General features: G+C 33.9%; 1 protein-coding gene across 1 annotated transcript; it reads right to left on the bottom strand.

Moving 5' to 3' along the window:
• Positions 1 to 6061: 6061 nt before the first annotated feature.
• asic1c (acid-sensing (proton-gated) ion channel 1c) lies at positions 6062 to 44268 on the bottom strand. Its single transcript, XM_056450577.1, has 12 exons — positions 43633 to 44268; positions 35663 to 35813; positions 32875 to 33002; positions 26741 to 26891; positions 24943 to 24999; positions 24640 to 24793; positions 23015 to 23106; positions 22840 to 22919; positions 22291 to 22362; positions 16308 to 16360; positions 16122 to 16157; positions 6062 to 6633 (listed from the first exon to the last, which is right to left on the bottom strand). Exons 1-12 carry the CDS (start codon positions 44266 to 44268, stop codon positions 6555 to 6557), a joined length of 1689 nt encoding a protein of 562 aa, XP_056306552.1. The 3' UTR covers positions 6062 to 6554.
• Positions 44269 to 64610: the final 20342 nt, after the last annotated feature.

Raw genomic sequence — 64610 nt, 5'->3', positions numbered from 1 at the left:
CCATAATTCTGACAAATTCAGATGGAAAACAAAATAAAAGTTCTGTGTTTCCAACTGCAAGCTTTAAATTCAGAATTATGAATAAAATATGTGACATATAAATTCAAAACGTATGGATTTTGAGTTCTTGTCTTGCTGTTCTGATTTTTCAAACAATTGTGCATTTCTGAGTTTGTTGCAATTTATCCAGTCGTTATTTATTTGATGGTCAGGAACTTGCATCTGTGGAAAAGTCTGAATTGTAAGATTAACTTGTAATTGTGACATTAAACTGCAATGATTCAGACGAAAACAAAATCAACAATTTTATCTGCATCTGTAGACTTTTGTTCTTCCACCAAATGTCTTTTCGTCAAATTTTCCTTTGAAGAGTTTGGTTTAATTATGTCTCGCAATTACAAATGTATAGGTTTTATCACAATTCCAACTACATTTTCAGAAATTGTAGCTTTCTTTCCTCACTATTTCAAGATATAAACTTGTAAATTCCTGCTTGTAAGCAAACTTAAGTTTATAAAGTCAAAACTGTGTGAAACAAGGTCACAATGTAGAGGGAAAAAATCTAAATTGTGAGATGTTTAACTGCAATTATAAGATAGAAACTCGCAATTCAGATGAAAAAAAAAAGACTCTTTTATATATATTTTTAAACCTTTTTCACCAAAATCTGAGTTTGCAAAATTGTCTTATTGACGCCTCGCAAATGTGAAATTAATAGATTTTAATACAATTCTGACTGCTTTAAGCAATTGCAGATTTTCCGCCATAATATTATGATGTGAACTTGTAGATTCACACTTATAAGCAAATCGCAAGTTCATAAAGTCAAAACTGCAAGAAACACAATAACAAAGTAGAAAAAAAGGCAGAATTTTGAGATGATAAACTGCAATAAGAAAAGTAACAATTATAAAATCGAAAAAATTACGAGAAAAAAAATAAATCGATATTACATTGTCAAATTTGTACCAAATTTTGAGTTTTCAGCATTGGCTTATTCATGCTTTGCAATTGTGAAATTATAGGTTTCATTACAATTCTGATTTTATTTCTAGTAATTACAACTTTTCCCTCCAAAAATTGCAACATCTAAATTTGTAAATTCACACAAAAGGAATCGCGAGTTCATGAAGTCGAAATGACTGTGAGATACACGGTACACAGGAAAAAAATCTGAATTTTGAGGTTTTAAACTACAATTGTAAGATATAAACTTACAACCTGTGACCATGCTACTCTGAATAGTCGGTCTGAAATAGCATGCAAGTTTGACTTAGTAATAAGTGTAATTCCTGCACACCGCCGGCCAACCGCTAACTAACTGGCGAATTACATGAACTAGGGTTGTCTGCTGTCATCTTTAAGGTGCGCGCGTTTGTGTTTCAGGAGGCATGGCTTTGGACGGCAGGGGAGGGAGTGTGTTTCAAAGCATTCAGTTTCAAAATATTATGCTAACCTGTTAGCATTGTGGCAGATCACCTACTGTACCTTACTTTTGTGACAGAAAAGTCGAAATTACAAGATACACACTCAGAGTTTCAACTTTTTCAAATATTGTCGTAATTCTGACTTTCCTCAAATTCAAATTTGCATCACACATTTCTGACTTTTTCTTAACTGTTTCTCAAGTTCATAGTATTTATCACAATTACTTTTTTGTCTCCCTCAAAATGGAAGATATAAACCGCAAACGTATAAGCAAACTAAAAATACAAAGTCGCAATCCTGATGCTGGAATATTCAGAAGTACGAAGATGTCAACTTTCCAATTGCAAGACATAATAAAAATAATTTTTTGGCAATTCTGACTTTTCAAATTCTTGTTTACGTCACACATTTCTGAATTTGTCAACTATCTCTCAAGTTTATATTCTTTATCACATCTCAAATAGTTTTCCCTGTCAGACTAGAAGATATAAACCGCAAATGTATAACCAAAGTAAAAATACAAAGTCACAATTCTGATCAACTTTCCAATAGTCAGACATAAACACACAATTCTGACAAACAGAAACACAAACTATATAAAAATAAAGCGTCACAATTTAATAATGTTAACTTTTGAGACAGAAAAGTCGAAACTACACAAACAAACTCACAATTACAACGTTTTTGGGGTTTTTTTGCGCAGTTTTGAGTTTTTTGCAATTCTGACTTTCTTCAAGTTCACATTTGTCACAAATTTCTGACTTTTTGTCAACTATTTCTCAAGTTTATACTATTTATCACATCTCAAATAGTTTCCACCCACAAAATACTATAGATGTAAACGTACAAGCAAAATATTAATACAAAGTCGCAAACTCAATCCTGAAATATTCAGAAGACTTTCCAATTGCGAGACATAAATATGCATTTTTCGCAATTCTGACTCACCAAATTCTTGTTTACATCACACATTTATGACTTTTTGCCAACTATTTCTCAAGTTTATACTATTTATCACATCTCAAATAGTCCCCCCACAAAATACTATAGATATAAACGTATAAGCAAAGTAAAAATACAAAGTCGCAAACTCGATCCTGAAATATATAGAAGTACAAATTCCAATTGCGAGACATAAATATGCATTTTTCGCAATTCTTATTCACCAAATTCTTGTTTACATCACACATTTCTGACTTTTTGCCAACTATTTTTCAAGTTTTTACTATTTATCACATCTCAAATAGTCCCCCCCCCCTCAAAATAGTATAGATATAAACGTACAAGCAAAGTAAAAAATACAAAGTCAATTCTGACAAACTAAAATGCAAACCCAGACTTCCCAGATAAAAAGTCACAATTTCCATTTTTATAACTCGGCAGCAAAACATGAGCTTCAACACGTAACTCTTGGTGATCCTGATGAAGTGATTTTGACGTCAACGCATGGCATCGCATACAGTCTTTGCCACTTTTATAATAAATAAGGAATAATCTCCTGCAGGACGCTGATTGGCGTTGTATTGTGTGAATTGCTAACTTTCATCATCAAACGTTACACACAGAACGAGTCATTTGTAAACGTAAATACTACGGACGCCCAGTCTCATCGCGCTCCAACAACATGGACGTGGAAAATCAATACAGCAACGTTATCGTGTCGAAAATAAAACAGCGAAAAAAGCAAACTGCTTGTAACTCAGGGTCGTACCGAAAGCATTTCTTCTGTTTACCTGACAGCTAATAATTAAGACTTGAAGGTAATATACGGTACATATTATTATGCATATTATTGCACTTATATACACAAAAATCATGAACGAAGACAAACGTTCTGAATGATAACACATTTTTCGAGGACTAAATGAAGGGCTGAATTCCGTCACACCGCGGTTTAAAGCTTTACACGATTATTGTACAAAAAAAAAACCCTTGGCCGAACCGACTATATCTATAACAATTTTTGTGCAATATTAAAACGCTTCCTTCTCGAATTCTTTTTTTTTTGTTGTTGTTGTTGTTTTTAAGGCGGCTTGATCAAATTATGCCCACAGTGTTCAGAAACGCACAAAACATTCCCTCCAATGAAATACCGTCACAGTATTTGCACATCTGAAGAAGAAATGGCATGAAGTCTACCAGAAAATTTCCCACAGTGTGAAACAAACGAGTGGCTGTGATGTTAATAAAACCTGAGTTTTGTTTTCTTTTCTTTTTTTTTGGAAGTGTTGCCTATTTTTGTACTTGATTATGAAGATGATGATGATGAATATCGATTCTATTCAGGTGTCAGATTGTTTGTTTTTTCCACTATTAAACAAGTAGACTACTGATCTAAAGTTTGGGATCAGTATGATTTTTTTGAGTGATAAAAAAATACAGTAAAAAAAATGTAAAATTGTGAAATATTATTACAATTTTAAACGACTGTTTTTTTTTTATTGAACGTAGTTTGATTTCATTTATTAATGTGATTGAAAGTCTTCTTCTACTGCAGTCTTCAGCATCACCAGCCTGGTCTCACGAGGAAACGTAACTATTTTATGTTTTGTGAGTTTAGTGGTTAATTCGTATAAATTCATACGAGTTCAGTCGTACGAAAATGTACGATTTTAAAAAGGAGGCGTGGCACCAAACCCCACCCCTAAACCCAACCATCACTGGAGGATGAGCAAATTGTACTAAATTGTATGAATGAGATTGTACAAATTCATACGAATTAGCCACTAAATCAAAAAGTTACGAATTGCCATGAGATCATGTTGGCGTCACATGATCCTTCAGAAATCATTCTAATATGATGATTTATGACACATTATTATTGATCAAAAATCATTAATAGTGATTCTTACAATTTTCAATGTTAAAACGTTTTTTTCATGCTTCATAATATTGCGGAAACTGATACCGCTGACCTTTTTTTTTTTAACATTACTTTGATAAAAATACACTGTAAAAATGGTTCATTACAAAGTCATTGATTTTCCTTCGGCTCAGTCCCTTATTCATCAGGGGTCGCCACAGTGAAATGAACCACCAACTATTCAAGCATATGTTTTACACAGCAGATGCTCTTCCAGCTGCAACCCAGTACTGGGAAACACCCATACACTCATGTACTATGGCCAATTTAGTTCATCCAATTCACCTATCAATTCACCTAATGTCTTTGGACTGTGGGGGAAACCGGAGCAATCGGAGCAAGTTGGCACAGAAATGCCAACTGACCCAGCTGGGGCTTGAACCAGCAACCTTCTTGCTGTGAGGCGACAGTGCTAACCACTGAGCTACCATGCCGCCTCATTGCAAATTGTTGCAAACAATTTATATGGGCTGAATTTACACAAATTTAGTTGAACATTGTTAAATTTAATTTGTTAGTTTAAATCCAGCTCATATAAATTGTTCACAACCACTTACCTTAATAAAATGTAGTAAATATAATTAATCATTTGTTTCAGTGTAGTTCAAAATAGCAGCATTTATTAACAATTTTTGTTACAATTATGAATTTATTTACATTCATTTTATTTTTATTATTATTATCATAAAATTTTTTTATTTACTTACAACAGTTTAATGTATTTTAAATGATGAATAAAAGAAATATTACATTTTTATTTTATAAATGGTACTGTAGGGGAGAGCGGGGACGAAAGTAACGTGGGACGCAAGTAACAAAGCGATTTTCTGGAAGCCCTGACAACATTTGCAGGCTATTCCAGGCTATAGCAGCACAGTAACGATTAAATTACAGGTTATTTAGTGCAATAACACATCCTTACGTTTGCAATGTGTGAGATTAAATCAGGTTTAAATGGCAAGAGTGGGGATGAAAGTAACAGTTATTTATGTCCCAATGGCCTAATAGCCATGACTTATTTTTCACTTCCACATTAGATTGGCAGTGTTTTGATTCAGATGTTTTCTAAAGTTAATGCATATTGCCAATAATAATAAAAAATATTCAAAATTAACATTTTGCATTGTTGGATTGCTTTTGAAACATTTGATGGAGCTAAAATGTAATATTGTTGGCAAAAATAAAGGACAAAATATGTTTGCAGTGAACATTAACAAGGTCACAGTCAGATATTGTTCAAATTAACAAGATTAAGCCAGTAAATCTAGCAAATATTGTGTTATTTTCGTCCCTGCTGATGGGGTCAAAAGAAACAACGTCCAACTTTGTTTAAAGTGACGTTATATTGGAGTTTTTCTACACTGATACAAAATCCATTCTGATAGACCACACTTGTGAGTTAGTAACCACAGCACAAATATATTCCTGCTAAAAACATATTCTAAAATTAGGTTATGAAAAATGGTACCTTCATCCCCACTCTCCCCTATGTCAGATTTCACTAAAATATGAATTAGATTTCAACACCGATAATAACAACAACAATAACAAATATAATAATAACTATTTCTCAATCATCAAATCAGCTTAAATCAAATCATATTAGAATGATTTCTGAAGTAATTTCTGAAGATGCATCACAGAAATAAATGATTACTTTAAACGACATTCAATAGAAAAACAGTCGTTTAAAATAGCAATAATATTTGACAATTTAACAGCTTTTTTCTGCATTTTTAATTCGATAAATGCAGCTTTGTGATAGCTTCATAATACGAGGTGACACTTTACAATCAATAATGCATTTACTAACATAAACTAATTATGAACAATACTTGTAGAGCATTTATGAATCATAGTTCAACATTTACTAATGCATTAACATCCAAGTTCATGCTTGTTAACATTACTAATGCACTGTCAGTTAACGAACTAACAACAAACTGTATTTTTATTAGCTAACGTTAACTAACATGACCAAATACTGTAGTAAATGTACTGCTCATTGTTTATGCTAGTAAATGCATTAATTCACATTAACTAATGCAACATTATTGTAAAGTGTTACCCAATACGCTTTATTTGAAACCCTTTTCTTTAAAAAAATCCTACTGATTTCAAAATTTTGACCAGAAGCATACGTTTCTGCAGACTTACACTTCTTCTGGAGTCTATCCCGTACACACATATATATTTATATATTTCACAGTTTTCCGTCGTATCCTAAATCTCCGTCATCAACAGGCGAACTCCTCGAAGTTTCCTACAGTCGAGTGACAAGGTAACACGTTCGGCGCGAATCCGAGGCTGTCCGAGTGACTCCGGAGTGTGTCGCATGTGCTCTGGAAGAGAGAGAGAGAAAAAGGGGGGGATTTGGGGAGGTGGAAAAGAAGATGACGGGGATCAGATGAAATCATGATGAAGGTGTGCGTTTAGGATAATATCAATAAATATGGGAGGTAAATAAAGAAGGGGTGAGAATAAAAGAAGCAAACATGAAGGAATGATCCGTGTCAGATGTGGATTAACGGAGGAAGGAGGAGGGATGAAGGGGAAGAAGAACCCCTGTTAGTTGTTTCTGTAGGGTTGCAATCATCGGCGAATACAGTGGTAGATGCATGGACATAATTCACATTCATTAAGATCTTGCGTGTGTGTGTGTGTGTGTGTGATCAAAGTCCCTTTAAGGCAAGTCATTTCACTCAGTCGCCATCTTTGAAACACCTCTCGGGCAGGATGCTTGGGCATACTAATGCCCCCACAAGTATAGTAACACCAGTACATTGAGATTATAATAGAATGAAATTCAAAAATCCAACTGAGGGCATCACGGTGGCGCAGTGGGTAGCACGATCGCTTCACAGCAAGAAAGTTGCTGGTTTGAGTCTCGGCTGGGTCAGTTGGGATTTCTGTGGGGAGTTTGCATGTTCTCCTTGTGTTGGTGTGGGTTTCCTCCGGGTGCTCCGGTTTCCCCCACAAGTCCAAAGTAGGGTTGGGTATCGTTTGGGGTTATTTCGATACCGGTGCTAAATAGATACTTTTAAAACGGTACCAGTGCCAAAACGGTGCCTGAACCGATACTTTTAGCCACAAAATTATTTGACAAAAAATATATATTTTAATCATTATATTTGAACAATACAGATATATATTTATAATAAGGTTAAAGTAAACATCAATTCATATTTTAAACATTTGAATTGCTTTAATATAATTATTTTAATCATTTGTTTGTTAGCATGAATGCAAGATTTGCATTATGCTGTTAACATTAGCTTACTACTAACCTGTCATCAAAATCAGGGAACACCTTTTTTCTGGGTTTGGGGCTTGTGACTACTTTTACATGGACATCAGTGATCTAATGATTTGCCTTAATCTGAATAAGACAATATTATGATTCTGGTGTTTACGCGAGTTTCTTTTTGAATGTTACATTCATGATTCCCAGTTACATGGTATAGCACATAGATCCAACAACGTCGTTGCGTCATCAGCCTATAAATGTTTCCTCCGTTTGTGTCTGGTCCTTTAAGATAATCTAAAATCACTGTTTACATGGTAGACTCCTGATCAGAGTATTGTCTTGATCATATCAAATCTGGTGTCCATGTAATCTGGTATTGGTGTCCATCTAAACGTACTCCCTGAAAGTGCCAGATGATGTCACAAGCTATCAAAGACAGTTCATTCCTCACCTTTAAGTTGATTCAATGAGCCCTAACATTTCATAAGTTTGACGTGTTTCCCCCTTGCATGCAACTTTTGTAAAGGATCTGCTGCATGTTGGCATATCAGAATCCTAGCTTGTAAAATACAGCCATACTTCAGAATGCTTAGTTTAAGCAAATTAGATGAATGCGATCATACGTGTTGATGAAGGGAGTTGCTCACCGCATGTGCCGTACTGTGCGCTTTACCTTCTATAAGAACAAACTCCTGACATTGCTTATGGTGTCCGTAACCCTATAAAGTTGTTTAGAATTATATATTTAGAGATGGTGTGACACAACACCTACTTATGTGTGCCTTTGATGCACCCCTTGATGCTTCTTAAGGGTGTCACACACCAGATGCTCCGCTCAGACCCGCGACACGGCGCGCACATGACAGTTGAAAGTGTCCTGAGTTGTGGCTGGGCGCTGCGGACAGCCGCCGACTTGCAGCGCCGGTGTGTGTACCCTGGTAGAAACCTATGTTTAGAATTCTAAAATGCATGCACGAGCAGCGCTTCTAGTCTGCAATCTGCTTTACGTTCTTGTCGCAGCACCAGTAGCACCGGAATTAGGTACCGAAATTCATATGCTGATTTGGTCCAGTGCATACCAGTTACAAAGGTACCGACACCGGGTTTCGGTATCCAACCCTAGTCCAAAGACACGTGGTATAGATGAATTGGGTAAGCTAAAATGGGCCGTAGTGTATATGTGTGAATGAGAGTGTATGTATGTTTCCCAGTGATGGGTTGCAGCTGGAAGGGCATCCGCTGCGTAAAACATGCTGGATAAGTTGGCGGTTCATACCGCTGTGGTGACCCAAGATTAATAAAGGGACTAAGAAAAATGAATGAATGAATGAATGAAAATCCAACTGACCCAACTGTATAGTCATTACTGTACATGGACTTTTATGAATGGACTCAAAAAAACAGTAGTGATCATTAGCATATCACTGACGCTTCAAACACACTCAACACTTTAGAAATAAAATAATATGACAGAAAAATAAAGATAAACTTTCTCAAAGACAGACAGCAGCAGTCATTCCTCCGGCAAGCAGGCGTATGTTTTCATATTTCATAAGCCGGAGCTTGTAGACAGACTCATGAAAGGTGTCGTTTGGTGAAAATAATTGCTCTGTCAGATATAAACCAATAGATCCGCAGCTCCGGGCTCCTCCACACTTAGCATTCCTGCACACTGCTTATGACTAAAATATGCTCGAACCACATTTATGACTACACACAAATGTATTTCACGCACATATGTTACAAAAGACATGCAATAAAGCATAATTACAGGAAGAGTTTATTTATATACAGTTGAAGTCTGAATTATTAGCCCTCCTGTATATTTGACCTTAATTCCTGTTTCACGGAGAGCAGATTTCAACACATTTCTAAACATAATAGTTTTAATAACTCATTTCTAATAACTGATTAATTTTATCTTTGCCATGATGACAGTAAATAATATTTGACTAGATATTTTTTTAAGACACTTCTATACAGCTTAAAGAGACATTTAAAAGCTTAATTAAGTTCATTAAGACTTTAAGCCTCATTAGCTACATTTTCATCCATTTTATATGCATTTTGAGTATGCGCAAAAAAAATAAAAACGGTTGATGGAAACGCCATGATGCGCATCAATTTTGAACATTTGCATAAAAAACATACGCATAACTGAGTAGGATAAACTTTTTATTCAATAAGAAAAGACGCGCATAAACTATGATGGAACACTTTTACCAAACAAATTCCAGTATGTGCATTATTAAGTCATGTGATTTTGTTATGAGAGATCATGTGATGATAAAAATGTGTGTGAATGGACAAACCAGCAGTCTGAGCACACTGTAAACCATCTGAACTGTTGTTTTGGTCATTTTAAAACGCCTTAACCATCTCAGTATTAGTGTTATTATATTACTAATGACCTCCAGAATCAAGAGCGTCTGTGCTTTGCGTCTCACGCCTTCAAATACCACCATGCATTCATTACGTGTTGGCATTTTCTGAGGCGCAAGTCATTTATTAAATGAAGAATTAATTCACGCAGCTTTTCCTACCACAGTTAATTCAGTTTTTACTGTCGACATTAGGCGCCAGATAATCAGGAAGTGACGGTTTTGTTCTCTTTGACTCGTTGGATGAAAGCACTGCTTTATTCGCACATCTTTTATGCGATATTCCAGTTTTGCGCATAACTTTTTTTTGCTTTTGTAATATAATACAAATCATTATTTATTGAGCTTTGATCATATAAAATATTTGGCTGATGCTTGTATGATTTTTACAATTTTAAATGGATTTGCTCCACCTCCATTATGTGAGTTTGTGACACGGAAGATTAATAATGGCAGAGCAATACAATCTATTACTAGAAAAGACTCTGCTGTACAGTTTTGACGTACAACCTTTGCACGGTCAGTCTTCTCATTTAGAGCCAGTCACTTCTGGAATACACTTCATGTTGATTTAAAGGGCACCTATCATCTTTTGTAAGCTGTTTGGAGAGATCTGCGTGTAGGTATAGTGTGTCCACAATCATATTGGAGTGATAGAGACTCATTAAGTCTCTTGTTTAAATTTCCTGACGTTAAAATAGGATCCAAATCCCTCCCATTTTGAGGCCCACCGCAACATGATGTAGGAGTGTGGTCTCCCTGCCTACCAAATTGATTGACAGCCGCGTATTAGCATGTCTCCGTAGTTACGTGTTTAATCATATAGACAGGACGTGTGCAAAGCAACTGGGATTAAAAGATCTGTTCAGCTCTCTGTGATCATCAATCAACATCAAATGTGATCAAGAATCAGTTTTACAAGTTTAAAACTATTTTAAAACAGTGCATGTTTGTAATAAATAACAGCGATTTTACTTTCTTTATCATCACAGCCGCATGTCAGAACAATTATAAATGAAGACTGGTCGATCCCTGTTTGTGTGTCTGTGCGTAAACTTTGTAACAGCATTGTGTGTGACTCATCGTCACAGAAAGGCTTAAATTAACTCCACAACAAATACATCAAATAATCATTGGGAAAGTTCTTCCTGTAGTATTTCTCACAAATGTTATGCGAGATCTTCTGTCTTCATGTCTGTCACTGTGCTGTTTATCTGACGCAGCTGAGGCGCAGATTGAGGCACACTCTGACAGATGCGTGAAAATGGTGGGCAGAGAGAACTAGCATTAAAGACACAGGCAACAAATACAGCTACAATGTGGTCAGAGCAGAAAATTATACTGTTCTGAAAGGTCTAATAAATGATCTGATGGATGTTTTGAAACTTTACAGACACATTCTGGAGACACAAAGACTTATTTTAAATCTTGAAAAAGGGGTAAAATAGGTGTCCTTTAAGGGGTATTACATATTAATCAACATTTAAATACACGTTAAAGAAATGGCTAAAAGCAAATCAAGTGTAATTCTCTTCTCTTGCTTTTTCTGAAACTCTTATTATATGTTTTGTCTTTTTGGTGCAAGTAACTTTGCTGATATTGTATGTGTAATGTGTTTCTTGATTTTAGGTTGCCTTTTTAAAATCTGGCAGGGTGCAGCAGATGAAAATTAGCCCTTGTGGCTAACTCTGGCTTGTTTACAGTTTTACTGTTGATTATTGTTAATAAAGAATTAGGCAAGTTAGGGTGTTTTAGGCAAGTCATTGTATAACAGTGGTTTGTTCTGTAGACAATCGAAAACAAATATTGCTTAAGGGGGCTAATAATATTGACCTTAAAATGGTTTTAAAAAATTAAAAACTGCTTTTGTTTTAGACAAAATAAATCAAATTAGACTTTCTCCAGAAGAAAAAATATTATAGGAAATACTGTGAAAACTTCTTTGCTCTGATAAATATAATTCACAGTCAATAAAAATTCACATGGAGGCTAATAATTTGACTTCGACTCTATATATACACACAGAATCTTTTTCTTTTAACCTTTTAATCTTGTTTCATCACTTTTTTCAGCATATTTCTATATATGATTTTCATATATATCATATATATCATTCCTCTATTTATAAGAGATCCTCCAAGGCCTCTAAAACAGTTTCCGGCAAACACAAATGAATTAAATACTGACCTTTCACTTAGACAAACCTTTCAACAGTACAAAAAGAGCATTGCTGATGTAAGAATCAAGCCCTGCTGTCGTCAATGAAGAAATAAAAGAGTTTAACGTCTTTTCATCTTCTACTTAACAAATACTCGTATAATCGATGAATATCCAAATTGAATGAGTATGAGGCAGAGAAATAATGACACTTTTCATTATTTGGAAAACTAAGAATTCTTGTGTCTGCCTTAGACACTTATCTGCAACAACATCATTTTATATTAATCTTTTTTGTGGCACATATGTGGTAAATACTGTACGTACTACATATGGGTTATGGGTGGGGGAAGAAAATGAAGAAATCACTTGTAAATTCTCAACTTCTCTGGATTTACTGAATTCGTTAAGTGTTGATTTTACTTAAAATGTGAATATTTGTTTAATTCTGTAAAAGTCTGACAAAGTTTCTTCCTTAATAAATGTAAAAAATTATAAAAAAAGACAAGTAATTAAAAATAAAATCATACAAACAAATAAATAAATAAAAATAATTGAAGCAATTAAAAATAAAATCTATCAAACAAACAAATAAATATAAATAAAAAATTGTAAATAAATAAAGTTAATAAAAAATAAAAATCAATCAAATAAATCTAAAATCAATCAAACAAACAAATAAAATAAATAAATATAAATAAAAACAATTCATTAAAAATAAAATCAAACAAACAAATAAATATACATAAATAAAAATAAAAACAAATAAATAAACAAAAATAAGGTAATTAAAATAAAATCAAACAAACAAACAGATAGATAAATATAATTAAATTAAAATAATTAAATTAAAAATAAAAACATATACATATATATATATATATATATATATATATATATATATAAACAATTAAAGTACTTCAAAATAAAATCAAACAAACAAATAAATAAAAAACAAACAAACAAATAAATAAACAAATAAACAAACAAACAAACAAATAAACAAATAAATAAATAAATAAATAAATAAATAAATAAATAAAGCCATCTTGGTTACACTTTATTGTAAGGTGTTCTTTGCTTGAGTGCAACGATTAATTTAACAGTCATATAACTTAATTACATGTACTTTCTATATGGTTAGATTAAAAATGCAGGTTAGGTTTAGGATTGTTTGCATGTAATTCTGCATAATTAATTGTATTTGCTATAGAAAGTATACATGAAACGTGAACCAAGGACACTTTAAAAAGAACACTCTAAATCCCCTTGAGTTAAACAGTTGAGCTTTACAATTTTGGAATTCATTCAGCTCATATGCGGGTCTGGCGGAAGCACGTTTAGCTTAGCTTAGCATAGATCATTGAATCGGATTAGACAATTAGCATCTTGCTCAAAAATGACCAATTGAAAATATTCCTATTCAAAAGCTTCTTCTGTACTCTCAAAAAATAATTTTTGCTTCAAACTTATTTATTTAAAATGAGCTGAAACGTCAATTCTTAAGATTTTTGTGGGATAACTCAATTGTTTAAAGTTCAATCCACTAAAATTTGCAAAAACAATTAAGTTAACTTAATCGGTTTGTGTGGGACAACATGAAGGAATAATACACAATGCCTGAAAATGGTCCTTAGCTATGCAACCGTGCTTTGTGTAAAATCATTTACATGGAGTTTAGCTTCAAGCCATATCAGCCCAGCCTAGACAATAACAACTTTTCATTTTCCATCAATCTTAGCACATGTTGTAGCTACAGAAGAGTCAAGCTTTAAATAGGAAAATTATCTAAGTTTTTTGGACATTTTTGAGCAAGATGCTAATAGTCTAATCTGATTCAGTGCTAAGCTAAGCTAAAAGTGCTCGGATGGAGATCAGATTCCAAACTTCTAAAACTCAATTGTTTATCTCTAGGGGAGTTGAAAAATTAGCCTATTTTATGCAGCGTTGCTTTAAAATAAAGTGTTGCTGCTGCCTTTTCCCTCAGAAAATAATTTGTCAGATTAACAAATGTTTTTATTTGTTGTGATGGGAAATCAGGGTTATTTCATCAAATATTGATTTATTAGCTCCTCTGAAGTTCAAATATTGTTTTTGTGTGATCTAAAAATCAATATAAACAAGTCTGAAGATCTGTTATTAAAAATGGGGTCTGAATGACAATGTATTGATTTGGTCGATTTTGTATAAATATCATTAGTAGTTCACAAAATCAAACCAATTTCTCCTAAACATTTAACTATAAATCGTAAGAATGAGACTTTTGAAGCGATCTCTTCATTTTTTCATAGCTGTATATAGTGTATTTACTAAATATACACTCTACTGTTCAAAAGTTTGAGGTTAGTAAGATCATTTTTTATGAGATAAAAATGAAGTATTGTTTATTTGATACAGTACAGTAACATATTGTGAAATATTAGTACAATTTAAAACAACTGCTTGAATTTATTTCAACGTACAAAAATCGATTTCTGTGTTTCAAAGCTGAATTTTCCGCATCAGTACTGCAGTCTCCTGTGTCACATATTCTTCTAGAGTTCAGCTTAATTTCATTTGATCATTTCTGATTATAATCCATGTCTAAAATTGATTCTTTTCAGATTTCTATCATGAATTATAAGTTCATCAAAAGCAAGAAAATTCTAAAGGGCATTTATTAGTTTTCATTTCTATTAAATGTATTAGTTTCTTTTCAAATGATCTTACTAATCCAACACTTTTGAACATCACTGTATGAAGGGACACATTAAAAACAGTGCTGTCACACCATTAATCATGATTAATCGCATCCAAAATAAAGGTTCATATTTACAAATAATTTTTTTGGCATACTGTGTATATTTTTGTGAATTTAAATATATAGCTGGTTTGTCTATAAGCTGACATACAAGTGATCCGCTGATGAATCGCGGCTTTAAAACGCTCCAGTGTCTCTATATCTGTGGTTACACTCAGTAAACAGCGGTGACTTTGGTGAACCGATGACCTTCATGGCCAATCACAGTGATATCTGTTGAGCATGTGAACACAATGGCCAATCAGCAGTGTTTAAGAACGTGCTCAACAGCACTCGAATGTTAGCGGGAAATGTCTGTTGTTAAAACTTCATATCGATTGGTACTGAATTCCAGTCTCATGACAACCCTATCTGAAACAACACAATTGTTGAGTTTTTAACTTAGTGGAGTTTTATAATCTAACTTCGAGAGGATCACGTGCTATAATAGATCGTGGCTGGTCCCGCGTGACAATCATCGTTTAACCAATCAGGTGAATTCAAGCCATCAATAAATAGCCCGGTTAATTTTACTTCCATCATCTTCATTTTTGAAGAGATCCCCCCAATCCACCCCATCTCCCCCATTACCAGGGAAGCTCTCGAGACCTTTCTGATCTCAGACACTATTCTATGCTATACGACCAGGCAGGAGCCCTGGGCTCAAGTATCTCTGAGCTCATGGTTCTCTCCTGGGACAGCATGTCAAACCTGCAATCTGTATAAGCAATTACTAAGTGTGAACCCTTGAAATTCGTTAATGTTCAATCCACTTAAGCAAAAACGAATAAGTTAACTTAATTCCTTCATGTTGTCCTAACATTAATCGTGGAACCCAGCATTTTTTTACAGTGCACTGAACAACAAAATACTTTAGCTGCTTGTTCAAACTACTTATCTATAATGAGCTGAATCAACACAACACAAGTTTTTTGGGGGAAAACATAATGTTTATGGTCAATCAACTTACAAGTTTAGAAAAAAAAAAAAGTTAACTTGATAGACTTTTGCTGGGACAACATGAAGGAATTGTGTGGAACCCAGCCTTTTTTACAGTGTGTACACAGTACACAACCATATATTATGTAAATGCAAACTTTTATCTTGAATGCGATTAATCGTTTGACAGTACTAAATAAAAAATAAATAGTTCATCGTTCAATAGTTCATCAATAGATCATTTTGGGGAAAGAGAAACAGAGCACGAACATTTGGGGAAAAACAGAAAACCAAAGAAAAAAGGGAAAGCTACAGGTGTTGTTTTACCTGAACTTCTGCAAAACATCATCTCCATCATGAAAGCTACAGGGTTTTGAAAAAGGGGATCTTAGAAAGCGTAGAAATGACATTTGTGCACGTCTAGAACTACTGACAGTAACGTCACGAAGGGAAGAAAGACTCTGAATGGTGTGAACAATGAAATGCTTCTGATATTATTAATGGCGGCGCTACCTGGGGACATGGTTAGACGTAACACCAGGGCTGGTGGGATTCTCGGAGAAATCCTGGAATAAACATGATGGAAACAGATGAAGATGACCAAACCCACGATGAGGACAATTCAGCTCCAACCCAGTGGGCATTAAACAATTAGAAACAAGTTACAAATATATATATATATATATATATATATATATATATATATATATATATATATATATATATATATATATATATATATATAGCTATGGAAAAACATTCTGAGAGACCGCTTGAAAATAGTTTGTTTCTCTGGATTAATTAAGTGTGTGTTTGAGTAAAATGTTCATATTTGTTTAGTTTTATTTGATCAAGGTTTGATCAAATTTCTTCCAAATTTAAAATTAAAATGTTTTTTTTTTTTTTTTTTCAGAAAATGAATGTTAGTCAGAATAACAAATGTTTTCATTTCTTGAGATTAGGGTTATTTCACCAAATATTGATTAATTAATTCTGAAGTTCAAACATTGGTATTGTTCGTCTAAAACTGGCATCTTTTATAATATTATGCCATACATGTGAAAACATGCTTGTCTATACTTAAAGGTTTCGACTTTTTCTAGTTCATTTATTTATTTCCTTCAGCTTAGTCCCTTATTTATCAGGGGTCACCACAGCAGAATGAACCACCAAATATTCCAGCATATGTTTTATGCAACGGATGCCCTTCCAGCCGCAACCCAGTACTGGGAAACGCCCATCCACTCACATTCTCACACATACTCAGGGTGCGAATGATACATTGACATTCGGGGTCAAGTTTTTCAATTATGTTCGGTTATTTGCCTCAGTGAGCCAAAATGTATATATTTAATTTAAAAACATCTAATTCATTAATCAAACGTTTTATTATGTTTAATGTGTTTTGAGGGATATTGAGTGGTTCTCAATCACATCTGTGATATTAAATAAACAGTGAGAGGTTTGCTTTTCTGCACCTATTACAGTTTTTTACAGACGCTAAGACACATTTCTCAATACCTAGGTTACTTTTGCTGAACTCTTCACACAGTGAGCACAACAGAAGTCGATGTGGGCTAAACTGAGGATCAATTCTTATTGTTTTGGCACAAAATGCATTCAATGACTACATCTCTCAAATATCATCAATTCTTTTCTCACTCAGACACAACAACTGCCAAAACTCTTTGTACGTACAGGACATTTTGCACGTGCTTACATACTGTTTTCAAAAAACTTCTGTTAAAAATGATAACATCATGCAAAACTGAATAAGAGAGCAAAATTCAACAGCGATATTTTATTGAAACATTTTTCAAATCTAAAAATGCAGTTTAACCAGCCAGATTAGCATTACTATTGTATCTGAATCAGTGGATGGTGTGTTTACACATTCTTGTATTTTGAAATTACTTAAAAAAATAAGCGACATTAAATTTTGAGGAATTCTGCATCATGTCTGATTCAATCCAGTAACATATATTGCAATTATTAACTAAGAAGTGTCCTTGTTTTACACAAGAAAACATTGTAATGCTACATGTTGTTAGTGTTTTTAGGTCATTGTTTTGTGGGTGACAAAGCGTGTTTGTCGGCTGTCAACCTTTGCTAGTATTCTGGAAGAATGAGTTTATTTAAGACCTGAATAAAGTGTTTTGGTAGTTGTAGTGCATTTTGAATGTGAAATGAACTGCTCTGCCAAGCTGAAAGATGGTTGGGAGAATTGTGTGAAGAGTTTTGCAAAAGTGACCTAAGTATTGAGAAATGTGTTCTAGCGACTGTAAAAAAACTGTAATGGATGACCATGAAAGGCTGCACATACTTTTTATTTGACTGGTTAACTTCCAAGTGCAAAAATACAAAATAAAAACAATATATTTTTATTTTTTGGCGCAAACATGTATTCACATTGGTATGAACCATTATAGGGGTGGTCAAATGTTTATTGAAGTTATCTATTATTTTAATTATTGATATTATTAAAGATACAGATCAGAGCAAACCATTTTTAACTATTAAAAGGCAGACCCCCCATACATCTTTTTTTCATGTGGTATGAACTTCAGTGTGGATCAAGTGTGATTAGGGGGGTCAGACCCCACAAAACCCCAGAGTAATTCGCACTCTGCACATGCATTACGGCCAATTTAGTTCATCCAATTCACCTATATCACATGTGTTTGGACTGTGGGAGAAACCAGAGCACTCGGAGGATACCCAACATGGGGAGAACATGCAAACTCCACACAGAAATGCCAACTGGCCCAGTCGGGACTCGAACCAGCAACCTTCTTGCTGTGAGGCAACAGTGCTAACCACTGAGCCACCATGTCACCCCCATTTTGTTCTAATCTAAGTATCTAATATATAAATTCCTACATCAATAAGCATCTTGTAACAAGTCAAAAAAATCTTGTTTGCAGAAAAAAACACGACAATTTAACACAAGTTTCTCCTCAAAACAAGCTAAATAATGGGGGAACCAAAATAAACTTTGAAATGATTTTGATTACCTCACTGGCAGATTATTTAGCTTGTTTTAAGGAGAAACTCGGTTTTGAGTACATTTTTTTAAAATAATTACTTTTAGGGGTTTTCACCTTTAATTTGGACAGGATAGTGGAGGTTACAAACAGAAAAGTAATGGGAGCAGAGAGAGGGGAAGGGTCGGCAAAAGACCTCGAGCCGGGAATCAAACTCGGGTCACTGTAAGCACCAGGGTGCTATATGTCAGCACACTTAACCACTAGGCTATTGGCACCAACTATTTTGACGACATTTTTACTCGTCTAGAAAATCTAATTTATGTGATAATTTTTAGATATTTGGACTAGAATTAAAGCTTTAGATTTTTTTTGCAGTGTAAATGACATTTTATTTAGAAATCTCCTCAGTAATTTACAGAATGAAGCAAAAAAAATCATATTTTACCCCAACACACAAATATAAATCCTAAACAATCTCTTGATTTTTCTCTTTTGAAACTGAATTGTCCAACACCAGATTTATGAAAAAATAATACAGTGCTGAAAAAGCCATGGTCCCGCTTGTTTCTCTAAAACATACACTTTGAATTGAATCTAATGTTGGACTGATTATTCTAATTACTAATTAATGAAGACAAAAATCTAGAATAAAAAAGAGCATTAACAATGAACTGTGATTTTAAAAACATATCTAAATGTTGATTCTGAAATCAGTAATAACTGTGAGCATATTTTAAACAGAGATACTTCACCCAAACTTGAAAAATCAATATTAATTTACTCATTCTCAGACCATCCTAGATGTAGGTGAATTTCTTTTTCTAGTAGAACAGATTTTTTAGCAGAAACCTAAAAAGTTGTCAGTGTCTCATCATGAGCCAGAGGTATTCATTTAGTTTCATCTTTCATCTTTCATTTTTAACTCTCAAAGTGCTGCTGACTTCTGATTTTATCAATCACCAACCAGAATTTCTGCAAAAAATCTTTAATTTTCTACTGAAGAAAATAAAATGAAGTCACCTACATCTTGGATGGAATAAAACACCGGCAAATCTTCAATTTTAGGTGAACTATATTCGTTTAATAATCCTGCTGCATGCTGGGAAGGATTCGAAGAGGATATGATATGATTTATTAATGGTGAATGATGCTGATGTTGTGGTATTTTTTAATGTCCTGTCTTCTAGAAATGAACATTCAGTCATCATTTCCGAATGCAGCAACTCTGTTTCATAGAAAAAAAAAAGAAGGACAAAAACAACATCATAAAAGCAGCCTGTGTTAAAAGAGCGCGCATGACTCGCGGCAGCTTCACTCTTCACTTCTGGAGGAGTTCTCATCGCTTTAAGAGGTTGAGAAGTTGATTATATGCTTTCACTTACGGAAAAGAACATGAACGTCCAGAACATCTCAGCAAAGGAGGAAAAAGGTTTGATACAACAAGAGGGCAAGAAAATAATGACTTTTGCTAATGCTAGCTCACGGACAGGCTTGTGGAGACAATGTTTTTGAAGCTCAACACTTTGACTTATTAACACAATGAAGATTTTCTAGTAAATTTTGATTGAATGGCCGTTATCAGCTGATAGAAGGCCTACTAGAAGGCTCAGAAGGCTGCTATCATCCATCCACATAGTTAATGAGCTCTAGATCACATACAGCTGCAGCTGGAAGTTAACGAAAATTATTTATATTATTTATTACTTTTCCCATTAATTGTATTTTATTACTGTCTATGCCTACCGTCACAGTAATGTAAAAACAGATCTGGAGTCTTCTCTATTACTATAGCTGATTAACCACAAAAATTATTTATATTATTTATTCAATTTCCCATTTATTGTATTTTATAAACGTCTACCCCAACCCTAAACCCAACTGTCACAGTAAAAACAGTAAAAACAGTAAAAGTAAAAAACAGATCTGGAGTCTTCTCTATTAGTATAGCTGATTAACCATGTGGAGGAATGATAACAGCCTTCTGAGCCTACCAGTAGGCAAAGCCTATCTACTGGCCCATATCTATCAGCTGATAACCACTGATAACACCCATTCAATCAAGTATTGACATTCGAAGCGGGTGAGATTTTTAGTAAATGAAAAAAAACAAGCTAGTATATTTGCTACCTGCGCTAATATAAAGAGACAAGTTTCGAATATTGTGTGAATCTCACTCTTAAAAATGCTGGGTTGTTGTAACCCAACATTGGGTCTAATTTGGACAAGAATTGGGTTAATATTTAAAATCAAATTTAAATGATACTATTTAAACCAAAGTTCCCACACTGGGATAAAACCCATCTTCAAGTGACGGTTGGGTTTAGGGGTGCAGTTTGATGTCATGCCCCCTTTCAAAATCGTACAATTTCCTATGACGGAACTTATATGAATTCGTATGAATTAGCCACTAAACTGACAAAACGTAAAATAGATACGTTTCAATCTTTGTGCAAATCTGGTTCTCAAAAATGCTGGGCTGTTGTAACCCAACATTTGGTCTAATTTAGACAAGCATTGGGTTCATATTTAAAATTGAATTTAAAGTACACTTTAAACCAATGGTTGGGTTTGTCCATATTTGACCCAACACTGGGACACAACCCATCCTCCAATGACAGTTGGGTTTAGGGGTGGGGTTTGGTGCCACGCCTCCTTTTAAAAATCTTACATACAACTGAACTTAGTACGAATCACTCACTAAACTGACAAAACATAAAATAGTTACGTTTCCTCATGAGATCAGTCTGGCGTTTGTCAAAAAGTTGATTGAATATGGAAACAGAATAAAACATCATCGTGTTGTTAAATAAACTCTTCAGGACAGGCTTGTGGAAACTCTGTAAACAATGTTCTTGCAGCTCAACATTTTGACTTCCTTATTAACAAAACAACGATTTTCAGTAAACGAATATATTTCGGTAAGCTAGTTTGTTTGCTAAATGTGCTAGTATAAATATATAGTATAGACAGAGACAAGTTTCAAATCTCACTCTAATAAATGCTGGGTAGTTGTAAGTATGAATCAAAATAATTAGGTAATCTATACAATCAGTCTTAAGCTGGCAGGGCAATACTATTTTTTAAAGTCGTAAATAAAACAGATAACCAGAGTTAAGTTTAAGTTAAGTGGCATAAAACTTTCTTTCAGAAGTTGTGATTGATTAACAGAAATGTTAAAAGTCATTGTAAGATCTAAATTTGATAAAAGGTTTGTCACAAGCGAAGGGTGATCAGCAAGTTTTCACATTTCTAAATCTTTCCCATGATTCTGTTTTAATATTTATATAAACAAGCCGGTATTTATTTATTTATTTATTTTTTTTTTTGTGTGTTTTCTTTTGTGGAAAGGCCATCTTCATCAATCATTTCCCAGAATTTGAGCCAACGACAAAAGGCAAATAGACACATGCAGCATTCAAGAGGACAATATAACAAACAAAACCAACACTTAAATAACTAGCCAACAAAACCATTGAGCTTATTTTAAAGTCATGCAGAGAAACAATTACCAGATTGTCACTGGCGCTCCGATGTGGTCGTCTCTTGCGTAGAACAGATCCCAGAATTTTATCCTTCAAAACCTGAAAAAAATATTTTAAAACATAATAAAAATATATATATAATAAAAGTCCTCCTAAAAACATGAGCACATTATTTCAACTGTACGTTTAAAAAAAAAGAAAAGAAAAACATGAGCACATTATTTCAACTGTACGTTTAAAAATAAAATAATAAAATAAAATAAAATAAAAATATTAGCACATTACTTCAACTTTAGGTGTGAATAGTGCATGACAATAAAATAAAACAAAATAAATAAATAAAATAAAATAAATAAATAAAATAAAATAAAATAAAATAAAATAAAATAAAATAAAATAAAATAAAATAAAATAAAATAAAATAAAAATATGAGCACATTACTTAAAATTTATTGTGAATATTGCATGTCAAGAAATAAAATAAAATAAACAAATAAATAAAATATAATAAACAAAAATCAAATAAAACCATCAGCACATTACAGGAGAAGTAGAAAAGGCAAATACAAAACAAACCTCATACAAATAATCAAATATCTCCAATATTGTCAAGACACTGGCTCCTATAAACAGACCCATCTGACCACCAATATCACCTGAAAGAATGCAAAAAAATAATAACATTAAAGCAGAAAACTAAATTGAATAAAAGAAAAACAAAGCTATTACTTACACAATAGCATATACTAACCAAGTAATCCAGCGACTTCATACGCTTTCTTTTGTTCAATTTTCTCATAATTCAGAGCCTCAAAAAAGATATCCAGCACCAGTATGTTGTCCCTGTCAAATACACATTAAACATATAAATATAAACATGTAATTGCGTGTTCTTGGTTAAAAGAAGACAGTCCTGGTGCATCTCAGTGGATAAAAAGCATGACCTCTTGCATTGACTTACAATAGATTACCTATTTTTTGAAAAGCAAATTGGTCCATTGGTTATTTTGGAAAATATTCTATGACTTTTTGGAGAATCTAGATATAGATGAGACGTATGTTATTGCTGTATTGTTTTTTTTGTTATTGTTATTCTTTTCTATCAACGTCAGTGGTGTAGTCCTAAAACAAAAAATGTGGTGTACTATTACACCCGACCCAAATTTTAAATGAAAGAAGACAAAGAAACGATGAAAGTCAATGTTTCTTTGATCATTAGCTATATATATATATATATATATATATATATATATATATATATATATATATATATATATATATATATATATATATATATATATATATATATATATATATATATATATATATATATATATATATATATATATATAAGCTAGTCTTGCCAATCATAGCTTTTTTACTTGCTTTCTTTACTGGCCTAATACTTTACATTTAATAGGTTCCTTTAAACCTCAATCAGCCATTATTTTTGATTGTCACATTTGTGCATGCTTGTTTTAAACCAAACTATTAGGAGTCTAATTGTCTTCTGTTGTCGCTATTACATACTAGTAGTTTCCCCTTTAAATCGCATATTGTCACGCGATTTATGAGTAGTCTTTGCCTCATCGTTTTTAGTATATATATATAGTGTCGTTCTCTGTAGCGCTAGGCACGATTAAGACAAATGTGAAATACTGTTGTACAGGGCGATTTTGGGATTTTCATTTTAGGGTGAATCAGGAACAGATCATTTTGGGGTAAACAAAGAAAAATGTATACAAATTTATACACGTATACATTTTTAAGTAAGAATTTAAAAAATACACTAAAATTAGGGAAGTTTAATCAGAAAAATAAGTGAGTATACTGAGGGTATATGCAATTATTGATCCTCAGAATTGGTAATACCCAAACAGCTTATGGAAAAAAGTAAGCATACTGAGTATACGTGCGTATAGCAAGGACTACACCACTGATCAACGTGTAGTAAGTTATTTTGAGTTTATATTTTATTTTTGCTTTGCTAAACTGAAAATTTAAACCTCTGTCAACTTGTGTGACAATGTTTAATATAAAAATTGTTGTTCAAAAATAGAGTACATTGCAATTTTTGGGTGAACTACCCCTTTAAGCATAATGAAGACGGGACTAATATTTTGACATTTTATCATCACTTTACATATACATAGAAAGCATATTCAATTAAAGTCAGCATTTTTTTTAAATATATTTTTATTGAACATTTTTAGTGCAAAAGCACGTCAGAAAATTACATTGAGTAAAAAGATAATGTCTATCCTACATGTAATTTGAATCCTGACCCCCACATTAATTTTTTTATAGTAATAGTAATTAAAATTAAATTGTAATTAAATTAAAGTCAGCATTTAAAAGTCTTGTCTTCGAACTCACGTGATGTACTGCTCTGTTTTGTTGAATTTCTTGGCCAGGTATTTGGCAGAGGCTTTGCTGGGGATCTTCACCATAGACAGCTCTTTACCGTATCGAGTCATGTTGCACGGCGTATCACACACACAGTAATCATTGTCCTTCTCCACCAGAAAATCTGCCAGTCGGTGTTATTATTAAAAGGAAAATTTAGCATGAGAAATCATGATGCAGTTTTAATGACATCATTATTATGAAATGATATGGTCTTACATGTTATTATATAGTAAAGAAAGTACTGTAATATTAAATGCTATGGGGTGTTACCTAAAGCTGGATCGGCACAGTCTTTGTACTGCTCAGGTGTGCAGACGGTTGAGGTGCCTATTATAGATATGAAAAGACAAAATGGAGATTACAAATTATAGGAAACATTGTAAAAAAGTTTCTCACTGATTCATTGGTGAATTTTCATAAAATAAAAAGTAAAATATTAAAAATAAATAATAATAATAATTATTATTATTATCATAAATATAATATCCTAATTTATGTGAACTAAAAAATAGGTAGGATCAGGTCTAAAGTTTTGTGGGTCCAAATAAGTATGAGAAAATCAAAAAAATTTAATAAAATATAATAAAATAAAACATGAGCACACTACTTCAACTGTAGGTGTGAATATTGAATAACATAATATAATATACTAATTTAAGCAAATGTGTATTGGAAATATTTAAAATATACATTTTTTTATTCAAAAAACAATTATAAATCAATTAAAATAAAGTACAATTGAGAATATAATTATGTTTGTGCAAGCATGATGTGAACACTTTAAAATAAAATGTAAATAAATAGATAAAATTACACTGCTGTGAATTAGCAAGCATACAAAAGTAAACATATTTACATAAGATTTAAATTAAGGTACAACTGAGAATAAAATATGTTTAAAAAATCTGTATAATAAAAAAATATTTGATTAAAAATACAATAAAAAATGTGAATAAGCAGGCAAATACAATAAAAGTAAATAATATTAATAAAAAACCTATAAAATACAAAAATATATATTTAAAATTACAAAAAAAAAAATCGGTAAGGTCAGGTATAAAGTTTTGTTGGTCTGAATAAAAAATAAAACAAAAAACTAAAATAAAAAAATTAATAAAGTAAAACAATATAAAACAGATGAGTCCAACAGAGTAAGCATATCAAATAAAAAATATAAATTTAAAATTAAATAAAAAGTAGGTAAGATCATGAATAAAGTTGTGTGGGTCTGAATAAGTCTGAGAATAAATAAATAACAAAATAAAAAAATAAATAAATAATGGATGCGCACAATTGAGTAAGCATATAAAATACATATATATATATTTAAAATGAAATAAAAAAATAGGTTATATAAATTTTTATGGGTCTGAATAAGTTTGAGAATAAACAAATAAACAAACAAATAAATAAATGAATAAATAAAATAAAAGGATGAATACAACAGAGTAAATGTATAAAATGCAGAAATATATATTTAAATAAAAATAAAAATAGGTTATATACATTTTTATGGGTCTGAATAAGTTTGAGAGTGAATAAATAAATTAATAAACAAACAAATTAACAAACAAACAAAAAAAATTAAAAAAATGGAAAATGGATGAGTACAATCCAGTAAGCATATAAAATCCAGAAATATATATTAAATATTAAATAAAAAAATATATAGGTTATATAAATTATGGGTCTGAATAAGTTTGAGAATAAATAAATAAATAAATAAATAAATAAATAATAAACAAACAAACAAACAAATAAATAATTTAAAAAAATTGGGTGAGTACAACAGAGTAAGCTTATAAAATACAGAAATATATTTAAAATCAAATAAAAATAGTTAAGACCAGGCATAAAGTTTTGTGGGTCTGAATAAGTATGAGAAAAAAAATGTATAAATAAAATTCAATAAAACATCCTTCATGTTTGATATAAAAAAATCTAAAATCACACAGTTAAGAAAAAAACTTCATAAATTGGCCCCTGAAATAAAAGTGCCCTACTTCTACATCTATTCAAACAGTGCAGTTAGTTGAAGTGAAGTGTGTGAATGTTTTCCCCTCGGCACCTGGCATGTGCACCATCCTGCAGTTGCAGTTCTCCAGCAGGTATCGAGTCTCGCAGTCGATCCGGCAGGCTGTGATGCTGTAAGTGGAGAAATACTCTGAGTCCATTGGTGCGGATCTGCAGTCGCCCCACGGCGGAGGAAGATACAGCAGCTGCAATAAAGCCATATTCATTACTGCCAGGATAAAGCTGTTCAATAACAAATCAAAACACACCACACCGAGCCCCAGAGCGCAGCAATCAAACTGCAGAATATAATAAAACCCACAGCGCAATCAGAAACTTTTCACAGCGTACAAAAGCCAGTGAATGCAGAGAACATGCTGGAAATCAGTGTTAGTTCAAACCTGAAGAAAACCAGAGAATTGAACTCGAACCTTGGCTTGGCTAGTGTTTCTAACTCTGACTTTAAAGAGTGTCACATAGGAATGTATGTTGTTTTTATATTTATTTTAACAAACCAATAAGTTTTGAGGGGCGTGGCTATATTATGAATAAGAACGCATTAGTGTTCGCCCACTTTTTAAGCATTGCTGGTTTTGAAAGTGTACAGGTATTTTTCACATCCTTTTCTCTATAGGAATTAAAAATGTGCTTAAGTGTTTCAAACTATTAACAAAAACAGTTTATTAAAAACAAATGAAAATTAAAATCAGACAAAAAACAACAAAGATTTAAGATTTCAACGGCTTTAATGAGGGAAAGAACTACAATCCCGTGAAACTTTCTGAATTTCAATAAAAAATGACTGAGAAATAGTAAGATATTCAGTTAACCATTTATATTATATAAACTGAACTATGCTGTTCCAATTTACTATGACCTTTTATGTGAAGCTGCTTTGACACAATCTACATTGTATAAGCGCTATACAAATAAAGGTGAATTGAATTGAATTGAACATTATCACGCAGACATTTGATCTGGATTCTGCCACTAGTTCTAACGTGTGTTCAATTCAATTCAATTGAGTTGTACTTGCAATTGAGCTTTTCCTAATTATCCTAAAGGTGCTTTAAAAATTGTGCATGTTTTTGCATTCAAAAAAATAAATAAAATTACAACATAAAAATATTCTAAAATACTTTCTCACTGATCAATTAGTACATTTACATAAAAAATGTGGGTGTAAATAAGCAAGTGTAAAGAAAATAATAAAAAATATAAAATCAAATAAAATTAAGTACAATTGGGAATATACACTCACCGGCCACTTTATTAGGTACACCTTACTAGTACCGGGTTGAACCCCCTTTTGCCTTCAGAACTGCCTTAATCCCTAATAGGCCCAAAGTGTGCCAAGAAAATATCCCCCACACCACTACACCACCACCACCAGCCTGAACCTTTAATACAAGGCACGATGGATCCATGCTTTCATGTTGTTGATGCCAAATTCTGACCCCACAATCTGAATGTCGCAGCAGAAATCGAGACTTATCAGACCAGAAAAACGTTTCTCCAATCATCTATTGTCCAATGTTGGTGTGCCTGTGTGAATTGTAGCCTCAGTTTTATGTTCTTAGCTAACAGGAGTGGCACCCAGTGTGATCATCTGCTGCTGTAGTCCATCTACCTCAAGGTTGGACGTGTTGTGTGTTCAGAGATGCTCTTCTGTAGACCTCAGTTGTAACGAGTGGTGATTTGAGTTACTGTTGCCTTTTTATCAGCTGGAACTGGTCTGGCCATTCTCCTCTGACCTCTGGCATCAACAAGGCATTTGCACCCACAGAACTGCCGCTCACTAAATATTTCCTCTTTTTCGCACCATAATCTGTAAAACCTAGAGTTTGTTGTGTGTGAAAATCCCAGTAGATCAGCAGTTTATGAAATACTCAGACCAGCCCGTCTGGCACCAACAACCATGCCACATTCAAAGTCACTTAAATCACCTTTCTTCCCTGTTCTGATGCTCAGTTTGAACTGCAGCAGATCGTCTTGACCATGTCTACATGCCTAAATGCATTTGAGTTGCTGTCATGTGATTGGCTGATTAGAAATTTGCGTTAACGAGCAGTTGGACAGGTGTACCTAATAAAGTGACCAGTGAGTATATTTATGCATGTGCACTTTAAAATAAAATGAAAAAACATAAAAATCCATCGGTGGGAATATGCAAGCATATAAGATAAAACTAAATTAAATGTTATTAAAATAGAAGTAGGTACAACTTGAATAGCACTTTTCACAACTTCCTGTTTAAATAAATAATATATTATGTTTCTGTCGTTTTTTATTTGATTGTGTCCTTTCCAGTGCTTTATTCTAGCTCTTTTCCTCATTAAAGCCTACTCGAGACTTATAACCTTAATCATTATGCAAATCATCTTTTCAAAAGTGAATCCACTCTAGGTAGATTATTTCTTTAATTATAATTCTGAATCATTTCCATAAAGTAATACCAAAACACTGATCCATTCGAAATAAAACAACAACAAAATAGCCTGGCTGTTTCTCAATATGCGTTCTTGTCTGTACTTGCGTTCTGTGTCATCGTGAAACGTCATCAACCGTCGCTGAAGTACAGTTCCGATTCAAAGGGTCAAGTCTAGATCGGATATGCGGCCGGCCGGAAGTGCGATATGCACATTAATATAGCAGCATTTTTTTATGACACTGTATAGCAATAATTAATATTTTTACAGTACAGTGATGGTTGGATTTAGGGTTGGGGTGGAGGTAGGCATTATAAAAATACAATTTATTGGGTAATTTAATAGATAAAATAAATAATACTCGGTACAACTACTGTTTTTACATTACTGTGACGGTTGGGTTTAGGGGTGGGGTGGGGATAGACGTTAAAAAAAATGCAATAAATGGGAAATTTAATAAATAATAGAAATAATTCTCCTTAACTTCCCGCCGCAAACGTATCTGATCTAGCAACAACCAATTCAAAGTTCACATTTTGCCAAGTACAGATAAAATTCCTGGATGTGTACTTGCTCCGCCCCTTTTGCCAAGGATGCTTCAAGAGGTGACATGTGCAGAATACAGAACACAGAATGCATTGTAGCGTAACCAGCGAATGCTAATGGCGGAGGAGAAAACCCGCTTTAAAAAACGCTCCTCTGTTGTGTTACAAGTAAAATTTTTAAGAGCTTTTCAGGCGAGAATGTAGTCGTTTTAAACTCGAACCGGCAGTTTATTTATAAAGATAGCACGTCTTTGGCGATGACCCCCTAGCCTTTCAGCGGGAGCTTCGTCATCACCTTTCCCGCCGAGAGCAGCTTTACATTGGCCAGTCCATCACGGATGTACTTCTGGATCTCATCTCTCCATTGAAGTTAAAACATGATGTTTAATATATTTTGCGTATATCTAACGAGCAGTTTTTGGTCTTATAAATCTATTATTAAATCTGATAATCAAAGACACGAGTCTGTGTATAATTACCCATTTCACTTCACATTTATAGTGATTTATGTTTACATTTTCTTAAATCAAAAATATAGACTTGTAATATTAATATAATATTAATTATAAGGCCGTGCTTTATATAATTAAATCATTTTATTTTTAACGTACAGTGAAACCGATGAATCCGTGGTGAGGTAAGTGACGTTATAAAGTACACTGCTATTCCATTTAAAGAAGTACCTAACTTGTGTGCTTGGTATTGAGAAACTGCGCCTGTTTAACTGTGCATGGCAACAGTTGCCAAGTCAGGATTGGCTGGTATATTTTTTAAGGCGGGGCTTAAAGCCTCACTTACAGGAAAGCAGCATTAGCGCTCATTTCTGAAGTCATTAAAATGATATTATGCCTTTCTGATTAAATTTAAAAGCTTTTTAATAAGAATCGCATTAAAATATAATTGGATTTGATATCATTTTGCATATCTAATGGCACCAGTAGAGAAGATAATCCTCCCATTAAATGAAGTCACTTTTTGAAGTCGACTGCAAGAATGAGGCAGAGTTTATGATGGATTTGGAGAGCTTTGATGTTAAAAAAGGAAGAGGAAGCTGAAAATGTAGGGCAGTAAATTGAAGGCTGGATCAAGAGCGTGCCGGTGCCTTTAGCACTTGATTATTTCAGCTAATTGATCTATTGCTGAGGGTCGATGAACGGAGACGTATTGATCTGGGCTGTTAGAGACCTGTTTGCCTTTGATCCACTTCAGCTCCTGACAATTAGTTCTCCCTAGAAACTCAATGGGATGCTCTTGAGGAGTTACACAACCTCACACACACACACAGAAACGCGTACAAACACGCATGCTCATAGACATGTGCACAAATTAAACATGAAAATAAACACCACCTGTCATGGCTGTTATCATTCATTCATTTTCCTTCTGCTTTAGTGCCTTTTTTATCAGGGGTCGCCACAGCCGAATCAAAAACATTTCCGGCAACTATTCCGGCATATGTTTTGTACAGCCGATGCCCTTCCAGCTGCAACCCAGTCCTGGAAAACACCCATGCACTCTTGCATTTACATATGCACTCATACACTACGGCCAATTTAGTTAATTCAATTCATCTATAGCGCATGTGTTTGGACTTGTGAGGGAAACCGTAGCACCCGGACGAAACCCACGCCAACACGGGGAGAACATGCAAACTCCACACAGAAATGCAACGGGCCCAGTCGAGACTCGAACCAGAGACCCTCTTGCTGTGAGGCGACAATGCTAACCACTGAGCCACCATGCCACATGGCTGTGATCAACTTGATTAATCAATTTAGTCATTACATTTACTTAAATTGAATATGAGGACTGAGGAGACACTTAAAAAAATAAAATAATTAAATAAATAAGATGTTAAATATTTTTTTAAATAGAAATGGAAAGAAATGTTATAGTAACAAGAGCTTTAAAATCTATTAAATAAAATTTATTTAAGTATTAAAATTGAACTTTGAAATTCATATTCTAAAAGTCTATTTACTGTAATTGATGCTTTTATAATATAAAACCAATATATGAATAATTAATAAACAATAATGAATAGACATTCTTAAACCCAAATTTAAAAAAATAACTAAACAAAAAGTGAATGAATATTAGTGTAACTTTTTAAATTAATTTAATATTTTAAAAGTATACAGTTTTCTTGTTTTTCTATCAACTAAAAATATTTTTATTATAATTTTTAATTTTTGTATAATTATTAATATAAGAAGTTATATATTACAAATAAAATCAGTACATAAAGTATAACTATTAATCTGAATTTTATTGTTATTAATAATAGTAGTTTTCCCAGTTCTGGGTTGCAGCTGAAAGGGCATCCACTGTGCTGGATATGTTGGTGGTTTATTCCAATGTGGCGAGCCCCGATGAATAAGGGACTAAGCCGAAGGAAAATGAATGATGAATGAATAATAGTAGTAATAATTACAACACAATTAATATTACATTTTAAAACAGTTTTTCTATTTGAATATATTCTAATTTGTAATTTATTTCTGTGATTCAAAACAATTCTTTTTCAGCGGCTGCATTGCCATATGAATAGTCAATATTGAAAATAATTGCTTGATATTTACAATATTTTTAGAATGAATTGATCAATTTAAATATAAAATAAATAGAAAAAAGGATTTTAATTCTATCAACAAAATAAAATTAAATATTAATTAATATAAAATAAATGAAAGATACGTTAAAATAAAAATGTTAATTACTTAAAATAAGTAAAAAAAAATAAATTAAAATAAAAAAATTAAGAAAATATAAACCAAATTAAAAATAAAATAAATTAAAATGACGTAAGTTAAACAAACAAAACAAATGAATAAATTAAAAAAATTAAGTAAATTTGACTGTAAAATAAAATAAGAAAATAAATTATAATAAATTATAATAAAATAATATAAATAAATATATCATAAACATAATAAAATTAAATAATAATAATAATAATAAAACGTAAACAAAAAGACATAAATAAATAAAACACAAATAAAACATATAAATAAATATATAAAACATAAATAAATAGATAATAAATATAAAATAAGAATATATAATAATAGTAAATAAGACATAAATAAATAAAACACAAATAAATAAATAAATAAATCTGTCTGGCTTTATCCAGGTTTAAAGGGATAAAGAGAGCTGTGGATGGCAAGCTCATAAGGACATATGATAAAAGCAATATGTTTAGCATTAGGTACCAGCTGCTGTTGACAAGACACAAAAGTCTGAAAGCCAGGAGCCACACCAAACCCCAGCTGGTCAATGAATGGCGGCTCATCCTGACTGTGGATCTGAACTTTGATCCCTGCTTCATACGAGGTCTCGTCTGCAACAACAACAAAAAAAAATCACCAAGATTATTTACACATCCCAAACTCCTATCGCCTCTAGGCAGAAATATAATGAGTTTATAATGAACTTCATAATTACTTCATCTAGAATGCCAATACATGCTTCTTTACTGTCGCCTCTGGACATAAAAATCTCCTCTGGAGCCATTAAAACTGAGATTAATAGATTTTAAATGTGTAATCTTCACTGGCATACATCATTTCTGAACGCTGACCGCATATGTAATGTACAGATGATTAAATTGCGCTTTGATATTCGCGACTATTTCAGTTTTAAATTCATTTTCTGCGCATGATTACGCTGAAAAACTGCAGTGTCACAAAAAAAAAATACACACAGCAGTAGTGGAGCAGGTGAACTCATAAAAAAACACCAAGACAGAAAACTAATCTTGTTATCTCTGCATTTAAATGCTCTAACGTGACTAAAAGCAGTGGCCACTTATGGGTAAATTATGCTTAATTTCTTTCAGAAATGATGTATAACTTGTATCTTGTCTTCCTGTAATATAATTTTTTTCAACATAAATTAACCAAAGGACCCTGTACGGTATGTATCATATGAACGTATATACAGCTGAAGGCTAAATTATTAGCCCTTCTGTGCAATTTAAATTCAAAGTATTTCCTATTCATTATTTTTCTTCAGGAGAAAATCTCAAGTTTTTTAAACAATTAAAAACATTAAGGCCAATTTTATTAGCCCCCTTTAATAATTTATTAGCTCCCAATCAAATAATGTTTTTTGATTGGCTAAAGAACAAACCACTGTTATATAATGACTTGCCAAATTAACATAGCTTGCCTAATTAACCTAGTTAAAGGTGCAGTAGGTTGTTTTTAGAAGCATTTTTTGTTGTGCTGGTTGAAAGTCTCTTCACATTCCACTAGTAATGATTCAAGTAAATGATCTAAATGTATTTTTATATTTGGGGTAAAGCATAAGACTAAAAAAAATGTTCATCCAATTAAAATTTGTCAGGCCGACAATTTCCATAATTCTGATAAGTAGGCCAAACTGTCTGTCAGCAAATGTAGATTTATACAACTGCAGCCGTTCACGTAGACAGATCCGCCGTGAGAGTGACAACGGTAAAAACAAAAGCTGAATCAAAACATTTTAAAATCCTGAATGAATATTGGAGTTACTTTTGCACGCTGTAGGAAAGATGACACCATTGCTGAAGTCTTTCTTTTAGACAGGTAATGTTATGTTTTAAAACTATTTTAGTCATGCAAAGCTTATGTAGATTTTGTTGTTACAAATGGGTTATATGCACAGAAGTGTTGATCAGCCACTGAAATCTTCTGGCGAAACATTGAAGTGACTTATTTCAGTTTCATAAGGGACCTTTTACAGCATCAATAATGCAGATTTGTATTTAATTTAACAACAAAACATCAGTAAATAATGCTATTCTGCCTAGCCTGCTTTACTGAGGTGAAGTTATTTTTATATTCACATTGGTTCATTTTTGAACAATGACAACCTGTGACGCGCTCCCTATATTGTTTATTGTTCATCCTTTATTATTTACTTTGAATATTCAGTCTGAAATAGCATAGAAGTATGGCTTAGTAACAAGTGTAATTGCTGCACGCCGCCGGCCAAGCACTAAGCGCACAGTAGTTGCTTTAGGACAAAGCGCATGAGAGAGTAAGACCAGATCCTTGCATGCTTGCTACACACCTGAAAATGTGCTAGATAAATACCGTTTTTCATTCAGAATTGTAGTATTATAAAGTATCATAAAGTTTTCTAACTGGCGAATGACTTGATCTAATGGGTTGTCTACTGTCAAATTTATGGTGCGAGTTCGGGATTTCAGGAGGCGTGGCTTTGAATGGCAGGGGAGGGACTGTGTTTTCAAAGCTATTATCCTAATGGTTAGCATTTTGGTAGATCACCTACTGCACCTTTAAATTGCACTTTAAGCTGTAAAATATTATGCACAGGCATCAAGGCAAAGACTAAAAAGTTAGGTAATAGAAATTAGTTATTAAAAATATTTGTTAAGAATGTGTTGAAAAAAAATCTCTGTTAAACATAACTTTTATTTAATTTTTTTAATTACACAGGAGGGCTAATCATTTATATATATATACTTGAAGTCAGAATTATTAGCCCCCCTTAATATTTCCCAAACGATGTTTTACAGAGCAAGGAAATTTTCACTGTATTTTTGATAATATTTTTTCTTCTGGAGAAAGTCTTATTTGTTTTATTTCGGCTAGAATAAAAGCAGTTTTACATTTTTTAAACAATTTTAAGGTCAAAATTATTAGCCGAAAAATATTATATTTATTTTCGATAGTCTACAGAACAAACCATCGTTTTACAATAATTACTCTTGCCTAATTAACCTAACCGGCCTAGTTAACCTAATTAACCTTGTTAAGCCTTTAAATGTCACTTTAAGCTGTATAGAAGTGTCTTGATAAAATAAAAATAAGATAAAATAAATCAGTTATTAGAAATTAGTTATTAAAACTATTATGTTTAGAAATGTATTGAAAAAAATCTTCTCTCCATTAAACAGAAACTGGAGAAGGGCTAATAATTCTGACTTTAACTGTATATATGTATGTATGTAACAGGGTTTTACTTCTTTATTTTTTCTTGTCTATTGTTTACCTGTGTCACCCCAAACCGGTAAGTACTCATCCTGTTGAATATCCAGCATGATTTCCAGTCCATTTCCTGTTCCTCCTTTTAAAGTGGTCAACAGTGGGTTTCCATCAAGACCAGAGTTGAACGTGTAGCATTTCCCATATCTTGTGTAGATCTGTGGGAGATAAAACAACCAAACATTAAAACCTAAATTCAATAAAGAAAGAGAAAAATATTAACTATAAACTTTTTTGTACACAATATAAGCAATATTATAGTTTTACTGTATATGCAGAGTAATATAATATAACACAATATAATACATTGCATATTCCATACAATGTTGTTGTTAATATATTATAACAGCAATATTAATAATATTACTATTATCATTGTTGTTATTATTAAATGTTACTGTTATTATCAATATTATACATAATATTATTATACATTAATTATTATTATTATTAGTAGTAGTAGTAGTAGTAGTATCAACAATAATAATAATAATAATAATAATAATAATAATAATAATAATAATAATAAACCTGTAAACAATGGCATATTTGTTTTGCTTTAATTGCTTTTAAATTCTAAACCACAAAGTTTTATTTTGCTGGACAAGGGGTTACAGAATCCTTAATTTTTATACAGTATGCTTTGCTATTAATGACAACAGATGGAAAAACATCTTGAGAGGACGTTTGGTGCATTTTCAAACACATGCTATCGTGACTCCTACAGTACTAGCAGAGATGGCGACCGTGTTTAAATTCAGCGCATTAAATGATGACCTATAAAAGCCTTACTGACTTACTGAGAATTGATTACATTATTCATTCACAATTCATCACACATTCCAAAAAAAAAAAAAAAGAGAAAGAGACGATGTTGTCACGCTCATTTAAAAGAAATCCAATGAAGTGTCAGCAGTTTAAAGAGCAGCTTGGTCTTGTCTGCAGATAATGGCTGCCTCAGATATGATGTTTTTTGACAGTGATGAAGCGCGAGACATGGATGAGCCACACAGATGAGCTCCGTCACGCTTTCTGACCCGCTGTGACTCTAATGAGCGCTGGATTCAGATCAGCTAGAACAGTCTCAAATCCCTGCTCCTGCTCGGAAACAACACAGACCTTGACTGAGCACAAAAAAAAAAAACTCAAACAAAAAGGTAAAGCTGCATTTTGACTCTGCTTTTCAGCATGAAAATGATGTATATGTTAGGGATAAGGTACATCCAGGAGGTTGTTATCGCAGAATAAAGGCTGACAGGCTTATTGGGAGCTTTACGCAAGGCAGAGCACTGTTGTATAAGACTGAAGGGCTTTATTCTGCAAAAATAACCGTCTGTACTTTGTCCCACTTATCACAAAGCTACTAACCCCCCAAAAAAACATACCAATTAAACACAAAACATTGTTCCGAGCCGTAATAGTTTATTAATTCTTTAAAGGTGCCCTTTAATGCAAATCTAGGTATACCAAGGCACAGTAGAAAAATAAAAGATCAGTATATGGAAACGGACATACTGTGAGCCTCAGACACCACTGTTACATTGATCTCATGTAAATTCCACAAGTGTAAAACCCTAGTGGACAACAGGCCAATCAGAAGACAAAACAAACTGTGACGAGACTTTTGCATGTATGCCTAATTTGGGTTGTTCATCTGTACCAAACGAGCAGCCATGTCATCAAGCACTGAGATCATAAAACAAGCTCTAAAATCATTAAAATGTACGCCTCAGGCTGCGTTTGATAAGCAACATTTTTTAATGAGACAACAATAGTAATTTTCCTCCCTTGGTTATTTAAAAGTGTACATTTCATTTACTGTACAATACTATATATGTGGGACTTTTATTTTGAAAAAAATCGAGCGCTAATTTTTTTACTTTTCAAACTTGCCTCGGGATGCAAAATGTAAGATTTACAGGTTACACATTTACTCATCTCCACTCTGAAGAGGCATAAGGGAGGTTTAGGAACATCTCTTGTTAATGTATCGTGTTTATTGGGAAATTTGATGTGTATGTCTCAAACAAACATGTAGACTGCTGAATCGTGTCAAATCACTCTGCTGAAATGTCATCTATTCATGCAGACGTTAATATTGATTCCAGGCGGTGTTTTCTTTGACAATATAGCTTCAAAATACAACGCCATACATCTCCATCACTCTCTTTTGTCAAGTTTAATCATAATTTCGCATTATCCACAACAGATCTGGTGAACAAAATAGGTTAACTTTAATCTGAGTTTATTTTAGTCCGTGTTCAGCGTACCTCATGCTATGTGTGTGTGTATGTGTCTGTAAGAGCGGCACGTCACAGCGGAGCTCATTAATATTCACGACAAAAGCCATATATGGTCAATCATGGACCTTCAGATTTGAGGGGTATTTTATGGAGTAATAAATGAGCTTATAAAACCATTTCAGGAGATTTTTTTTAACTTACCGAAGCCATAAACCTACTATGTAGATATTAGAGATCAATTTAACTTATTAAACCATTGCAGTATATGGCACCTTTAAACGCAAAGCTGACTGAAATGAAAACAGCTGATGGAGTATACACTAACCTGCGCATTATTCAGACACAAGATGGCGCCAAACAGTCAAAAACATAAAGCTGACAGAAACGAAAACATTTTGCTAGCTTGTAGGTAAAATTTTGGCGGTCAAGTGAACAAGGTGTAACTGAAAGAATACAGTCATTTTCAGAACAAAAGATTTTTCAAAATAAAAGATTGTTCAGACTCAGATAAAAAATAAAATGAAAAAAAATGAATGATTTCTTGTGCAGCCCGTACTAATCGATCCACTCACACCAGTCTGCGATCCAATGCTTGGTGACCACTGCAGAAGACATTTTAGATTAGAACACCTTAGCAACTCCATTGCAAGGTCCTGACTATCTTCCAGAGCTCCAGCTGATCAAACGTTACATTATTAAACCTCCGTCAGTGTTTTATTCAGGGCCACGAGTGAGGCAGATCTTACACACCTGACCTTTAAAAAGGACACAAATCCACCTGACACAATCTCAGCTGCAAATCGCTCTGTTCCCACGTCCTTATCCTGCATCTGAAAAGTGCGACGCGAGGTTAAGATTGATTATCTCGCGATCGCAATTAACACGAAAGCGCTCCAAGCCAAAATGAAACGTTGTTGTCAGCATCACAGACGATTTGTGTTTGCAGTGTCGAGTTCACGGTTTACCAAAACACACCAGATGAGCACATTGTCTCAGAACAATAGTCTCTCTCTCGTCCCTGATTCCCAAGTAATTAACTTCATTCATTCTGAAGGGAAGCGCCAGGCGAAAGCCATTTAGATGGATGATTCACAGCGGAGTATAATCCGCAGATTCCCAGAAAGCAGTCATGTTGATTTCACATCCGATTTCTGCCATGCGTACAATTTCATATGCTTAGACACTGGAAGGGATTTGGGTGTTAGAAGAGGTGGATTGGTTTTCTATCTGATAATGGAGAAAAATAAGATCCAGATATTGAGTAAAGGAGTTTAGCTGGAGGCAGGTTTTAAACACATCTGTGCAAAGCACCCAGAGCTTTTTAATAATTCATGCGTCTTCTACCCAGAAATTTGTCAGAGTGCAGTTTCTGTGCCAGTAGATGTTACCGAGATTTTTTTAGCCTCGGGGTTTGAGTCCTCTAAACCTGCCACAAGTCTTGCACAAGAAAAGAGAATTGTAGAAAAATGTTTGGAGGCGAGTGACAAATGCGGATGACATTTTTCGTTAATAAATGATTTGAAATGAGCATTTTACTTATGAAAACGCATGCAGGAGGAAGTCATGAATGCACAGCTCATATTACATCATGATACTGTTTATATATATATATATATATATATATATATATATATATATATATATATATATACCGGTCACTCACCGGCCACTTTATTAGGTACATCTTACTAGTACTGGGTTGGACCACCTTTTGCCTTCAGAACTGCTTTAATCCGTTACATAGATTCAACAAGATACTGAAATTTGCTACAGATTTGTCAGCTGCACATCCATGATGTGTATCTCCCACTCCACCACATCCCAAAGGTGCTCTATTGGATTGAAATTTGATGACTGAGGAGGCCGTTTGAGTATAGTGAACTCATTATCATGTTCATGAAACCAGTCTAAGATGATTCACGCTTTATGCTATTTGACTTTATGGCTATGGGGTTGACATGATGGTCAATTGGTACTAATGGACCCAAAGTGTGCCAAGAAAATATCGCCCACACCATTACACCACCACCACCACCAGCCTGAACCATTGATACAAGGCAGGATGGATCCATGCTTTCATGTTGTTGACGCCAAATTCTGACCCTACAATTCGAATGTCGGAGCAGAAATCGAGACTTATCAGACCAGGCAACGTTTTTCCAATCTTCTATTGACCAATTTTGGTGAGCCTGTGTGAATTGTAGCCTTAGTTTCCTGTTCTTAGCTTACAGGAGTGGCACCCGGTGTGGTCTTCTGCTGCTGGAGCTCATCCGCCTCAAGGTTGGTCATGTTGTGTGTTCAAAGATGCTCTTCTGCATACCTCGGTTGTAATGAGTGGTTATTTGAGTTACTGTTGCCTTTTTACCAGCTGGAACCAGTCTGGCCATTCTCCTCTGACCTCTGGCATCAACAAGGCATTTGCGCCCACAGAACTGCCGCTCACTGGATATTTTCTCTTTTTCAGACCATTCTCTGTAAACCCTAGAGATGGTTGTGCGTGAAAATACCAGTAGATCAGCAGTTTCTGAAATACTCAGACCAGCCCGTCTGGCAGCAACAACCATGCCACGTTCAAAGTCACTTAAATCACCTTTCTTCCCCATCCTGAGGCTCAGTTTGAACTGCAGCAGATCGTCTTGACCATGTCTACAGTTGGACGGTGTACCTAATAAAATGGCTGGTGAGTGTATGAGTCAAAAGACAAAAATGAGTCTTCAACTCCAGCATCAAAACAATGAAAGTGTATTATGAGCTTTACTTTTCTACCCATATATTAAATGTGTCCTATGTTATATATATTTATATATTTATATATATTTATATATATATATATATATATATATATATTTATATATATATATATATATATATATATATATATATATATATATATATATATATATATATATATATATTTAAAAAAAAAGAAAGTTTCTTATTTCCCCCCCTTAGACTTTAAGGTGAAATAAAAACACATTAGTGGAGTGAAAATGGTTTTGGGATCTCTTCTGATAAACTCTGAGCTGTTACAAAAGGTAATCGCTCCTATTTCTAATCCATTTAAACACCCCGACATGCTCTTTTCCCAGAAGACCAAAGAAGGTGTTCCTAGAAACACAACAAAATCTCTCATTCAGGCAGTCTAATTAATTCTTTGAACAGCTTTGATTAACAATAATGGTGACTTGCTTTGCTAATCCTGAGCAACCGCTGTTAACCCAAGACACTGCATGTGAACAGGGTAAAAAAACACACATTACTAGCACAAAAGCTGAACATTTTGTTTCTTTTTTAGACATATTAGAGTCCATGATTTGTTCTGTTTTTTACCAAAGGGATTTTGGGAATCTGTTTTAAATCACTCTATAATTCAAAAAATAATGTGAACAGCTAGAAAAAAGTAGAATAAAATGTTTTATTTAATCAAATGATGTGTGAATAAATCCCCTTGTTAAACCTGCAGAATATAGATATGAATAAAACATTGACGTTGAGTGTATGTATAGGAGCTGCTGAAGTGGAGATTTATGGCTCAGTGCAGGAGGAAAAAATCTCATTTTAGGCAAACAGCCTTTAAAAATATGCACTGCAATTGAAATCTATAGACACAAATTGATCAACTGCTACAAATGCAAAACAGGTAGTACTTTGCATAAAAAGTATTTCAGAATAAACCACTTTATAAAAAGACAAAAATCTTAAAAGTGCATGAAAAAATAAACGATTTTTGACTGCAGTGTCCAGCCATAAAGGGTTAGTTCACCCGAAGAAGTTCTGTTATTATTCAGAGATAAATGTTTGATATGTTTTTACAATTCACAGAGACCTTTATTTATCTTCAGAACACAAATTAAGATATTAAAATCAAAAAGATATTAATATCAGCCAATCACATGGCAGCAACTCAATTATTTAGGCATGTAGACATGGTCAAGACGATCTGCTGCAGTTCAAACCGAGCAACAGAATGGGGAAGAAAGGGGATTTAAGTGACTTTGAATGTGGCATGGTCATTGGTGCCAGACGAGCTGGTCTGAGTATTTCAGAAACTGCTGATCTACTGGGATTTTCATGCACAACAAACTCTAGGGTTTACAGAGAATGGTGTGAAAAAGAGAAAATATCCAGTGAGTGGCAATTCTGTGGGCGCAAATGTCTTGTTGATGGCAGAGGTCAGAGGAGAATGGCCAGACCGGTTCCAGCTGATAGAAAGGCAAGAGTAACTCAAATAACCACTTGTTCAAACCGAGGTATGCAGAAGAGCATCTCTGAACACACAACAAGTCCAACCTTGAGGCAGATGGGCTACAGCAGCAGAAGACCCCACTGGGTGCCACTCCTGTCAGCTAAGAACAGGTAACTGAGGCTACAATTCACACAGGCTCACCAATATTGGTCAATAGAAGATTGGAAAAACGTTGCCTGGTCTGATGAGTCTCAATTTTGCTGCCACATAAGGATAGTAGGGTCAGAATACCTTGTTGAATCTATGCCACGAGGATTAAGGCAGTTCCGAAGGCAAAAGTGGGTCCAACCCGGTACTATAAGATGTGCCTAATAAAGTGGCCGGTTAGTGTATATTTTAGATTAAGTCTGAGCTCTCTCTCATCCTCCTTTGACAGAAACAGCTAATCTTTTATAGAGCCAAAAACATTGTCAAAATACTGTGACATCAGTGATTCAAAGCTGATGGATGTACATGTAATTTGTGGATGTGTGTAAACGTAACGTTCTGTAGTTCATTTAGTTATAGCCCAGCAGGCACACAATGTCATAAGACGTTAATTTTAGGTTTGATTTAGGTTTTTGCATCTAAGGACAATGTTATTTTAATGTCCAATAATGACGTCAAAAGACGTTGATATTTGGTCGATTTTAGGTTGTTAGAAACTGACCAAAATCCAACGTCAAAGCAATATCTTAAACCGACGTTATGATGTCAGATATTGACATTTATTTGGCAAGTATGGCAACCAAAATCCAACATCTGATAGACGTCATAGTGGTAACGTCCACGCAACATCAAGCTGTAACATCATTAGACATTTGGTTGATTTTAGGTTGGACATTGACGTACTGTACAGGCCTGACATTGAGTTCTGACGTCAAACCGATTTTCATTTCTAAACAAAATGTGACATCCCCACGACATTGGGGTATCCCCATCTGACGTCATGTTGACATCTTGTGCCTGCTGGGTGTTTAGGGCCATGCATCTAAACAGTCTCTGGGTCAATGCGTGTAAAAATTTTGTACATCTTCTTGGACACTTTTAATGCGTCCAAACAATTTGCTGCGTTTATAAATGTCTTGAGGTAGCTCATTATGATGCGATTGATCTTCTATGTGCGATTTAATTGAACAGGAATCACAGGACTGACTTTTCTAAACCCCATAGACAAGAAAAAAAGTAGTGACTGCAGGTTGAAGGAAAGTAGTACAGAAACAGCACTAAAAATGTACTCAAGGGTAAGTAAAAGTACACATTTTTAAAACTACTTAGTAAATTACTAAGTAAATTCCTGAGAAAAACTACTCAATTACAGTAATTTGAGTATTTGTATTTAGTTACTTTACACCATTGATTAGATTATATAAGAGTTATATTAGAAATATTTAGAAACCTGATTAACTGATTAAAATGAGTTAAAGTAACATAGTTGGTGTGAAGACTTTTTGTCATTGTTTTGTTTAAAGAGTAGTACTCATAAGTGTACTATGATGTTTTACATACAGGTGTGAAGTTCTTGTAGGTGCAGTTTTCTCCACGGAACCTGCACTCCAGCAGCATGTCTTGTAATTGGTGGCCCAGCCTGTCAATCATCTCTGTGGTGTTTAACGATTGGTCGGGAGGCGGGCTGTAGTGGCTGAAGTCCAGCAGATGCAGCAGGCGCTCTCGATGGCGGCTGTGTTTGAGCATTGAAACGCTCTGCCGGTTCAGCGTGTGGTTCAGATGTAGGATGTCCATCCAGTAGCCACTGTAATACAGATCATATCTGGTCAGGCTGGACACTCGCAGCCGGTTCTGGTTGCAGAACGTGACGGCCGGAAAGGTCATGTTGTTAGACCAAACCATGTAGATCTTAGTCACGGCTGGGTAGGAAAGCAGATACAAAATCCGGTTCCAAGACCATGTGAAGAGCAGCCCCAGACACACCAACAGGGCCAGCAGCCAAAACAAGCGCTGGGTTTTGGATTTGTGTGGCGAGAATGCATGTTTTAGCCCGTGGACTTTTGTTCGGAGGACAAACGCCGTTGTGACATCTTTAATGTTGTGGGTTAAAGTCATTTTGAGTTTTTTGCAGCTGCTGGGACTCTGAGCTTCATGTCGGTTTATTGTCTCCTGTTTGGATGGGGACGTTTTCTCCATTGTGCTGTTAAATACTGTGATTGAACTGCATTATGTAGCAGTACATCGTCAGTGGAGAAACAGCCTCCTGTGATTGATGATAATCCCATTAATCAATCAAAAATAAATAAATAAATAAATAAATAAATAAAACTACTTTATAAGGGCCCATTACTTAACACTGACATTGAATCCACAGACTGCAACAGGGGGGGTTATAGTATGCTAAAACAAACTATAAAATCTAAACTATTTGTGTTACTTAAAACAAAGGTGAGAGAACATTAGCATAACAAATATATATAATATTTGAAAATATTAACCGAAAATGTAAACAATTAACTTGATTCAACGAATCTAAACTTTTACAAAATAATAACAGATATAATGATTAAACTGACAAAATAATTCAATGAAATTTAATTAAAACATTGCGTAACAAAAAAACCCCCCCAAAAAATAAAAAAGGAGATCAATCCAAACTAGTAGTTGACATTAGTTAATATTCCAGGTTTTTTTATAATTATGTAAAAAAACACTGTAAAATGTATTTTTTATGCAAAAAATATTATTATTATTAAGCAATATGTTAGTTACAGTATTTATACATTTTATAACAATAATGAAAAAAAAATACAACTGTTAGCTCATGTTAAGCTCGTTGCATAAATATACGAACATAGAATATTTTAATATTAATTAAAAATATATATATATATAAAAATAATAATAATAATAATAATAAACCAGACTTAAAACAAAGATGAACTTAAAATAAAATAAAATAGTATATTGTATATATTGCCATGGACTTATTTTAAGTTCAACTTAATGTATATAAGCAACATCTAAAATAAAGAAATAATGTGTCTAAATCAATAATAATAATAATAATAATAATAATAATAATAATAATAATAATATAGTTTTTTCATCATATTTAACAAAAAAATATATATATTTTTATTATATTTTAAACAGCATAATAAAAGTATCACATGTATATTAATGGTATATTAATAATCAAACGGACAAAAAACATAAAAAAAAAACATTACGTAAAAAAGTATTAGTTGACATTAGTTGACTAACAAATTCCAGGATTTTTATAATTATGTAAAAAAACATCATAACATTTCTTGTTTATATAAATTATTATTATTATTATTATTAATATTAGGCAATATGTTGGTTAAAGTGTTTATACGTTTTATAACACTAATTCAAAAACATACAACTGTTAATTCATGTTAACCTTGGAGCATAAAAATATGAACATCCAACTTTTTAATAATAATAATAATAATAATAATAATAATAATAATAATAATAATAATAATAATAATACATTTATAAATAAATGAAAAAAAATTACTTTTGAGTCAATTATTCATCCACAGTCCTTTGTATTTGTTTCTAAATTAATCATCCAAGCGGTCTTAATTTTTCTATAACTCGTCCTATTGAAGAATCAACTATTGTGAACGAATCACTTGAAATAATGATCTTATAATTTGAGTCACTGATTCAATGATTCATTCAGTCACTTGCTTTGTTTCTAAATGAATAATCTAAACTGTTTGAATTAATAATTCTATAAATTGTGCTATTCAAAAATCAGCTATTTTAAATGAATCGCTTGAATCATCTTATAATTCAAGTTATGAAAGCATCTTTCTAAGTGAATCAGCCATTTTGAACGAATCATTTGAATTAAAGATTCAAATAAAGCCACAGCACTAAAATATAATAAACATTATGCCTATCCAATAGCAATTAGGTGTTGTAATTGTTGTTTTAATGATGTGTGACCTGATATTGAGTTTTGAAAAATCAAACAAACAAACATTTGAGACATTGATTCTATCAGACACTTGATTCATTTAGAAACAAAGCATCTAAACTGTTTCAATTAAATAATTAAGCAAATTAAAATACAATAAAATATTATACGAAGTCGTATCTTACAAGTATGAGAGCTTTTCCCCAAAACCTTATAACAAAGTTCTCAAATCATAAGCCAAAATAACTGAACTTACAATTTCTATAACTCAGTTAATCCATGCAAAAGAAAACTAAATAAATATAAATGAACAAAAGAAAAAAGATCTGTACCTTACCAAGCAGAGATCCAACAGCGCTCACAGTATAAACACGGCTAATTTCATCCACAGCTCAGTTTTCCTGTTCAAATCCTCAGGCTGATTTGTCGATTTTGTTGATTTTTTTTTCTCTCAGCTTCCACATGTTCTTCATTTTCGGAGTGCAGAATGAGTGTGTGCAGATTGTTGCTGCTCTGCTGTGTGTGTGTGTTTGCTCAGCCCCTCCTGTCCGTCTCTCTTCATTCTGCTCTATAGATCCATTTCTCCGTCGTTCTGCTTTGCCACAAGCTTTCTGCCATTCGAGTAAAAAAAACGACCAAAGATTCCAGGAGGACATCTCATTTATCAGACCCGTTTCTTCCATCATCAGTGATGCTTTGGGGGCTTTTTTGTGCTTGTTTATTATGGGTTTACATTTACAGTCTCCTCATGGGATATATAGCTGTATTATGGTGTAATGCTTATGTGAATGTTAATTGATTCACTTAATTGAGTTGAGGTCTGAGAAACTGTTGTTTATTGATGTTAAAGTGATCCAGCAGATGTGCAAATGATTTTTTCTTCACAAGACCCAGTGCTGACACCTGTAGGACACCATAAACTACTGTATTATGCATATTAGTGTCTGTATATACTGCAAAAAGGCTTTTTTTGGAATTGGAAATAATAATATAATATAGAATAAATAATATAGAATATAATATATAATAATAATAATAATAATAATAATAAATCTTATCTGGAGAATTTCAAAGCTGCAAAAATGTTGATGTTTATACTTGAATCATGGTTAAAAAGATAAGAAATATAAATAATAAAACAAAATGCCTATTTGAAGAATTTTCAAGCTGTAAAATTGTCAATGTTTCCACATAAATTATGGCCAAAACGAAACACGAGGCGCTAGACGTGTTTGGCCCGATGTGTTGCTATTTTCAGACCAGCGCAACCCTAATTTTCATGTTTTCCGCCACGCTGTTTAAATAGCAAATCTATTTGTACCACTTTGTAGACTCGTGTGTGTGTGTGTGTGTGTGTGTGTGTGCTGGTCTACGTGTGTTAAGGCGCATTGTTGTTGTGTTGCCATTTTGAGGAAATGAAACAGACCACACCATTGACCAACTACAATCTGGTCTAAAGTCCAGTTAGTTATGTGCATATACGGGTCCAAATGTTTACACATTGCTTAAAGAGCCCATATTTTGCATTCTAAGTTCATATTTTGGTTTTAGGGGTCTCCATCAACAGGCTGATATGCATGCAAGGTCAAACAACACTTTCAATTATATAATTCTTTTTTTAGGGGGGTTTGACCTTTACTGTGAAAGGACAGTTTTCAGACAGGACAGCATTGGGAGCAGAGAAAGGGGAAGGATCGGCAAAGGACCTCGAGCCAGGAATTGAACTTAGGTCGCCGTGAGCACGTCGGTGCAATATGTCGGCGCACAGTACCTCTAGGCTAACATAACATAACATAACATAACATAACATAACATAACATAACATAACATAACATAACATAACATAACATAACATAACATAACTCAACTCATAACAAAAACATAATTCAAACCTAATGCATTGAATTTAAGACACCGGGCAAGAGGGGTCTGGATGCAGACCTGGAGCTGTGTCCAATGCTTTTTAGTGCACTCACCTAACCTCACCCCTAACCCTACCCGTCACAGTGACGTCACTCACTCCATTGAGTGCATTGTGTCTGATATTGCATCGCTGAGTGATGCAATCTTAGCTTGCATCATAAAGACTGCATCCAGATACTATTGCATCGGGCAAGTATTCTCAAGCCTCCACATCAATACAAGCACAGTTAAACTTCAATCTATGCCTTGCGCTTATTCATTTCATTGCTCAGTCAACTTCCTGGCCTTCCTCAAAGAAAACATCAATAAATATGACCTATAAAAAAATTCATTTCAGGCATCAGTGACATTATCAGCTGCATGCGTTTCTGTGCTCTGATGAACAACATCAAAATAAAACACTCATCTGATCTAGAAAAGCACCAGGAAAATAACTGAACGACTTCCAAAACAAAACAAGGGCATTTTTGATCACTAAAACCTTTGCTGTTTATCGCAGCAAATAAAAGCATTTCTGAAGATTGCCCTCTCTGCTTATTCGCCCGCCGTGTTACATCTGATCAGCCCCAGAATAACGGCTCAGTTCATCAAACTCTTTGCCACTGCACTTTATTAATATCTGCATAAAAATCTGCAAACCCGTCAAGAAACTAGTCATCTCTGAGCCACATCTAATGCAAACAGCCACAGATTAATTCAGTTTATGTGCCATTTAAATGACATTCAGATGTGGAAAGATTCAAATAAAGGCACTGCAAGAAGACAGAATCAAAATTATGTCTATTCAAAAGTAGTAAATATAAAGTTATATCCATAAATTAGGGGTTGTGTGATATTTATTGTCTATCATAACGTTGTAATTGTTGTTTTAATGATGTGTGAGCTGTTATTGAGTTTTGAAAATCAAACATTTGAGTCAATGATTCAGTCAGTCACTTGCTTTGTTTCAAAATTAATCATCCAAACTGTTTGAGTTAATGATTCTATAATTTGTGCTATTGAAGAATCAGCTATTTTGAATAAATTGCTTAAATGAGTGATCTTATATTTCAAGTTATGAAAGCAAACATTTGATAAAGTTATATATTTCTAAGTGAATCAGCCATTTTGAACAAATCATTTGAATTAAATATTCAAATAAAGGCTCTGCGCTAAAATATAGTAAAAATTATGCCCATCCAACAGTAATTAGGTGTGATATTTATTCATAATGTTGTAATTGTTGTTTTAATGATGTGTGAGCTGATATTGAGTTTTGAAAAATCAAACAAAAACATTTGAGTCAATGATTCAATGACTCATTCAGACACTTATGTCTATGCTATGTTTCGTAATGAATCATTCAACTGGTTTGAATAAATGATTCTATAATTCGTGCTATTGAAGAATCAGCTATTTGACTGAATTGCTTGAATTAATGCTCTTATAATTCAAGTTATGAAAGCAAAAAATATAATATAAAGTCGTGTCTTTCTAAGTGAATCAGCCATTTTGAAGTAAAAATTCAAATAAAGGCACTGCACTAAAATATAATAAAAATATGCCTATTCAACAGTAATTAGAGGTTGTGTGATATTTATTGCCTTTTATAATGTCATAATTGTTGTTTTATTTATTTGTGAGCTGATATTAAGTTTTGAAAAATACAACAAACAAACATTTGAGTCAATGATTTATTGAGTCACTTGTTTTGTTTCTAAATGAGTCATCTAAACGGTTTCAATGAATGATTCTATAATTCGTGCTGTTGAAGAATCAGCTATTTTGAATGAATCACTTAAATGGATGATCTTATAATTCAAGTTATGAAAGCAAAAAATATGATATAAAGTTATATCTTTCTAAGTCAGAGATGCCCAAAGTAGGACCCGTGGGCCATAGCCATAACCTTTGATTTGACCCACCATCCCATCTGAGAAGAGAGTGAGAAGTATGGAGAGGATTGGGGTGAATTCCTTTAGAAATGACGATCTCTGTGTTAATTTGACATAACCTTTTTTGTTTGTTCTATTGCTGTGCTACAAAAAAACTAGCTGAAACTAAATGTTTCAATTAAATGTTGTAAATGAATCAGAATTTTTAAATGAAAATACTCTCGACGGATAGAGGACTATGCAGAAGACATCAGCGAGCAAATCAAGGAAAAACTAGTGTAATTCTGTAAAATTAGATTGTTTTTACTGTAATAAGTTCATTATAATATGTAAAAAAAAAAAATCTGTAGTTGATATAAAGCAATGTTTTCTGGCCATTTTTAAACAATATTAAATGAATCAGGAATTTACCCATGGCAACTATATTTACCTTCAGCCCACTAGCATCAATCAAGTTTGGTTTTTGGCTGTTCATAAGACAACATTTGGGCATCCTTGCTCTAAGTGAATCAGCCATATTGAACGAATCATTTGAATTAAAGATTCAAATAAAGTCACTGCACTAAAATATAATAAACATTATGCCCGTCCAATAGTAATAAATCTACATGAATTACAGCGTTAAATCAATTGATTATGGATTGTGTGATATTCATTGTCTATTATGATGTCGTAACTGTTGTTTTAAATATACGTGAGCTGATATTGTGTTTTGAAAAATAAAAACAAACATTTGCATCAATGATTCAATGATTGATTCAGTCACTTGCTTTGTTTCAAAATGAATAAATCAATGAATAAACAAACTTGTACAAAAATACAAGTATCCCATACATTTTGAAATAAAAACTGTCGAGGATAAAAACACAATAAGCCCTGGCCTTGTTTCCATTGTGGTCCTCGCTGTTAAATAAAACAAAGTATGGCTTCAAAATATAGTTGATGCATAAAACAAACAGTACCTCCACATTCTAAGACAAGAACAAAATTATTCACAAATACATTTATTCCTTCATTTTCTTTTCAGCTTAGTCTCTCTAGTAATCAGGGGTCGCCACAGCGGAATGAACCGCCAACTTATCCAGCATATGCTTTACGCAGCAGATGCCCTTCCTGCTGTAACCCTATTCACAATACAATAACATAGAAAAATAAAACATCATCATCCACCATGCAAACTAACTATTCTCATCAAACAACCATCTTTTTTTTAAACCTCCTTAAGCCTTATTTCCTTCATCGATTTTGGGAATTTTGCTTTGTACGTGAATCAGCCATTTTGAATGAATTATTTGAGTTAAAGATTCAAATAAAGGCATTCCATGAATACAGAATAAATATGATCTACAGAGTTATAGCCATAGATTAGGATTGTTTGATATTTATTGTCTATCATATTGTAGTAATTGTTGTTTTAATGATTTAGTAACTGTTGAGTTTTGGAAGGTGGAGAAATCATTTTGAGTCAATGATTCATCCACAATCACTTGCTTTGTTTCGAAATGAACCATCCAAACTTTTTAAATTTGTGATTCTTTAATTTCTGCTATTGAAGAATCAGCTATTTTGAATGAATCACTTAAATGAATGATCTTACAAGTTATGAATAGAAAATACCATACAATATGATATAAAGTCATTTCAAAGTCAAAGTCATGAGAGGTTTTTAACCAGATATCAGCACACAAATTTAAATGATCCACACACTTATTTCTAAGTGAATCAGCCATTTTGACTAAATAGTTTGAATTTAAAATTCAAATAAAGGCACAGCACAAAAATGATGCCCATCCAAAAGCAATAAATTTACATGTTAGATTGATATCCATAGATTAGAGGTGTATGATATTTATTGTTTAGCATAATATCATAATTGGTGTTTTAATGATGTGTGGGCTGATATTGTTTATTGTTCTGGAGTTTTGAAAAAATTATATCATTTGAGTCAACGAATCATCCAGTCACTTGCTTCGTTTTGAAATGAACCATCCAAACAGTTTGAACTAACGATCACTCGATGAATTAATGATCTTATAACTCAAGTTATGAAAGCAAAATAACATAAAATATTATATAAAGTCATGTCTTATAAGCTTGAGAGCTTGTTCCCTATACATCAGCACACGCATGATCTAAATTCCTCAGTCTCATTGCTGTCTTTTTTTTTGTTCGTTCATGAATCTTTTAAGTAAATGATTAAATGATCCACTCACTTAAGTGAATCAGCCATTTTGAATGAATCATTTGAAACAGATTCAGTTAATCACTCATTAACACCTATTTTACTATTTATGCATTTACCAATAACAGGCTTACCACATAAAATAAAGCACCCTTAGATTGTTACATTTCAACTGCATACGACTAAACAACATTATGAAGAGTATCTTTGAGATCTGACCAATCTTTGCTTATTTATTCCCCCCCAAAAGCTATAATTATTAACTTCATCTAAACTGCTTGATCAACAGCTATGAAGCTCAGTTTTTAAAGATTGAGCTCATTAAAGCTGAAAAATTTATTAAATTCGTCTTTAATCAATATATTTGGCATCTTCTCAGGAGTACATCTCCTCAATGACAGAATAAATCGTCTGTAATATTCCAGTCTCGCGTTGACTCGTCTGCGCAGGAACTTTCTGTATTCGTACTCAGGTAATATATGTTTCAGTGAATGCTGTTATAAATACAGATGAGAGTCTCTCAGCTGAGAATCATTTTCTTTCTGGCACCCTGGACATACAGTCGATATTTCTCCATCTGGGGTCATTAAGTCTTATGGATTATTTGGTCTTTACGAGGCAAAAACCACAAGAACTGCAAAAACCGACCAGTTTTTCGGTATGCCGGATATACGTATATATTTTCTCAAAGAAACTCGTATCGTTATCTTAGTTCTGCTAGGTTAGTTTCTAAAATGATATTCATATGGAGAACTTGATTTATTTTTGCCATTAATGTTTTTTGACTTCCAGGGTTCATTACAACTCAAATGATCAGCTCTTAAATGTACTTACTTGATGATATTTGTCCAAAGAAAAAAACTAATCAAATTTGACATGATGTGAACAAATCAACTGAACTCAAAGTCAGCCCCTCTCCATTACAGTTTAGATAGCAGCTTGTTTTTTTTTTTTTTTTTTGACCAAAGCAACCTCTCGCATTTTTATAGATATTTCCATAAATTCACAACTGGATGGTAACCTATTGAAAAGTATATTTAGTTTATGTACTCTCAGCGGCCACTTTATTAGGTACACCTGTCCAACTGCTTGTTAATGTAAATTTCTGGCAGCAACTCAGTGCATTTAGGCATGTAGACATGGTCAAGATGATCGGCTGCAGTTCAAACCGAGCATCAGAATGGGGAAGAAAGGTGATTTAAGTGACTTTGAATGTGGCATGGTTCTTGGTGCCAGACGGCCTGGAAAGTGCTAATCTACTGGGATTTTCATGCACAACAATCTCTAGGGTTTACAGAGAATGCTCCGAAAAAGAGAAAATATCCAGTGAGCTGCAGTTCTGTGGGCGCAAATGCCTTGTTGATGCCAAAGGTCAGAGGAGAATGGCCAGACTGGTTTGAACTGATAGAAAGGCAACAGTAACTTAAATAAACAACCGAGGTATGCAGAAGAGCATCTCTGAATGCACATCAAGTCCAACCTTGAGGCGGATAGGCTACAGCAGCAGAAGATCACACCGGGTGCCACTCCTGTCAGCTAAGAACAGGAAACTGGGGCTACAATTAACACAGGCTCACCAAAACGTTGCCTGGTCTGATGAGTCTCAATTTCTGCTGCGACATTCGGATGGTAGGGTCAGAATTTAGCGTCAACACCATGAAAGCATGAATCCATCCTGTCTTATACCAACGGTTCAGCCTGGTGGTGGTGTAATGGTTTGGGGGATATATTCTTGGCACACTTTGGGCCCATTAGTATGCAATGCCACAGCCTACCTGAGTATTGTTGTTTACCGTGTCCATCCCTGTATGACCACAGTGTACCAGCAAGATAACGTACCATGTCATAAATCACGAATCGTCTCAGACTGATTTCTTAAACATGACAGTATGTTCACTGTACTCAAATGGCCTCAACAGTCAGCAGATCTCAATCCAATATAGCACCTTTGGGATATGGTGGAACAGGAGATTCACATCATGGATGTGCAGCCAACAAATCTGCAGCAACTGCATAATGCCAATGTCAATCATGTCAATATGGATCCAAATCTCTGAGGGATATTTCCAGTACCTTGTTGAATCTATGGAGAAGCCTCCTTAACCCCAATCAGCACAGTTTAGTTAAACTTTATGAAATAAAATAAATAAAACCCAAAACAACAAATGTATAAACATAAAAATAATCAAATAACACAATTACTAATCCAAGTTAAAATACAATGAAAGCAAAATAATAATAATTTTAAACACTACAGTATTACTGTATCTCAAAAATAAAATAACACTAGCTTCCCATATTTTACACCAAAAGCAGCTCAAGAAAAAAGCAGAAAACATGCCCAGGTTGCTAGTATGTTGTGACACTGCTGTAAGTCTTCCAGGATCCCAACTCTAAATTTAATACAAGCACCTTGAAATGGCTGAAAACAAATTATTGGCTTTTTCTGAAGTGGCAAGCAATGAATCCAGATCTATATCCCACTGCATACTAATGGGAGAGACTTGAAAACAACAGCCGAAAGGTTTTAGCCTTTAAATCTGAGTGCTTAGCTGAAGAAAAATGGTGAATCTACTGGAACAGAGATGTTTCTGGTGTCTCTGTTTAAGAGATGTCACAGTTCAAAGGCACAGCAACCAAACTAAAACTCTAACGTCAATTATATTGTCCTGGCTGTGTGTTTTTGGTTCACTGCACCAAGGAAACACACATGTGGATGAATCACTTAAGAATATGCCAGAATATTTGGCCATGAGTGCAGAACAGCTCAGAGTAAAGAGTCTTGATTAATGGTGGAATAATGATTGATTATGAATCAGTCTTCACGGGCTTAAAAGCTTTTCAGTCAGTGTCTCATGCAGCTCTATGTAAAAGTTAAAATCTCAAAGATTGAAGTCCAGGACAAATGGAGTCAGCCTGAAGTCCAAGTAATGCCTGAAATCAGTAATTTCCGTCTCATTTCCTGTGCAAAAGGAAGGTTTAACAAATTAGCTGAATGCCAGTCAATAGTCATCATTGGCTGCCTGTGAACAACTTCGACTTCGCCCATCAAACACTGTAGTTTCATCTGAGACTGAGTTTGGTTTGTGTTGTCGACATGTCAAGATGGAGTCTTTTTTTTTTTACTTTGAACCACATTCAAATGATTGGAACTCAAACCTGACATTGTAAAACCGAAGCCATTGTTCCTGTTTGTATCATTGTGTTTTTAGGTGCGAGCTGAAATTCAGATTTGTTAATATCCATTTGATTTCAGGCATGCAAACTTGACTATCTGACCAATCAGAGCAGAGCAGCGCAATTTACATTATCCAAAGTGACTTACAAATGAAACTGACCAATAAGAGCAGCATATGGTCGTCTGACCTGACCAATCAGAGCAAATTGGAGCTATATATGCAATCAGAACAGAGTAAAGCCAACCAGAGCTGACTAATCAAAGCAGAGTAGTGCCATCTAACCACCTAGAGCAGAGTATGACATCTAACCAGTCAGAGTAGTTTCATCTGACTAAGAGCAAAGAAGAGCCATCTGACTGATCAGAGTAGTATCATCTGACTAATCAGAGCAGAGTAGAGCCACCTATCCAATCAGAACAGAGTCGATCAATTCTGGGAAGTGACATTTGACCAATCAGAGTTGAGTAGTGCCATCTGATCAATGCAAGCAGAGCCATTTATCCAATCAGAACAGAGTAGAGGAATCCAGAACCAAGTATTTCCATCTGACTCAAAGCAGAGCAACATCATCTTTCTAATCAGAAGAGAGCAGAACCATCTAATCAGAACAGAGTAGAGCCATCCAGAACAGGGTAGTTCCACCTGACCAATCATAGCAGAGTATAACCAACTGACTAATCAAAGCAGAGCAGCGTCATCTTTCTAATCAAAAGAGAGTAGAACCAACTGACCAATCAAAGCAGAGCCATCTATCCAATCAGAACAGAGCAGAGCCATCCAGAAAAGAGTAGTTCCACCTGACCAATCATAGCAGAGTATAACCAACTGACCAATCAAAGCAGAGCAGAGCCATCTATCCAATCAGAACAGAGTAGAACCATCCAGAACAGGTTAGTTCCACCTGACCAATCATAGCAGAGTATAACCAACTGACCAATCAAAGCAGAGCAATGTCACCTTTCTAATCAGAAGAGAGTAGAACCAACTGAAAATAGAATGACACCCATTACATGACACCACCAGCCAAGATGAACTATCTGTCAAGTCTAAACTCAATGAGAGCTGTTTGTATCCGTCCAGCTGCTAATTACAGCTGGAATACTGCTGAAGCAGAACAGCAAGGGACAAATTATTACAATACTTAACAAATCAATGCTCTAATGCCAAGCACAGAACAGACATTTGTCAGGATTCTTACATGTTTTCCAAAATCAAATTTAAGCACTTTCCAGGTGCATTTTCAAACTTTTTTCCAGCACATGACATATTTACATATAAATACTTCATCACATTATATCAGATGCTAACTGTTGCTGTATTCTATAGTATAGAATAGTATTTAAGGAAAATGGAATTGCATTGAATTACTGTCATTTACTCTCCTAAATGTCATTTATTTGCAATTTAAATCTTATCTTTTAACAGTAATTCATATTTATTAAGGGCAGATATAATAAAAATGAAAACAAGACAGGAGTTTTGACTTTATGAAAATAGATTTATTTTAAGTAGTCAATTACTATGACCTATTTGGTATGATAAATTATTACAAAAGCAACACAATCCGCTAGCTAAGTCGTGAAGTATTGGTGACGTATGAAATACTGTTTCAGGGTCCAAGCTGCTACTCATTTGAATAGAGAAAATATTCGTTTATGACCACTTTTTAGTCATATGACACAATAAAGTGAATTTTAAATAAGTCATGGTGTACACAACTTGCTGCATCACGAACACCAACATTTTAAAATTTTATTAAAAATGAATCACTTTCTGGCCGTCTGATATTAGGCATGGATATATTTATTGTGATCGTGATTTTCAAAATTATTACATCGCTTTGTAAACGTTTATTATTACCATTTGATGAGTCTCCCCATGCAGTTTGATAGAGCGCTTGGACCTGGAATGCGCTTTGCGTTACATCACACTTAACAAGCGGATGACATTTTCAAGCACTTTAACCAAAGTCTAAGCACTTTTCAGACCTTGAAAACACTGGATTAAAATTCAAGCAAGGATTTCCAGCACTGGTATTGGAAATATGTGCCCAGGGCTACATTATTGAGAACTGATGACTATGTACCCTGGGCTACTTCTGCTTCCCATTTTATACACTAGAGGCCACTGTGTACATTTTTGGCAATCTCAAATACGTTACTGGGGAATGTTTGCACATATGTGCCATTTCTTTTAAATCCATAGAGGCCGGTGTGTACATTTGTGCCAATTTCAAAGCTTTTTTCGCGTGAGCCCGTGAAGAAAAGCCAGTCGGCTGGTCATTATGCATAATATATTAGCTTGATATGGACTGACCCACACACCCTCTTCCCAACCGCTAGTGTTTTCAAAAACAAACTAGACAACAAAAGCTGTCATGGCCATGTGCTTTTACCACAATTTCCCACTGTTGGTTTCGTTTACTTGATTTCTGCAACCATCCAGTCCAACACCATATAGGGCAAGCTACTGAGCAAATCAGTCATGCCAAAAAAGCCGTCCATATGGAGGTAAGTGGTCAGCAGTACAGCAAATTAAAAAAGGTGTTTGCTGTTTGTTTAAACTACTTATTAAAATGAGTTAAACAACACAATTCTTCAGTTTTTTTCAGACATTTTATGTTTAATCCACTTAAATTTGTTAAAACTAGTAAGTTCACCTTATTCCTTCATGTTGTCCCAACAAACAACATTTCTCACTTTACAGTACAGCATTCGTTTTACACACAAAATGCAGACATATATTTAACCCCAGGTACATATTTCTCAGTTCTCAAAAATGTAGCTCTGGGGACATTTTCCCAATGAGTCTGTGTTGTGTACAAACCCTGATATTTACAATCTGTAACCTGTAATTACCTGTAATGTCATTTACAGCAGTCTGGTATAACTCCTCTGCATTGTAAACTTTAATGATCAAGGAGTATCAGGGAATAAAGTCACATGATCAACCTTTCCCGCACACCTGTGAATTACAGTCTTCGTCGGCTATGAAAGCAGCAGCTCTTCGCAGGGTACATTGTGTTCATTTCCCAAAGGACGTCTGCTGCTTCTGTACTGCGTAATTCCATTAAAGCACCACTGTGAACTTTATATGAGGTTTCATTCAATAAAATACATGGTCTTAAGCGCTAATTTGAAAACAGAATTTTAATGAGCTGGAGTGGAGTAATAAGCTCCACCGCTGCGTCTCTAGAGCAAACCCCTGTTTCTGTGAATGAAGCTCTGAATATGACGTTTTTAAACCGAGAATCTAATGTTTTTACTCTTTAAGGCCAAATTATATGAGAACATTTTCTTAGAGCTTTAAACTAAATTGAGAATGATTTGTTGTGTGTGTTATTTAATTCCAAATAAAGCTACCATAATAGTGAAGCAGTGTAGTCACGCGAGCAGTAGTGATAGATATAAACTTTGTGTTTATTTTGAATCCAATTTCATTCATTTTCCTTCGGCTTAGTCTTTGATTTATCAGAGGTTGCTACAGCAGAATGAACCACCAACTATTCCAGCATATGTTTTTACACAGTGTATGTCCTTCCAGCCACAATCCAGTACTGGGAAACACCAGCCAACACGGGAGAACATGCAAACTGAAATGCAAACTGACCCAGCCGGGACTCAAACCAGCGACTTTCTTGCTGTGAGGTGACCGACCACTGAGCCACCGTGCCACCCGTGTATACATTTTAACTTTTTAAAAACATTTTAATTTCAGTTATTTAGTTTTGGGTTAATACTCCAAATATTTAATTTCTATTTGACAACATTTTACAAATTCAATTGATTTTGTAAATTGTACATTTTATTTAGTTATAAAAATAACTGCATATTAATAAAACACATAGAAAAATTTATATATTTAAATATATATTTTATATTTATAATAAAATTACGTTTTTCTAATAAAATGTAAAATTAAATGCATTAATAATAATAATAACAGTAATAATAATAATAATAATAATAATAATAATAATAATCATAATAATAATTATTATTATTAATATATTGCTATTATTATATTATTGTTATTGTTAATATTATTATTATTATTATTATTACTATTATATTCTACACAAATATACGGCTGGCTGGGTCAGTTGACATTTCTCTGTGGAGTTTGTATGTTTCCCCCACAGTCCAAACACATGCGCTATAGGTGAATTGAATAAACTAAACAGGCCGTAGTGTATGTGTGTGAATGTAAGTGTATGGGTGTTTCTCAGTACTGGATTGCAGCTGGAAGAGCAAAGAGGTGTTTTCTATTAGTTTATGCTTATGAATTACATTATGTGACCTTAATCTTGTCTCTGTCGACCTTTTGATGTTGAAAATTCAACTGTGCAGTTTAACAGAGTGACTTTTTAAGAGTTCACACTTAGATACTGCTTGATAATAATAGCAGGTTTAGTATGCTGTACCGGGAGAGAACCCTAAGCTCAGAGATAACTGAATAATCTCACCTGGTCAATGAGCATGTAAAAGGGGTATGACATCAGGTAGCTCTCGAGAGCTCCCCCTGGTAAAAGAGGAAAAGGGGAAGATGGGGTGGAAGGGGGAATTCTTAAAAAACGAAGATGAAAGAGTAAAGCTGCGGTCACATTACAGTTTGAGTTTGCGATATTCTGTCGTGTGGTGCTGCGAAAAGGGGCGGGATTAAACAAGCTTATTAGACATTTAAAAAAGCGAGCGATTTGCTACATGTTTTAAATTTCTGCCCAAAAAGGTCGTGTTTTGATCCTTGATTGGGCTCATGCAGTCAAGTGATGCGATTTCGCAGGTCAGAGTTCACCAAGCTTGATCTTTGCACCGCAGCAACCTGCGAAACTTGACTCATGACCCCGCGTTTCCGGTCTGACGCATTCGCGTGCATATGACTAAAAGTCTATGGGAGGAAAAGCCCAGTGTGACCGCAGCTTAAAGCTAGTGAAGTTATTTATAGTGAGTTTGGAATGATTCGATTGGCTTACTAATGATTACAGATGAGAGACTAGCCGCGATCAATCAGATCAATCCTCTCAAAATTTGTTTGTCAACTTCACTTATTGACATTTCAGTAGTTTGAAACTAAATTAAGTTGGTTTGATGACCAACTGAACTTCTCTGACCACATTTCTAGAACTGCTCGATCTTGCAGATTCACACTCTACAACATCAGAAAGGTCCGACCCTTCCTATCTGAACATGCAGCTCAACTCATTGTTCAAGCTCTTGTTCTCTCCAAACTGGATTATTGCAACTCTCTACTAGCCGGGCTTCCAGCTAATTCTATCAAACCTCTTCAGCTGCTTCAGAATGCAGCAGCACGAAAGGTCTTTGATGAACCCAAAAGAGCACATGTCACTCCGCTACTCACCCGTTTGCACTGGCTGCCAGTTGCTGCTCGCATCAAATTCAAAGCTCTGATGTTTGCTTACAAAGCGACCTCTGGCTTTGCTCCTTCTTATCTGCTCTTACTTTTGCAGAAACTTGCGTTCTGTGAATGAACGTCGCCTCATGGTTCCATCCCTAAGAGGGAAGAAATCACTTTCCCGAACTCTCGCATTCAATCTGCCCAGTTGGTGGAAGGAACTCCCTAACTGCATCAGAACAGCAGAGTCACTTGCTGTCTTCAAGAAACGACTAAAAACTCTACCATTTAAACTCCACTTTCCTTCCTAATCTGCAACTGCCTCTCTGGCTATACCACTAACTGTACTCTCTCTCTCTCTCAAAAAAAAAAAAACTTACATTACTAATGCTTTGCTTCTAAGACTTTACACACCTGAAACTTGCCTACAGCACTTATTCACTGTTGCTCTTATAGTTGTGTAAATTGCTTCCTTGTCCTCATTTGTAAGTCGCTTTGGATAAAAGCGTCTGCTAAATGACTAAATGTAATGTAAATGTAAATATTATAGTACAAGAATTGATCAACGTAAAATTTAGTCTGTATAATAACATGTAAAGTACCGGAAATGTATAACAGTACCATAATTTACAACACCAACCCAGGCAACAAATCAAACTATTAAAAACACCAATAAAAGTCCCTTTCTCAAAGTTTTTCAATTCAATTCAATTCACCTTTATTTGTATAGCGCTTACACAATGTAGATTGTGTCAAAGCAGCTTCACATAAAAGGTCACAGTAAATAGGAACAGTGTAGTTCAGTTTGTAGTGTTTAAGTTCAGTTCAGTTTAGCTCAGTTCAGTGTGGCTTAATAATCACTACTGAGAGTCCAAATACTGAAGAGCAAATCCAACGATGCGCAGCTCTACAGATCCCGAACCATGCAAGCCAGTGGCGACAGCAGAGAGGGAAAAAAAACTTCACTTTTCAACATCAAAATCGGGGCCCACAATGAAATTCAAAAATAATAAATCCAAAAACACATGAATCACTTCAAAAAAACTGCTTAAAACCTCAGAACAACCTCACAATCCTACACAGTGAGCTTTAAGATGTATTTTTCAGCATTCTCTCTCATACATTTATTTACTCGAACCTGCAGCACATAAAGCTTCTTCTCCATCTTATATAAAGTTGCAGATAAATCCCTCAATAGGCCGCAAACTGCAAAGCTGCACAAATCGATAGCTGCCAGAAGATGTTTTGTCCTTCAGTTCATTGTGAATGGAGATAAATCAGTTGTGATCCCCATTGAGCACTTATTTTGAGCTTAAACTCCAGCTTCTTCACAGGAGGATGACTTGTCCTTGTCTGTTTCCACATTCAGACACACACTTCAGCGCTCTGTGAAGCTCACACACCGTCGAGGATGTGATTTTTAAGTTTGATCCGCAGCCCAGCGCAGGCTCCTGACATGATTTAGTGATGCGCGGAGGATCAAAACCCGCTCATATCACACACACATATGCTCTGGGTCGACTCACTCAATAAAACTGCTATGATGCGTTCAATAAAAGGCTTGAAATATTGAGCTCCATCCAATAATAATAAAAAATTCAGGACTTTGAGGTGTTATCTAGTTTCATTTGTTTATCAAAATACTTTAGAAGTCAACAGAGAAGTGTTTGTGTTTGTATTTAAAGTAAATAATTACCAAATAATTCAGTCATTTATTTATTTAAATACGATTAAAATATATACATATTATTATTGATATATAATTAAATGTTCGTTCATTCATTCATTGATTCACTTTCCTTCGGCTTATTCCCTTATTCCAGCTTATCCAGCATGTTTTACACACCTTTCAGCTGCAAGCCAGTATTGGGAAACATCCATACACACTCATTCACACACATTCACTACGGCCAATTTAGTTTATTCAATTCACCTATACTGCATGTCTTTGGACTGTGGCGGAATCCAGAGCACCCGGAAGAAACCAACATGGGGAGAACATGCAAACTCCACACAGAAATGCCAACTGACCCAGCTGAGACTCAAACCAGAAACCTTCTTGTTGTGAGGCAACAGTGCTAGCCACTGAGCCACCATGTCACCATAATTAAATATATCATTCATAAATATACATTTACACATTTAACTAATATACACATAATGAACTATTATAATATTAATATTGTGTGCTTTAATGGTTGTAAAACATATTTTATTAAGTATTTTAATTTCTTCATATTTGAATATTTGATCATGGACCACAAAAGTGTCTTTTTTTGTTTGTTTGCCTTTTTAGATTTATACATCATCAGAAAGTTAAATCAATGATTTATGATTAGACATTATTGAAAACCTTTTTTTGTTGAAAAACAGCCTTAATAGTTGTTATATTCAATAATGAAAAAAAGGCTAAATTTTTTATAATTTTAATAAATAATTTAAATAATTTGCATAATAAGGGTCTTAAAATTTCTCATTTTCAATAGTTTCTTTTTTTTATAATAATTTTTTGGGGGGGGGTTCACCTTTAATGTATAAGACAGTAGAGATTTTTGACAGGAAAGCATGGGGAGCAGAGAGAGGGGAAGGATCGGCATAGGACCGCGAGGTGGGAATCGAACTCGGGTCGCCGTGAGTGACAGCTCTCGTACCTTTATTTCTGAGAGTGTATAATTTTAATACATTTTTAATAATTAATTTAAATAATTTGCCTAATAATAAATTATTATTAGTTATTTTCAATAGTTTCAATAGTTATTTCAGTAGCTATTTTCAATAGAATATATATATATTCAATAATTTAAATAGTTTGCCTAATAATAAATTGCCTTAAAATTTGTTAAAAGCTATTAGCAATTACTGATTAGTAGGCCCACACGGAATCTGCACACGCAGAAATCCTCAGATTTTTAGCCCATCGAGTCTAATTATAAAACTGAATAAATATAAATTTACACACATTTACACAAATACAGTAAATAAATAATTTCAGTAATATTACTGACTGATATGAAAATGTTCATATGATTTATTTAAAATACAGTTTATAAAGTAATATTTTCTGTCTTTTAACAGCTATTTATTATATGATAGACTTGCTTTCTTTATAAGTGAATCTAAATGGATTTGCATTGTAAACATTAAATTAAAGTTAAAAAGCTATTATTTTTATTAAATATTTCCGCATAAATCCACAGATTTTTTTACAAAATGTTCAGCAGAAATGGCAAAAAAATATCTGCAGATTCTGTCTGGCCTACAGTCATAATCAAAAACTGATTTGATAATTACTGTGAATTACAGTAGGAAATTTACTAAATATCTTCTTGGAACAAAAGCTTAACTTAATATTCTTAAAAAGAAACTGCAAAATTTTGACCTAATGTCATTTTAGCTATTGCCAAAAATACACCAGTGCAACATAAAACCTCATAAGACATTATATTTTAGTCCTCATATTCACATTTTAATCTAAAATTCTGAATTAGCCTGGATTTCTCAGATTAAGCCTACATAATTATGTATTACATGTTCAATATATGCATTTCTAAAACAACCAAACCTTTGGCTGTGGAAAACATTTCATCTCTTTGCCAGCAGCGCCATCTTGTGGCTTTCACTTTCAAACGGCACAAAAGTCTTGCTAGAAATGACTTAATTTTACCCGGATAAAGAGATAATCAGTAAAACAGTTAAATGCACAAAAATCAGATCAGTGCACTGAAAACATCAGAATGTTCCCCAAACACTAGAACTACAGGAAATGCTGCTACTAAACAGTGATGAAAGACTGAAATGAGGATTGAGAAGATCTGCTTGTGTATTCCCCAAACACATGCGTCTGCCGGGAGAAGCAGAGAGCCGAATCAGTAAATAACAGATGCCAGAGCCTCCAGAGCCAGAGAGAGAGAGAAACAGAAGTGTTCAGTCACTTACAAACACAACATCAGCTTTATAAAGTAGCCATGAAACGAAAGTTGTTTTTTTTCTATATCATGACATACATTAGCACACAGGGACTTTTAGTTTTCACTAAACCAGCTCAAGAGCTTTTGGTAAACTGTCATGCC

This window comes from Danio aesculapii, chromosome 24, assembly GCF_903798145.1.
Source record: "Danio aesculapii chromosome 24, fDanAes4.1, whole genome shotgun sequence".
Classification (NCBI taxonomy): Eukaryota; Metazoa; Chordata; class Actinopteri; order Cypriniformes; family Danionidae; genus Danio; species Danio aesculapii.
Note: the sequence above shows the minus strand (reverse complement) of the source record. Positions and strands in the feature narration are given on the sequence as shown.

Coding starts and splice junctions, on each gene's coding strand:
- asic1c (XM_056450577.1), bottom strand. CDS start 44,268: ATGGAGAAAACGTCCCCATCCAAACAGGAGACAATAAACCGACATGAA. Junction 26,892..32,874: donor TGTCTTGTCAACAGCAGCTG/GTACCTAATGCT, acceptor GCTTTATTGCAG/CTGCTGTATCTTCCTCCGCC. Junction 25,000..26,740: donor CAGGATGGTGCACATGCCAG/GTGCCGAGGGGA, acceptor TATCTATAATAG/GCACCTCAACCGTCTGCACA.